The sequence below is a fragment of the Lissotriton vulgaris genome, chromosome 2_1 (genome assembly GCF_964263255.1).
Source record: "Lissotriton vulgaris chromosome 2_1, aLisVul1.2, whole genome shotgun sequence".
NCBI lineage: Eukaryota > Metazoa > Chordata > Amphibia > Caudata > Salamandridae > Lissotriton > Lissotriton vulgaris.
Genome location: NC_141687.1, coordinates 1,608,133,765 through 1,608,205,853, shown reverse-complemented (window position 1 = coordinate 1,608,205,853; position 72,089 = coordinate 1,608,133,765).

Below are 72,089 nucleotides of genomic sequence, written 5' to 3'. Positions count from 1 at the left end.
TAGCTGGATTCAAGATATTACATCGGCCAATAGTTATATTTCCTGCACTTACACAAGAATTCTCTCATACTTAGTCAGCCGACTAGGTGTGAGGTACAAAGTTTTGGTTCTGGTCAACAAGATTACAACTGCATGTGGAACATACACAGTTACAGGATGTCCCATGATAATGGACTCACTTTGTTCAAGACTCATGCAAGTTGCAGCTACTGCTTTCAGACATCCAGGTAATCCAGCAGCCACTGGATCTAAAGTAGAGGAAAATTATGCTAGAGGACGTCTGGTTAAACCATGAATTTGGGGCAGGACTGAAAGTGCACAATTGTCTTGTGTGTCACAAAACAGTGCAAACTCCTTTCAGTAGTCAGGCATTCCTAATGGGGGAGCTGTACACAGACATTCCCGTTATTTCGTAAAAGCTGACATACTTTCCTCATCCCATTCCACTGGGTCTTTTGCTCCTTTCTCTGTCATTTTTATCAATGGTCTTGCTAGGACTGCAAATCCCACAATCCACTGCCTACAGTATCCTACAACTCCAAGAAACATTCTGATTTCTTTCTGGGTATTTGGCAGCTCCATGCTTCGAATTATTCTAATCCTTTCCGTGGTAACCTTCCTGACACCTCTCTCTATCTGGTGCCCCAGATATTTCACTGAGGAGGTGCAGAACTGTAGTTTGTCTGGTGACACTTTATGTCCCCCTTCACCTAAATGGTTCAGTAAGGCAATGGTATCAATGACACAGTCTTTCCTGCTTTCAGACGCCAACAAGAGGTCGTCTAGATGGAACAAACTACCCATGGCGTTGCGCCTAGAACCATCAGAATCACTTTTCAGAGCTAAGCTCAAAACTGTACTATTCACCCAGTAAGTTATTCCGCTCCGGTAGTTTCCAATAAGCATCAGCTCCTCACCATGGGGACACGCCGCTGTGCGTCACCATGCACTTTACAAAACCCCCTAAATAGAAATAGAAATATGTATTGCACCAGGACTGATTCTCTAGGCAATACCAAGGATTCAAGGCATTTTTTCAGAATTTGATTGAAAATCGAAGGACTCTCTGTGTTCCACTGAGGGACACGATTCCAGACGTAAACATGACTGTCGAATTCAAATGAGAAAAGAAATTTGCTATCTGGATGCAATGGTATCGAAAAGAATGCATGGCACAGATCGATAACAGTAAACCATCCAGCATTCCATGGTAATTGGTACAAGATCACTGCAGGGTTTGGCACAATAGGACAGCAAGGAACAACAATTTTATTAACCTTGCGCATGGATTCTCTACAGCTGGGGCCATAAACTACATCCGCAGGGCTAGGTGATAGCCTGGGACCGGCCTGGCATCTAAAATGGCTGCCGTGCACGACAAAATTGTGGCATTGGAAAAAAGGCAAGATGGCGCAGACAATATTTATCAATAAGGATTCATTTATAACAAAATATTTTATCGCACTGACAAATTGGCGGTCAACACTTCCTGATTTCCATCTAATCGAACGTTAACAGACGTCACGCAGCAAAAAAAAAAAAAAGCTCACGCATAGCCGCTGGAAGACATGTATCAACATATATGAGCCTCCTCAGCCACCCTCAGAAAACATAAGGGATCAGGTTACGTCTCCCGCACCCCCTTATACCTAGTAATTTAATTAAAACAAAACACAAAATGGCGAATTCCCATTTCGCTATCAGTTTGCGGCCCGGGAAGCGCTTCTACCGTGAAAAATCAATTTTTTTTTCCCCACGGGACCCTTTAATAACCCCAACATCATTCCTAGGGGGTCAAGAGGGGAATACCTTGCCCCCTTTCATCAAATTCCCCCTTCGTTTTTCACCTCTTCTTCTCTATCGATCCTACCGAGAGACAAGATGGCGCACGCACAGCCGCTGGAAGACATATATCAACATATATGAGCCTCCTCAGCCACCCTCAGAAAACATAAGGGATTAGGATACGTCTCCCGCACCCCCTTATACCTAGTAATTTAATTAAAACGAAGCACAAAATGGCGAATTCCCGTTTCGCTACCAGTTTGCGGCCCAGTTCGCGGCCCGGGAAGCGCTTCTACCGTGAAAAATATTTTTTTTTTTATTTTCCCCACGGGACCCTTTAATAACCCCAACAACATTCCTAGGGGGTCAAGAGGGGTATACCTTGCCCCCTTTCATTAAATTCCCCCTTCGTTTTTCACCTCTTCTTCTCTCTCGATCCTACCGAGAGATAAGATGGCGGCCGCTCCGGACTGTTTAGAATGTTGACAGACACCGGGGAGCCAATCAGCTTCGCATCGCAAAGTTCCGTTTCGCGAAAAAAGTAAGCGGACCGGAGCGCAGCCCGGAGCGCTGTTACAGATATATATCTTGTTTTGAACGTTAATTTCTCAAAATCCACTGGAGCACATACATTGAGACCTAGCAAAGGCACATCGGGCTAACAGTCCCTACAATTTTGCCAAGTTTCGTGCAAATCCATTCAGCCGTTCGAGCTAAAAGTGAGGCCAACCGCCCTATGGAAATTAACATAGGGAAAACGCGTTTTGGGACGCCCCTTTTTGTGCCATTTTCCTGAAAATTTAAGCCGATTCCGTCCACAAACGCCAAAGTTATTAGACATAGAATTTTCAAAAATCCCATAGGGAAAAAATCCTAACTATATATACCTACTGGCGACCGCCAGTAGGTAATATATATATATATATACATATATATATATACATATATATATATATATATATATATATATATATATATATATATATATATATATATATATATATAAATATATATATATATATATATATATATATATATATATATATATATATATATATATATATATATATATATATATATATATATATATATATATTACCTTACCTACTGGCAAGCGCCAGTAGGTAGACATAGTTAGGACCTAGTTACCATAGGAAATCCCAAACATTCTATTGGGAATAACTATGGCGCTAATTGAGGGATCTGCCTGTAATTTTACTTAAATTTGCCTCGCTGTGCTTCGCTCCTTCCCTGAAAGTTTCAGGGTGATTCTTCAAGCGGGGGCTGAGAAAAAATGGTGTCCCAAAACGTGTTTTCCCCATGTTAATTTCCATAGGGACATTCTGACAAGGCCACAGCTCGAACGGCTGAACGGAATTACACCAGATTTTGCAAAATGGTAGGGACTGGTATGCAGCAGTGCCTTTTGTGTGTTTGGTGAAAATCCCTCCAGTAGTTCTTCAGAAAATTGAATTTGAAATTTTTCAAATGGCATTTTCTATGGGACCTTTAGACATGGCTACAGCCCGAACGGCTGAACGGAATTACACCAAACTTGGCAAAGTGGTAGGGCCTGGTATGCAGATGTACCTTTGCTACGTTTGGTGAAAATCCCTCCAGTAGTTCTTGAGAAAATTGAATTTGAAAAATTTCAAATGGCATTTTCTATGGGACCTTCAGACACAGCTACAGCCCGAACGGCTGAACGGAATTACACCAAACTTGGCAAAATAGTAGGGACAGGTATGCAGTAGTGTCTTTTCTATATTTGGTGAAAATCCCTACAGTGGTTGTTGAGAAAATTGAATTTGAGCAAATTATATATCTATATGCGCTCACAGTACGCGCACCCTACGCGTATGGTCCGCGTACCGTACACGTACGTGCACGTACCCTTACGTGCGCGAGCGAGTTTCTGATTGGCTGGCAGTCGACTGGCAACATTCCAAACTGTCCAAACCAGGAAGTGTTGGCCACCATCTTGTTTTTCAGGAGAGCTAAGGCACAAGAGAACCCACAACAAGAGTGGAAAACATGAAAAGGGGGCAGGGTAGAGACCCCCCAACCCTATAGCCCTTCTCAGGGGGTCCCAAAAAGACCCCCAAGGGCAAAAAAAAAAAAAAATTGAAAAAATCGCGGGGTACGCGCACCGTACGCGTATGGTACGTGTACCGTGCGCGTACCCCACGATTTAAAAAAAATTAAAAACATTTTTGCACTTGGTGGTCCTTATGGGACCCCCTGAGAAGGGCTAGGGGGTCAGGGGGTCTCAACCCTGCCCCCTTTTCGCATTTTCCACTCTTGTTTTGTGCTCTCTTGTGGCTCCATTCTGAGAAACAAGATGGCTGCTCAGGTGGTCCCAGAAGGATAATAACATATATAAACGTTATCCGCTAATAGAAATAGCATTTACAAAACCTTTGAAATTTATTTTAAAAAAATATAGGTTTCACGACTGATATAGTTAGGAATTAAGATTTAAAAAACCTTGCAAATTCACTGAAAAAACAATATGTTTCAACCCTTATATAGTTAGGAATTAGCATTTAAAAAACCTTGCAAATTCACTTAAAAAACCATAGGTTTCAGGCCTTATATAGTTAGTAATTAGCATGTAAAGAACCTTGCAAATTCACTTAATAAAACATAGGTTTCAGGCCTTATATAGTTAGGAATTAGCATTTTAAAAACCTTGCAAATTCACTTAAAAAACCATAGGTTTCAGGCCTTATATAGTTAGGAATTAGCATTAAAAAAAACATTGAAATTGCTCCTATATTGTTAGTTGTACTAACTATATTTCGCGCACCCACAATCCACTGCTGATGATGTCACATATTACATCATTCATGACATGGTCCGTGACATCACTGATGACATCACTGATGACATCTCAAATGACATCACTGATGACATCACTGATGACATCTCATTTGACATCACTGATCACATCACTGATGATATCATTCATGTGATAATACGATGCACCTCCTCACACTCTAATATAACCTTTGATACAACCACTGTTAAATACTGACCACCATTCTTGAAACCATTGACACACCAATACCAGTTACTACATACGCACTCACTGATTCCTAGGTCTACACACACATTAACTCATTCACCCATAGAATCACTCATACATACATTCACTCATCAATACAACACTATCATATGCACTCATACACCTATACAGACACTCAAACACTGCCACTCACCCATGGAGTTACTCACACACCTAGTCAGTCATGCAAAGAATCAATCACACTTCCATTTCCTCAACTATACAGTTAAACACACACCTTACTTATTTAAACATATACTAACACATACTTACTCAATTATATAATCACTGTAATCACTGATATAAGTACACCATGATCCATACGGCCACTCGCACATTCACTGGCTCTCATGTATACTCATTTATATATGCCAAATCTCACATGCACTGTGTTTTACATATGTACTTACTTGGACATGTAGCACTGAGATATCCATTCACTCACCAACACACCCATGCACACAGTCAACCGCCCATATAGCTGTTTCAACATGCACTCTTGAACTCATACACCTAGTGAATCAACTGCTCACACATCTATGCACAGAGTCACACACCTCCCAGCCACCCACACACACACTCAGTCTCCCATTCAAATACTTGGGCAACCAATCAATAACCCATATAGCCACTCATATAGCTAATGATCAACACATGCAGCAGCTTGCACAACAACAGACATACTGATGCACACATTCAGACAGTTTAGTCACTAACCCATGCATTAAGTAAGACACATTTAATCACTCACTCATACAGTCAGTCACGCACCTACTAAATCCTTCATCCAGACATCTCATTTGACATCACTGATGACATCACTGATGACATCATCCAGCGACTGTGTGTTTCTGTAAAGTTTAAATATGTTTTACATATTGAAGAATGAGTGGATGTATAAGTGTCTGGATGAAGGATTTAGTAGGTGCGTGACTGACTGTATGAGTGAGTGATTAAATGTGTCTTACTTAATGCATGGGTTAGTGACTAAACTGTCTGAATGTGTGCATCAGTATGTCTGTTGTTGTGCAAGCTACTGCATGTGTTGATCAGTAGCTATATGAGTGGCTATATGGGTTATTGATTGGTTGCCCAAGTTAGTTAAAACAACTAACAATAACAGAGGAATATCAATGGTTTTGTATGAGTGAAATATCCAGCTAACTATAGCACCCCTGAAACCAATAGTTTTTTCAATTAATTTCTAAGGTGTATGAAGGTGAATTTCTAAGGCTTTTTAAATGTTAATTCCTAACTTTAACCTGCCTGAAACCTATAGTTTTTTCAGTGAATTTCAAAGGTTTTTTAAATGATAATTCCTAATTATAATGTTAATTAAGCATACCTGTATTTTGCTATTTTTTTTAATTATCATCCTGTTCTCAAAGTCGTAAAAACTACAAATATTACCATTCTTCAATGTATTCCTTCCTCCAAGAAAATCGCCTCAAACCAGAACCACAACTAACATTAATGATATAAAAACTAGGCGTTCCCTCCCTTTGTAAAAAAACTAAAAAAAACACCACTTCCCCATATTTTCAACAACAATCCAAATCTGCAATGCTACTTAAAAAAACAGGTGATAATTTCACTTACCACTAACAAATTAATATCAACATTTAACTAGTGTGAGGACGTGGACTATGTACTGCATGAATTACATCTAACTCACACCCATATCTAAAGGCAAATATGTAATAGAGGTACTAATTATGCACTTCCAACAGCCAACAAAATCACAACACCTAGCGCCACCACCCCTACATCTGCCCCTCCTGGCCCCTCCCCCTCCACTACCTCGGAGGCAGCGCAAAACAGGACCAGGGACCTTCCCAAAGTAATATATCCCCTCAACAGCACACTAGCTCAATGTTCAGAGATGTGGCAATCAACTATGTATAAAGGAAGGAACGCGCACATAAACAATAATGTACACAATTCTAACACTACCCGTGATATGCAATACACAACTCACTATACACACCAAAAACGTTTCCGAGTGTAGATATACTATTGATATGTGTAGTGCACTGCACAGTGGAAGCAACCATATTATACCATACACTGGGGAAAATCTCGGTCATGTAGCTGTGTTGTCTCCCCCCCTTGAAGCAGAAGTGGAGTGGGCTGGTCCAACGTACGCAACTCCAGCGTAAGATTATAAAAAATTAGCCTACGCCTTAGGCGTGGTTCACTTCTGCAAAGAGAAAATACTCTGCCACAGCGAAGGTCCTCACCCTGCCACGTGGCTACAGCCATGACCACTTGCCTCCTATATACAGGGCCATTGTGAACTCAGCACCACAGCACTGCAGACTTATGTCTGTAATGACTACTGCCTTTGATCTACAGTGCAGACAGCAGGGTTCACAACTTGAATTTAGCGTTGCATCTACACTACCCACAGCATTGAAGTTATCCTTGATTTATGTCTGGCAGAGACAATTGTACTCTATGTCCTCAGACTTTGTTAAAATTAGTGACAAAAATTCTTCGTCAATATCTGTGCTGACTACTGCCTTCGATCTACAGTGTGGACAGCAGGGTTCGCAACTTGAATTCAGCTTTGGATCTACACTACACACAGCATTAAAGTTAGCTTTGATTTATGTAAAATGTGGACAAAAATTTTTTGTTTATATCTGTGCTGAGTACTGCCTAAGATCTACAGTGCGGTCAGTATAGTTTACAACTTGATAGCAGTTTGGCATCAGCATTACAGATAACATTGAATTCAGTCTCTATTTATTTAAGGCAGAGACAATTCTACTCAATCTTCAGATTTTCTTAATGTATGTGACAAAAAGCATTCCTCAATGTTTGTGTCGACTACTACCTTACATCTACACTACGGACAGCAAGGTTCCCAACCTGAGTTCAGCTTTGCATCTACACTACAGACAGCATTGAAGTTAGTCTTGATTTATGTAAGGCAGAGACAATTTTGTTAAAGCATGCAACAAAAAACATTCCTCAATGTATGTACTGACTATTACCTTCAAATGTACACTGCGATCAACAGAGCTTACTACTTGATACCAGTTGCGCATCAGTACTACAGACAACATTGAATTCAGTCTCGATTTATTTAAGGCAGAGACAATTGTACTGTGTCCTCAGATTTTGTTAAAGTATGTGACAAAAAGCATTCCTAGATGTCTGTGTCAACTACTGCCTTCGATCCACACTGCGGACAGCAGGGTTCTCAACTTGAATTCAGCTTTGCATCTACACTACGGACAGTAGGAAATTCAACCTTGATTTATTTAAGGCAGAGACAATTGAACTGTATGTATTTGGATTTTTTAAAAATAAGTAACACAAATAATCTGTTGATATCTGTGCTGACTCCTGCTTTCCATCTACAGTGTGAACAACAGGGTTCACAACTTGAATTCAGCTTTGGATGTACACTACGGACAGCATGAAATTCAGCCTTATTTTATTTAGGGCAGAGATAATTGTTCTCTTTGTCATCTTTTTTGTAAAAGGATACAACAAAAATAATTATTGATGTATGTGCTGACCGCTGCCTTTGATAAACAGTGAGAACAGCAGGGTTCACAACTTGAAATCAGCTTTGGATCTACAGTACGGACAGCATTGAATTTAGCCTTGATTTATTTAAGGCAGAGACAATTGTACTCTATGTTCTTAGATTTTGTTAAACGATCCGACCAAAAACATTCCTCAATGTCTGTGTTGACTACTGCCTTGATCTACTTAGTGAGGGCGCACAATTCAGGTGGAATGGCTATTGCACATGAAGCATTCCAGTAGGCAAGAGACATTGTACCAGTGCGACCTGCCCTAACCACGAATTATCGCAGGATCCACACACGTTGAGTTCTTCTGGTACCACTAACTCACTGCACCACATGTCATCTCCCCTTGTCCTTCTTAAGGCAGAATTTACTAGCCAAAAAACATTGCTCCCAGTCCGGCCCTCCTGGACCATACATAATTGCAGGCTACGTACAAGCCCAGCGCCAAAGATACTACTAACTCAGTGCACCATAAATCATCGCAAAGAAGAGTGAACAGTTTTATGTCACAGTCAGGCATACTATCACTTTTAAATAGAATTCATGCAGAATACAATCGACAAAAGACATTACTCCAAATTCTGTGCTTCCCCCCTCCCCCAACCACACATCATTGCAGGGTACGTACATGCTATGTGCCAATGATACTACTAACTCAATCCACCAAAAATCATCATCACGTGGCCTTACTAAGGCAGAATCCACAAGACAAAAAACATTACTATCAGCACAGCCTGCCCGGACCATGCATAATCACAGGCTCCACAGAACCTTGTTGTTTCAGGTGTCACCAACTCTGTGCACCACTCATCATAGCTGGCTCCTCACACGCTAAATTACCAACACTGTGCAGCTCTAGTCAACCCCACGTGGCCGTGGGTTCTTGCTAGCCGCGGCCTGCTGCCTACACTGAGGTCATCAGAGCTCACAATTAAATAGGCTGTTGATTCATTATTTGCAGAATTTAGTTGAATAATAAAATTCACGCTGCAAGTGCAAAGGCACACTTAAAGACAGTCTACACTACGGACAGCATAGGTCACAATTTGAACTTCACTTTTTCAGTAGGCAACACGCTGAGCACCATACGTACCACTAACTCAGTGCTTCATAAATAATGGCCACGTGGCCTTATAAAGGAAAAATTCAGTATCCAAAAGATATTCTTACCAGTGCAGTTTGCCTGAACCATGCATCATTGCAGGTTCCACACAAACCAACCCAACCTTATTGCACCACAACTGATGAACCCGTTATGATAGAATCTTCTGTGTATTATTTCACATATAGTGCGCCTACCTTTGTACAGTAGAAGTCATAAACCGTTTATGATTGAATATCTGTGTATGATATCATGATTACTATTCTACCTGCTACCAAATGCAAAGTAATAAAATGGAGTCCAGCACACGTGCCCGTACCCACTTCAACTATCTATCTGTGTCTGAGTATTTATTATGTTTGTAAAATGCTGCTTCTGCACCCTACCACATTATATTGTACTGTAAACAGGGCATGCAACCATCTTACCTCTGCCAGTAACTAAACTTAGATTATACAACTTTCTTTCGCTCATTCTACAAATACCAACATACAATACTGCAAAGAAAGTGGATAGTAAATTTATAAGTGTGTGCTATTTTTCGTTTTTTTTAGCATATTTATATAGCACGAAGTCAACCCAAAACTATAACAACCATTTACATGAGCACCGTATTTACAGTACATTTTCAGGCATGCATAGATTACGTCATTTCTCTAAAACATTAGGATGTGGACGCACCTCAAACACTAATTTCCAGCACCAAGTTCGACAGTATACCTGAATGACCACATACGCAAATAGATTAACTGCCCTTCATGTGCCAAAACTGTAATACAGGGCTTTCACAGCCCTGTATTACTACAGCTACAACACTCCACTGAATGTACAACAAACATTCATATTTGCAGAAATGCGTCATGCCCACCATCTTTTATGGGTGCAACTATGGATGAATATAAGGTCAGTTGCACACAACGGAACCACGCCCATAGCTCCGGAGTCATCGTTCACAGCCTCGTGCAGCACTGGCATACGTCAGTCCGGCCCACTCGCTTACGCTACCGGGAAAACACAACAACGCTATATGGCCCAGATATCCATTGTAGTGATTTCTTACTTCCAGGTCTAGTTGTCAGAACGGCACACACACACTCCCTCCAGGCTGGTATACACCCACACCACACCCATCCAGCACATGCGTCACTACACAAGTGACCCTACCAATAAAAAAGAAGGGGCGCACGTGCTCTATGCCATTTTAGAGTTGCTCCCATCGCAAGCACTGTGATGGCCTGTCCTAGTGGTTCGAATGCTCCATTTAGGCTTGAACTACCGTACAGGGAGGCACACTACAATGTGCGTGGCCTCTTTGGTCACTGAGTTAGTGGTACCGCAAGGACTGAGTGGGTGAGGAACCTGCGATGAAGATAGGTGCACAAGTATGTCCTTTGCCATAGTGATATCAAGACTCAGCACCAAATCTGAGACTTCATGGTGGCACAGTGGGATTGCATGATGTAGAACGTACCCTGTCCGTGAAATGGTGAGCAGTGAGGCCTGGGTGCGCAGTGAAAGGAGTAGATGGGGTGCAGCAGACTGGATACAAAAAGGCGACACAGCGATTTAGGCGTACACAGTCCTATATATCGTATCTTATTGCATTTGTATATTTTTTCCTATAGCAGGAACGTTTTTATAGTCGATCAAAAGTCTGTCGCTCATGATGATAAAAACCCTGTGTATCACTGCGCACCACTTGTTTTCACAACCGGATGGAAAACATTACTACTCTACTCATTTTTTGTAAATTTAAGCCTATTGAACAAGTTGGAACTGTACAAATAGGTGTATTTGTAATGCGGGAGGGAAGGTGTGTGAAAGATCGATGTTATTCTACTCCACATTAAGATAGTGACATTACCAATCATAACATCTTTCTTTCACTATTTTGAAGATCTAGAGCTTCAGGGTCCACTATGTCCCGGCACGTGGTGGAAGACACACCAGTGACAGAAAGGTGAGCTGTGAATATTCTTTTCAGTCACTCTCTCACTTCCTCACTCCTTTGATAAACAAATTACGCACAATTTTTTCTTCCTTTTTATCTAACAGGTTGTGTTTCACAAATTAGCATCTCCCCCACACCTCCAAAGCACAACATTTGAGGATTCTGCGATGATGTGTGGCATTCGTAACAACGAACGAGAAGGCTCCTTCGACACGAGGGGGACCCTCTTTGAATCATGCCAATGGCATAAGGTGAGCAAAGAAGCTTGTTTCCGAAGCAACGAGAAGTCACCTGTGGGCAGTGAGAATGGATAGGTTGGAACAGTCTGGGTGCGCAAGAAAAGGCACTCACCTCCGGATCCAAGTAATCAATGGGGTGCAACAGTCTGGGTACGCAGTAGTGAGAACTCACCTCCATGCAGTGGGAGTGCATGGGGTATAGTACTCTTAGAGAAAGCGAGCACACACACACCACCTTGCAGTGGAAGTTGATGTAATACAGTATCCTGAGTGTCCAAAGGCATAAACCAGAAATATACTTGTGCAGTTGTATGTACTCTGCTATTACTAACTCTATACTATCTTTCAGATCACTAAACTTGAGGGTGCACTATGAGCAAGCACGAGCTTGGACACAGTGTGGAGTGGAGTGGTGTGGCTTACTGGTTAGAGGCGGCAGACCCCGAAGCGGAGAACGGCCCGGGATCAGGGTTCAATTCCCGACACGGCAGTGTCGTGGACCAAGGTCAGCGGACTCGATAATTCTCGCCTCGGTGCCTACTCTAACCAGGGATCACACTCGGCAACTCTGAGCATTAGCTTGCCTCATCTCTACAACGGCATTCCACATTCGCCGGGGATGCCTGGTTTCACCTTAGAGATACCCAGTAGGGACCATCTCACAGGGATAGCCAGGAAGGGTTCCCCAGCGGTCTACAGCTCCACGACACCTCAGGGCAGCAGTGCGCTTTACAAGACACATACATTTACATTTACATTTACATTTACATTTACACAACGTAGGCAAAAAGGTGGGCTATGAAGATTTTCTCAGTATCAACACTACCTCTAATCTATTACTTTCTCTCTCTCACGCTTTCAATGTTGTTTTTGTCTCTTTCTCTTTCTCCCTCTCTCTTACATTGTTTCTCTTTCTCTTTTCAAGTTATGGATGCTGCTGTCCACTTTGAAGATGGCTGATTGCCGGAAACCGGTCCTAGGATGCTTGATTCCTGTCCAGACAAGGACTGTTCCCATGAAGCACAGGGTCAAGATTGATTTGCATAATGCCATGTCTGAACTGGGGTGACTTGGTGAGCAAAATAACAATGGATTAAACACAGATCTGTGACTGGGGGTGAATGTTTTGCCATTGTGCAACATTCCGTCCATCATCTTGTGTGTTTTGTTGCTGTCCACTCTGCAGATAAATAAATCAAGGCTGACTTTATTACAGTCTGCAATGTAGAAACAAAGCAGAACCCAAGTTGTGAGCTCTGTTGAACACAGTGTTTACAAAAAGTAAGCAGAGCAGCCTAGGTACACAATGCATCCAATTAATAACACTGCAAATAAATTATATTGTCCTGCATAATGATGTGATCTCTCACCTAATTCTGTCCCATCTCTGAATCATTTTATAGACCTGCTCGACCATACTGTAGATCTGATGCTAAGGCACTTCCCTACAGACACCTCTTTAACGTGGGCCTCTGAGAGGGGTGGGATGTATCAGGCACACTGCACGTGTGCAAATAACCAATATTGCCAAGTGTTATGTTAATTTGTGATCTTTGACCTCATTCAGTCACATCGATCTAATTTTAAACACCTATTTTAATTTTTGTTTTGCAGGTTACCTACCCTCCTACCATTGGAGTCCATCTCACATTTTGTTTATTGTATTGTTATGTGAAGGTTATTATAGGGGGACTCATAAAGTGCATGGCTACCCATGGGCTTCCCAGTGCTAGCGGTTGGATGCTAAGTACAGGCAGGCCAGGCCTTAAAGATATTACTTGAATAGCCAGGTCTTAATATCTTTATGGAACTGAAGTTCCCTGTCAATCCTTCTGTAATCCAATGGTAACCCATTCCACGATTTAGGGGCCAGATGGGAAAAAGATCGTCCTCCCCATTTTTCTCTCCTTCTCTTTGTCTGTTTTAAACGGTCTTCCATGCTGGACCGCAGCTGTCTCTTCGGGATATAGGGCGAGACTAAGTTCTTAAATCTTTTTGGGCCTTTATTATGCTGTGCTCTGTGAGTAATGACCAGTGTCTTGAATTTTATTCTGGCCTCTATTGGGAGCCAGTGTAATTTAAGTAAATACTTTCCCACTGATTCCCATACCGGAATGTTGCACTGCAGTCTTGCAGCTGTGTTTCTAGTTATTTATTTATTATATTGTTATGGTAAAGTTACGTCTCTAGTTATTTAGTTTTGTTGTACTAAAAGTAATAAAAAAAAGTGTATACATCTTCTTTTTCTGACAACATTTCACTATTATGTAGTGTGATAATCATAGGCTTAGAGAAAATAAAAGAATAACAAGTACAAATGATGTTAAAAACGAGAAGTATAATACTGAGGCTAACTCTTTACCAGCTCTTTACCAGATTCTGTAGCTGTGATTAACAGTTCCTATGGAAAATTTTAAAAACTCCAGCACAGTTACTGTTTGGATTAGCGACATTGTGCGGTGAACTTATGACCTGTGTGCTCACTTAAGTGTTCCATGAACTATGGTAACAGGCAGTACGTTTTTTGGGGGTAGGGTTGAAAGGTACTGGCTGTACAGAAACTGTTATATTTACAAAGGATCCTCTACAGGGACTTGTAAATCTGCCCCATGTACATTACGAGCAAAAGAAGTACACAACTCTTCTAATTCTTTATCGATCATAGTTAGATAGTGCTGCTTCACAATTCACAGTGTGCACTTCACTAAATACTTTGTGCCTATTTAAATAGGAGACAGGATTGTTGACATTACAGGGGCATATTTACAAGGACGGCCTTAAAATATTGCCTCTTTAACGGAAGCAGACTACAGCTAAAACGGCGATAATGGACTTCAAAATCCTTTGTTGTCTTACCGAAAAAAATTCAACACTGCTGTTTGCTATGGCAGGGTGAGAGCAGAGGCTCCCACCCTGCCATAGCAAACTTGGTTTGCATTTTGAAAGAAAGAACACAAAACCTACTCTCTCTTTATGGGGGTCTCTTCCATGTTATATTATCATAGGAACACCTACCTTGCCACTGGGAATGCCTACATTGCAACTCATTGGAGATACGAGGTGAGCCGTTGGCAAACCGGCTGAAGACATGCGTTAATGCATGTTAGCGTTGCCTAGTAAATATGGCAATATAATTCTCACTGCATTTCGGGCTTTTTAAAAAAAATTGCAGCGAAATGGCACTTGTTAATATGCCTTCAAGTTTGCTATGACACAGCGGGAACCTCGACTCGCACCCAGCCATAGCAAACAGCAATGTCCCGGGGGGAGACACCCTGAGACACAGCAGGAGCCACTCCTGGGGGGTGGTGTTCCCCAAGGCTTTTCACTGCTCCAGAACAGAGACCATGCGTCCCCCCTCCCAAAATATAAAAAGCCCAGGAGACGGTAATCCCGAGGCTTAGAAGGACCTTTAAACTCCCTCACCCATTTATTTTGTAGCACCGAGGAATGGCAATCCCTGGGTTACAGGGCTCGTCGGAACCCCCATCAAATGTAATATTTTAGACTCCGGGATATGGCCCTCCCAGGTAGCTAATTTTTAAACAAGCAAAGGAGCCCGCACTTCGTTTTTATTTGTATTACATCGAATCCATGCACACAGCGCACATTTCTCAGGTTTTAAAAACAAAAAAAATGTAGGGCCCTAGAGGTCCTTGTGGGGTCCCCTAAACAGGTCTAGAGGGTCAAAGTATTTCTTACCTACCCCCTTTATAGGTTTTGAACACTTATCCAACTGAATTCTAGATCCTCGCTTCTACCGAGGCACAAAATGGCTGCCAACACTACCTGATATCATTTAGCGCGTGATCTGGAAGGTGCGCTGATAGTGCGCGCAAGATGTGCGGATCCACTGATGCCATAGATATATATGTACTTTTCATTGTAATTTATTCAGAAACTACTTAACAGATTTACACCATATAAGCAAAAGGCACAAGTCTGAACCAAGGACTACCACTTTGCCAAATTTGGTATAATTCCGTTCAGCCGTCCGGCTGTAGCAGCGATGAACGGTTCCTATGGAAAATTGCATGGGGAAAACACGTTTTGGGACCCCCCTTTTTTCTCGGCCCCCGCTTCACAAATCACCCCGAGACTTTCAGGACATATATATATTTTTTTCAGGTTTTTTCAGGTATTTCAGGTTACATATATATGTGTGTGTGTGTGTGTGTGTGTGTGTGTGTGTGTGTGTGTGTGTGTGTATATATATATATATATATATATTTCCAGCTCCGTTGCACCAAAGGTCTGGGTCACTCGCAGGCGGGTGCCTCTCGTGGTGGTGCCCCACGTCAAAATATCAGCTCTGTCTCTCTCCTTGGTTTTCAGATGAAAGAGAAACGGCACTCGCAGGGAAAGTGTTCAATAAGTTTTAATCAGCACACTCGGCAGACAAACGCGTTTCGGTTCTCCTTCGTCAGTGTCTACCATTGACACGGAAGGAAGCAAGTTTTAAAGCTCTGCAGCGTCTTATTGTATCTGCATAGAAAGAGGACTGACGTTTACCACCGTGATAAACAATTTCATTTGGTGCATTACTCTTCATTTTTACATTTCAAAGAAAAACACATTCACGAAAGGCATTGTAAAATACATTTCAACCTATCATTCCAAACATTTACATTTATGAAGGTAATCACATTTAATGTGAATTGAATTCCTCTTTCGTGTGTGGTGTAAGTTATTCAGCCGTGGATCGGCATAGCTCACGGGGTGAACTCATTACAGAATTTAGGCTTTTCCTAAATGGGAAGCTAATTCTTCATTCCTGTTCAGTCCCAGGGGGGCCTTAGTCTGGAGGTCAATTATATAGCGGGATTCAAGTCTTCTTAATTTCCGCAACCTGTCTCCACCCCTGGGGTCCACTGGTACTTGATCAAGCGCAAAAAATTGCAGCAGTTCCCTGTTGCTATTGTGTCTTGATGCAAAATGTTTTGCTACTGGATAGTTGAAATCCTTGTTCATAATGGCACGTTGGTGCTCCAATATGCGTAGCTTGACATTTTTCACTGTGCTGCCTATGTATTTCAAGCCGCATGGGCACATTAGGCAGTAGACAACATGGGTGGTATTACAAGTGAGAAACTTTGATATTTTCTTACTCTGTCCTGACCCTGGTATTTCGTATGTGGTTCTTTTCTTGCTTCTCTCACAGGCCTTGCATTTGCCGCAGGGGTAGAATCCTGGCATGTCTTTAATTCTGCCTGTCATTGTGATTCTGTCTGGCAGGTGGCTATGTACAATTTTATCCCTGATGGACCTGCCTTTTCTAAAGGTGATTAGCGGAAAAGCTGGAATTTCTTTTCCAATGACCTGGTCCGTTTTCAGGATATGCCAACTTCTCTTTAGAATCTTTCTCAGATGATTAGAATCCTCTGAGAAAGTAGTTATCAATCTGAATTTCCCTTCATTCAAATTCAATTTTTTGTTCTTCGTTTGTTCTTTTAGAAGTTGTTCCCTAGGGATTCTCTCTACTCTTTTTAGAGTTTTTTCCAGGAGTAGTTTATTATATCCCCTGGCCTGAAATCTCATTATGCTTTCCCTTGCGGCTTTTGCAAAGTCTGCCTCTCTTGAGCAGTTCCTCTTTATTCTAAGAAGTTCTCCGTAAGGGATACTTCTGATTAGGGTCGGGGGATGGCTGCTTCCGGCATGTAAAACTGAATTGCCGGCTGTTGTCTTTCTAAACAGTTCTGTCTCAATTCTTCCACCCATCAAGCTTACTTTCAGATCTAGATAATTTACAGTTGATAAGCTGATATCTGCGGTGAATTTCAGATTTAATTCATTCAAGTTTAAGTGTGCCACAAACTCTTCTGCTGAAGTCATTGACCCCTCCCATACTAGAAAAAGGTCATCAATGTACCTATACCAAAGTTTAAGATTATCTCTCCATTTCTGGAATTCCGGGCTTCGGGCCACCTGCTCCTCCCACCAGCCTACGAATAAATTCGCGTAGCTGGGGGCGAAGCAGGTTCCCATCGCCGTCCCAGTGACCTGCCTGTACAGTTGTCCTTGAAATAAAAATAAAAAAATGTTGTTAAACAAACAAAATTCAATGAATTCAAGCAACATTTGGCTATGTTTGGCGAATTTCATCGGTCTCTTATCAAGGTAATATTTCATTGCCAATAGCCCCTGTTTGTGATCAATGCTTGTATACAAGCTGGTAATGTCCATGGTTATCAATATGCATGAAGTATTACACTGTACCGTTTCAATTTTGTTCACAAAGTCTTTAGTGTCCCTAATATACGATTTTAATTGTGAGACACTCTGAAAAAGAAAGTGGTCAATGTAGATAGACATATTCTCAGAGACACTTCCTATTGAGGAGACTATTGGTCTGCCAGGTGGGTTACTGCTGTCTTTATGTATTTTAGGCAACTGGTAGAAGGTGGGCACAGTTGGATTGTTATTTTTCAAAAAGAAATACTCGTCAGTGTCCAGCATGTCATTATTATGCCATTTATTCACAAGTGTTTGAAATTTTATAACACTTTCATCATACATCTTTTTGGTTGTCTTCTCGTATGACATTGGGTCCTCTAATTGTCTTAGTGCTTCTTGGCAGTATTGTGTTCTTGACATTACAACGATATTGCCACCTTTGTCTGATGGCTTGCAAATGATATCCGGATCGTTGTCTAAAGTTTTGAGAATTTCTCTTTGCTCAATTGACATGTTAGGTCTCTTTCTGGTCAAGGTTCTTTGTTGTGATCTGAATTTCACCAAATCCTTTATCACTGCCTCCGAGAAGGCATCAATCGCATCGAATGGCATTATTGGTACGAATGTTGAGGGAGGTTTGAAACTTGTTGTTGGTGCTTCCTGTTCCACACCAATTCTTCTAGTTCTCTGAGTGATGGAGTCTATGTTTTCTCCGTCGCCACTTTCTTCAGTTCTTAATTCTTCTAGAAGCTCCCAAGTCGAAATATCGTTTGTAGTTAAGATGTCGGTTTCCAATGTTCTTAATTGTCTTGTTTTTTTCATGGTTGGTTTTAATTTAAAATATTTATGGAGTTTCATTTTTCGCACAAAAGTAAACAAATCGATTCTTGTTTGAGTAAATTCGAGTCTTTCATTAGGGCAGAATGATAGTCCCAATTTCAGCGTTTTTTCTTCCAATGGTGACAGGACTTTATCCGTCAGATTTACGATAGTCAGACTGTCTACCATTTCGCTCCCCTCTTGCTTCTGGTAATTCTCGGAGTGAAGTTGCCTGGGTTTCTGCCTCTGCCTCTGCCTCGGCCCCTTCCAGCCCCCTCTTCGGGTTCGTCTGTGGCCTCCGGGGGTCTGCTCTTGCCTCCCCTTAGCCATGTTGACCGGTATAGGTCGTACTCCATGTGAAAAGGGGTCTTCTCTTGTGAGGTACTTGCCAGTTCGTCCCCGGACTGCTCATTTTCCGTTACTTCTGATTCAGAAGTTTCTACTCTTGGCAGGGCTGCGCGGGCGGCTCTTTTCTTCATCTCTCTTCGCGGAGCATCGAATTTCTTGGCAAACGTCAGTATTCTGCCTAGGGAATAATCCCTTTCATCTCTCTCGAATTTTTCTTGTTTTCTTTGGCGTATCTTTAATTCGTATTTCTCTAGTCTTTTTCTCATTTCCGATCTTAACTCGTCTTTTCTTTGAGTATTCGAGTCCTTATTTATTTCGTCCTCCAATGCCTTAATCTCTTCGATGGCTTTTTCTCTGTCACTCCATGCAAAACGTATCAGCAGTTTCAACATCCCTTGACTGGATAGGGCTGTATGTTCTGCCCATAATTCCAACAGTCGGGGATCTGGGTTCTCGTATGCCGGGACAGTATATATCCTAAGTCCTCTCGGCACTCTATCCACATCTACATAGCTTTGTAGGGAGGTGGCTTCCCACCATTTTCTGGTTTCCCTTTCGCGCAATCTCTCAAGTTTGGTAAAGAGATTAACCAGTGTGTCTTTGCCATTTTGGTTTTTCTTCCCATCAGGTTTAGCGCTTTCTGTCTCTTTTGGCCGTTTTTGAAATATGCCCGTGGCTGCTTCCTGCCGAGCCTTATCACCAAACATTTCGTCTTCCATGGTTTGGTATTGCAATTAACACTTCCCTTCGCCTTGCGTTCACGGATACAATCAGCACACCTGCACGCATTCAATCTTACCCGGTTGCGAAGCCTCGCTGTGTCGGGTGTCTTGCGTGGTCTTCGGTGTTTCTTTCGTTCCTCCGTGAACGCGGTGCCCCGTATTCAATTCCAGCTCCGTTGCACCAAAGGTCTGGGTCACTCGCAGGCGGGTGCCTCTCGTGGTGGTGCCCCACGTCAAAATATCTTACACCACACACGAAAGAGGAATTCAATTCACATTAAATGTGATTACCTTCATAAATGTAAATGTTTGGAATGATAGGTTGAAATGTATTTTACAATGCCTTTCGTGAATGTGTTTTTCTTTGAAATGTAAAAATGAAGAGTAATGCACCAAATGAAATTGTTTATCACGGTGGTAAACGTCAGTCCTCTTTCTATGCAGATACAATAAGACGCTGCAGAGCTTTAAAACTTGCTTCCTTCCGTGTCAATGGTAGACACTGACGAAGGAGAACCGAAACGCGTTTGTCTGCCGAGTGTGCTGATTAAAACTTATTGAACACTTTCCCTGCGAGTGCCGTTTCTCTTTCATCTGAAAACCAAGGAGAGAGACAGAGCTGATATTTTGACGTGGGGCACCACCACGAGAGGCACCCGCCTGCGAGTGACCCAGACCTTTGGTGCAACGGAGCTGGAATTGAATACGGGGCACCGCGTTCACGGAGGAACGAAAGAAACACCGAAGACCACGCAAGACACCCGACACAGCGAGGCTTCGCAACCGGGTAAGATTGAATGCGTGCAGGTGTGCTGATTGTATCCGTGAACGCAAGGCGAAGGGAAGTGTTAATTGCAATACCAAACCATGGAAGACGAAATGTTTGGTGATAAGGCTCGGCAGGAAGCAGCCACGGGCATATTTCAAAAACGGCCAAAAGAGACAGAAAGCGCTAAACCTGATGGGAAGAAAAACCAAAATGGCAAAGACACACTGGTTAATCTCTTTACCAAACTTGAGAGATTGCGCGAAAGGGAAACCAGAAAATGGTGGGAAGCCACCTCCCTACAAAGCTATGTAGATGTGGATAGAGTGCCGAGAGGACTTAGGATATATACTGTCCCGGCATATGAGAACCCAGATCCCCGACTGTTGGAATTATGGGCAGAACATACAGCCCTATCCAGTCAAGGGATGTTGAAACTGCTGATACGTTTTGCATGGAGTGACAGAGAAAAAGCCATCGAAGAGATTAAGGCATTGGAGGACGAAATAAATAAGGACTCGAATACTCAAAGAAAAGACGAGTTAAGATCGGAAATGAGAAAAAGACTAGAGAAATACGAATTAAAGATACGCCAAAGAAAACAAGAAAAATTCGAGAGAGATGAAAGGGATTATTCCCTAGGCAGAATACTGACGTTTGCCAAGAAATTCGATGCTCCGCGAAGAGAGATGAAGAAAAGAGCCGCCCGCGCAGCCCTGCCAAGAGTAGAAACTTCTGAATCAGAAGTAACGGAAAATGAGCAGTCCGGGGACGAACTGGCAAGTACCTCACAAGAGAAGACCCCTTTTCACATGGAGTACGACCTATACCGGTCAACATGGCTAAGGGGAGGCAAGAGCAGACCCCCGGAGGCCACAGACGAACCCGAAGAGGGGGCTGGAAGGGGCCGAGGCAGAGGCAGAGGCAGAAACCCAGGCAACTTCACTCCGAGAATTACCAGAAGCAAGAGGGGAGCGAAATGGTAGACAGTCTGACTATCGTAAATCTGACGGATAAAGTCCTGTCACCATTGGAAGAAAAAACGCTGAAATTGGGACTATCATTCTGCCCTAATGAAAGACTCGAATTTACTCAAACAAGAATCGATTTGTTTACTTTTGTGCGAAAAATGAAACTCCATAAATATTTTAAATTAAAACCAACCATGAAAAAAACAAGACAATTAAGAACATTGGAAACCGACATCTTAACTACAAACGATATTTCGACTTGGGAGCTTCTAGAAGAATTAAGAACTGAAGAAAGTGGCGACGGAGAAAACATAGACTCCATCACTCAGAGAACTAGAAGAATTGGTGTGGAACAGGAAGCACCAACAACAAGTTTCAAACCTCCCTCAACATTCGTACCAATAATGCCATTCGATGCGATTGATGCCTTCTCGGAGGCAGTGATAAAGGATTTGGTGAAATTCAGATCACAACAAAGAACCTTGACCAGAAAGAGACCTAACATGTCAATTGAGCAAAGAGAAATTCTCAAAACTTTAGACAACGATCCGGATATCATTTGCAAGCCATCAGACAAAGGTGGCAATATCGTTGTAATGTCAAGAACACAATACTGCCAAGAAGCACTAAGACAATTAGAGGACCCAATGTCATACGAGAAGACAACCAAAAAGATGTATGATGAAAGTGTTATAAAATTTCAAACACTTGTGAATAAATGGCATAATAATGACATGCTGGACACTGACGAGTATTTCTTTTTGAAAAATAACAATCCAACTGTGCCCACCTTCTACCAGTTGCCTAAAATACATAAAGACAGCAGTAACCCACCTGGCAGACCAATAGTCTCCTCAATAGGAAGTGTCTCTGAGAATATGTCTATCTACATTGACCACTTTCTTTTTCAGAGTGTCTCACAATTAAAATCGTATATTAGGGACACTAAAGACTTTGTGAACAAAATTGAAACGGTACAGTGTAATACTTCATGCATATTGATAACCATGGACATTACCAGCTTGTATACAAGCATTGATCACAAACAGGGGCTATTGGCAATGAAATATTACCTTGATAAGAGACCGATGAAATTCGCCAAACATAGCCAAATGTTGCTTGAATTCATTGAATTTTGTTTGTTTAACAACATTTTTTTATTTCAAGGACAACTGTACAGGCAGGTCACTGGGACGGCGATGGGAACCTGCTTCGCCCCCAGCTACGCGAATTTATTCGTAGGCTGGTGGGAGGAGCAGGTGGCCCGAAGCCCGGAATTCCAGAAATGGAGAGATAATCTTAAACTTTGGTATAGGTACATTGATGACCTTTTTCTAGTATGGGAGGGGTCAATGACTTCAGCAGAAGAGTTTGTGGCATACTTAAACTTGAATGAATTAAATCTGAAATTCACCGCAGATATCAGCTTATCAACTGTAAATTATCTAGATCTGAAAGTAAGCTTGATGGGTGGAAGAATTGAGACAGAACTGTTTAGAAAGACAACAGCCGGCAATTCAGTTTTACATGCCGGAAGCAGCCATCCCCCGACCCTAATCAGAAGTATCCCTTACGGAGAACTTCTTAGAATAAAGAGGAACTGCTCAAGAGAGGCAGACTTTGCAAAAGCCGCAAGGGAAAGCATAATGAGATTTCAGGCCAGGGGATATAATCAACTACTCCTGGAAAAAACTCTAAAAAGAGTAGAGAGAATCCCTAGGGAACAACTTCTAAAAGAACAAACGAAGAACAAAAAATTGAATTTGAATGAAGGGAAATTCAGATTGATAACTACTTTCTCAGAGGATTCTAATCATCTGAGAAAGATTCTAAAGAGAAGTTGGCATATCCTGAAAACGGACCAGGTCATTGGAAAAGAAATTCCAGCTTTTCCGCTAATCACCTTTAGAAAAGGCAGGTCCATCAGGGATAAAATTGTACATAGCCACCTGCCAGACAGAATCACAATGACAGGCAGAATTAAAGACATGCCAGGATTCTACCCCTGCGGCAAATGCAAGGCCTGTGAGAGAAGCAAGAAAAGAACCACATACGAAATACCAGGGTCAGGACAGAGTAAGAAAATATCAAAGTTTCTCACTTGTAATACCACCCATGTTGTCTACTGCCTAATGTGCCCATGCGGCTTGAAATACATAGGCAGCACAGTGAAAAATGTCAAGCTACGCATATTGGAGCACCAACGTGCCATTATGAACAAGGATTTCAACTATCCAGTAGCAAAACATTTTGCATCAAGACACAATAGCAACAGGGAACTGCTGCAATTTTTTGCGCTTGATCAAGTACCAGTGGACCCCAGGGGTGGAGACAGGTTGCGGAAATTAAGAAGACTTGAATCCCGCTATATAATTGACCTCCAGACTAAGGCCCCCCTGGGACTGAACAGGAATGAAGAATTAGCTTCCCATTTAGGAAAAGCCTAAATTCTGTAATGAGTTCACCCCGTGAGCTATGCCGATCCACGGCTGAATAACTTACACCACACACGAAAGAGGAATTCAATTCACATTAAATGTGATTACCTTCATAAATGTAAATGTTTGGAATGATAGGTTGAAATGTATTTTACAATGCCTTTCGTGAATGTGTTTTTCTTTGAAATGTAAAAATGAAGAGTAATGCACCAAATGAAATTGTTTATCACGGTGGTAAACGTCAGTCCTCTTTCTATGCAGATACAATAAGACGCTGCAGAGCTTTAAAACTTGCTTCCTTCCGTGTCAATGGTAGACACTGACGAAGGAGAACCGAAACGCGTTTGTCTGCCGAGTGTGCTGATTAAAACTTATTGAACACTTTCCCTGCGAGTGCCGTTTCTCTTTCATCTGAAAACCAAGGAGAGAGACAGAGCTGATATATATATATATATATATATATATATATATATATATATATATATATATATATATACCACAAAAATGTTGGAGACCTCCGCGTAGACGAGATAGCATGTAGGTTGGTGAATAGGATTTTTAGTGCTTGAGTAGTACTATTGTCATACTACTAAATATACCACAAAGTGCAGTTGGCCTATAGTCCTCTTTGAATTTAATGCGTTGTTTAATGCAAAGGCTCAATATAAATAATTATATGCATAAGGCAGTGTTTCTTAAAAAATGACTTTGTTTAAAAAAAACTGTGCTAATCATAATGCAATGCTATGCTTTTTGGATATTTACCTTTTGCATCGAGTCAGGGTTTAAAAACCCGGACAAGCCTCTAAATAACTGCGAAATGGTAAGTTAAAGATAGCCGCAACTTACTTAACATGCTAGACTATCATATGCTTTCTCCTTTGAAGCTGCAAATTAATGATGAACAGGAACAGTGAGTATCTTTCATAGGAAACTGACCTCTTTCTCATGGCACATCGCTAATGTCATCTGTCTGCTGTATCTCATTATGTGAATTTCACAGAGTGCAAAACAGTATCTTAAGGCGGTGCACAAATAAAAGGGAACTTCTCGTCTTGAGCACTTTGAATTTTTTTGATCTCTCCAAATACCTTCCGTAGATACTGTGGCTTTTGTGCCTGGCGAGCTGCTTATGTCACCCATTCTCTGTGACTAATTATGTTAATTTCATGCTATGAAACTAACTGAAGGCTGTTAAGGAATAAAAGCGTCTTAGTGGCCTTATTTCATAAACAGCCCTTTTGAGCAAGGCGCGTTAAGCAATATTTGCAGCAACACAAAGAGGCTTGTGCTAAAAATACAACAAAAGCTCTGAATATGCCGATTTATTCCTACGTTATTAGGTCATTTATGAAAAAAAGTATGAAGGGAAGCCTTTTGTTTGTGTAATTTACATAAAGCTGGTGTCCCTTTAATTAGATAACTTCCTGTCCTTTGTGTATCAGCAGCTGGATGTGGAAATGTAGGAGTTTTTTGAGGTTGCCCAATTACCTAGCCTGCTGAGTTCAGAGTTAGAAAGTAAGCACGATTCATAGCATTTAAGTAACAGACGTTTGTTTGTCTTAATAAATTAAAATACCTCGTTCTGTTATAATGCCAAATAACGCCCCACGGATTTCTAATAACTTCCCGGTGAGGTTCATGTCCTTTTTATTTGTTTATTGGGTTTTGTGAATTTTTGATAGATATTAACAGATACATAAATAAATTGTCATAACACATTAGAATTAGGGAAAAAGACATATAAATGAAATTAACCATACCAAATATCTTAAAGCATTTTTTCAACTTGTAAGTAATGGCAATATCGTGTACACAACAAATTAATACTACCTACTAAATATTTATTTCTCATGGAATAATCATTACACTGATAATTCAGATTTAGACCCTGAAGGAGAATACGTTACTTTACTTTCAGGTTGCTATATTCTCAGATTCCCAAACACATTATATTCCCAGGCGTGGCTCTTGGAAATCGAAACCTAACATAAGGGTTATCTGTGTGGAAATCTGACTTTGTTTCTAGCTCTCTTAACGCTTCAAGTTAGTAGATGTTTTACGTAATAATTCAATGGCAGCCTATTCATTTGACTACCATTATTCTCAGTCAGTTTTTCGGACTTTACACAGCAATTGTGTTTTTGAGGACTTTACAACATATAATAGTCCAAAAGTAGACAATCTTCTTTTGATGGCTTTTACTGTTCATCTGTTATAGAGTAGTCTTAGGTTATGATAAATTAACAGTTTTTTAACACAATTGTTTGACTATTTCAGTTAATTTTAACAGTTTCATGAAATTTCACATTTCCCGCCTCATGATGTTGGTGTTTTTTGTATTATTTCACTTCATAGGAAGTGCGACCATTGTAATGCAAGATGGTGTACTATCACACATTTTCACATTAAACACTTTACGTAGCACAGATTTCACACACAAACAATCCTTGACCATGAGCAAGGTGGTCTTATGAAGACCACAATTCAGGTACCTTAGTTTGTCAAGAAAACTGAGCTAAAGGAGTTGGAACATGAACAGTGTAGTGGTCTTTTTTTTCTTAAAGCTCTGCCTATTTCTCATAGATCTTGCCCCAATAATACGCCTGCCTCAAGTAAAAGTCAGTTTGTTTTACAAAGCACCATGGTACTTCTGGCAATATGAATACCTTTCCTAGAGGTAATTATACTGTTTTGTTTGTTTCCATACAATTTATATTCAAGTTTCCCATCCATTCCCAATGATCTGACTCAGTTGGAACCCTGATCTTAGCTAAGAGGTAGTAATATTATTTTTCTACTAGTAAGCCTGTATACAAACATTACACTTTAGTCCTCAGGCTGAACTAGGTCCGTTTTAATAGGACTGAGCATTTTGTTTTTCTAACCACAACCTTGCTTATGTCAAATGCAATCCTATTTAAGGTGGGCTTTACAGATGTTATTCTAAAGTCATATACCTCGTATACCAAACGAGTCGTCCTTCCTCACTCTTTTTTCAAGACTGCAAATAGCATTTGGGATATTCTCTTTAATGAATTTTAGCTAATTTTAAACCCTGAACTAGGATAGGTTTTGAGTCTGTTTAATTACAGTTTTAATCATGCAGACCATGGAGTATTTTATTGTTGTGAAATGGGATGAAAATAGATGATCCTAACGGATGGATTTTAGTAAGTCAGTTTGATCCAAGTCTGTTAACAATACCATGTTTCTTGAACTGTCCACTATTCAATGTACTATTCAGTTCTGTTTTTTTTTTTTCATGTACGACATTCGGCAAATGGATCAACACAACAATTGTGCATTACTGTGTTTCCAAGCAATAGCACCTATTGGCTTTGGTAATGTTTGTTTTTGTAGTGTTACTAGTAGCCAGTATTTCTTCTTGCTGTCTGGTTTAAGGTGACATTTCGACTATCATGGGAACCAGTTATTTAGATCATATTTGATATGGTTTGGTGATGTTAAAATACCTGCATTTAGAATGTATGCCTTCATCATGCATCCTTTACCACACAGCCACTTTACAGCACAAAGCCTTTAGCACGAATTATGACTTTATGACACATGCCTTTAAAACAAAAGGTAAGTATATTAAAGGTAAGTATATATACAAATATATATATATATAATATACATTTATGTATATTTACATATATATACAGCAGGTTCCTGACTGCCAGATACGTGACGGGCGAAATGCAGGTGCAGACCTCTTACAAACTCCTTAGAATCACGGACCACCACACAGGATCAAGGTGCAAGCAGTGTGGCTAGTTTATTTGGCCTAAAGAGACAAGTGTCTTTCCATGACGCGTTTCGCTCCATGAAAGAGCTTGGTCACATGACGCGCCCCAGCAAACATAACCATTTTTAAAGTGGCTTAAAAGCCCAACCAGCTTTAAAAATAAACTGGCCAGCAACAAACCAACAGTGATAGATATAGTAAAGAGACTATTGCAGAGCGGCACATATTCCAATAATATGTATATTTTTTTCATACACAAGACCACTTCAATTTACATATTGACAAAAATATTTCAGTGCAGTTCTTGAATAAATAACGAATAAATACATCATCTTAAACACGAGAGGTTATTTTAAATGCACGTTTTTGGCAACCAACCACATCTATACTGCATATTTGGCAACCCATAGAATATAATGTGTGAGACCTATAGAATTACGATGATCGTTAACCTAATTAATGGCAAGTGCCCTAACCATAGGCCTCTGAGAAATCAGAAAGATATGTAATGTTTGTTAGACTCTATAGCAAATTCCAGCTGTACAGAAAATAAATGGACAATTAAGCCAAGCATGAATGTCCCCTTCAAAAAGCCAGTGTACAGGTCAAGGGACAAATATCTAAAATATTGACTGTCTATACAAATAAAGTGCAAATGCAATCATGCAACAGCTCATTATAGGAAAGAGACATCAGGTCCATTAGTAATAATGCTAACCTAAATATCAACAAACAGTCAATCCAAGGGCCTAGGTAAAAACCATGAGGGGCACAAATACATTTCTTCAAAAAAGTCACAATCCGAATAATGATGTGGTGGTTGCTGGTCGTATATGAATATTAGGATACAAAATATTCATAATACTTAGATTATCAAATTGCGCCATTCTAATAGTCTAAAGTTGCAAGAAAGTGCTCATAACAAATAGCAGCAGAATGGAGGCTCTCGAACTAATAACCTTCAACTGGTAAAGTTGCCAAAAGAGAAGAAAGATTAAAACTGATACACAATTGCACAGTTAAAAGTCAACATTTGCATAAAAATGGATAACTGTTAAGCAATCAAAAGCCAAATGGAGTCAGAGGTAGATGTTAAGCCCTCCTTAACCTAAAGGTAAAACTGGAATAGCGATCGGGCAGATCCTATAGAAAACTATGCAGGTCCTCGTTCATATTAATTCCATTCGGTACTCTAGAGTCAAGAGACAAAATAAAATGGGTTTCCCTCTATCTGAGCAGTTTTTCACGATTCTCTTCCTGTCTGGGGCTAGGGACTGATCCCAAAACAGTGTACTAAAAGTCCTTGAATTTGTTGTTGTGTAGGGACTCAACATGCCTTGCCATCGGATAATTAGTATCTGAATTCATGATGGCTCTTATGTGCTGCAAGATACGCTTATAAACGGGGAGCTTCGTGCTGCCAGTATATTCAAGATCTCAGGTACTTTTGAGTTTATATATGACAAATTCTGACCTGCATGTTAAATATTCTTGAATTGCGATCTTTTCCTCACTAAAAGCTGTTGTATAGTGAGTATCGTTTTTAACAAAGGTGCAAGCTAGGCATGACGTGCACTTAAAAACCCCATTTTAGATAGCCATGTTTTTTTGACCTGTACCTCAGGCATAGATCTGTCAAGGGCATCACGCATAGAGAGAGCCCTCCTCAAGGTGATAGCTGGCTGGCTAGGCATGATGGGACCCAAGATATTATCAGTCAAGATAATAGGCTATTCGGAGCAAATAATGTGGCGAATAGCTCTTTCTTGGGTACAAAAATTAGTTATAAGGAGTATTGAACACTCTGTTATTTGGGCAGCAAATACATTGGCCACGGGTTCCAATAACTCATCCCTGGATCATAGTTTGGCCTTCATTAGAGCTTGATCCAAAATCTTCCGTTTGTAGTCCCTTTTGAGAAATCTTTGGACGGCTTTGGCTAGACAGGCATCAGCTGTTTCATTGCCACTGCATATCTGACAGATACGAATAAATTCTCTGTACGGAATGCTGTTGATGGTATGAATGGGATGAGCACTTTGGGCATGAAGGATGGAATTGCCCGCTGTGGATTTTCTATGAAGCCTAGTCTGTTAAGTGTCTGCCTCAATATACAGTTGGACGTCCAAAAATTCAGCCAAGCTGTCATTAATTGTTGCTGTGAACTTTAAATTGAGATCATTTGAGTTTATTTAATTAACAAAAGCTACAGCCTCATTAAACAGACCTTTCCAAATAATACACACGTCATCAATATAACGCAAATAGTGGACAATGTGTTGCCACAAATGGCGAAGGGTGGCTCCAAGCACGTGCTCCTCCCATCAGCCAACATGCAAGCATGAATAGCTGGGGGAGAAGCATGAACCGATTGCCACCCCGCGCAACTGCTGGAAGATATCATTCTGAAATTGGAAATAGTTAGTCTTAAAACAGATCTCAATAATTTCTGTTAGCATTTTGTTGTGTTCTCGTAAAGTAACATCACATATATATATACATACACATACATACACACACACACACACACACACACACACACACACACATATATAGATACCCTTTCCAAAAAAGACCCTTACTACCATATACCCTTACCAACCCCTAAACCCAGAAAACACCCTTACCACCTTTTTACCCCTAAACACCACTAAACCCTAAAAACACTGTTACCACCCTCTGGCCCTACCGACGACAAACCCTAAAAATACCCTTACCACCCTATACCATTAAACATACCTAAACCCTAAATACACTGTTATCACTCGACGTCCCTATCAACCACTAAAACATGAAAAACCCTTACTACTCTATACCCCTGCCCACTCTTAAGCCCTTAAAACACTCTTACCTACCTTTATTTCTACACACGCTTAAACCCTAAAAATATTCATACCACCCAATAACCTTACCCACCCTAAACCCTTTAAGTACCCCTGCCACCCTATATCCTTATACACTCCATAACCCAAAAAATACCCTTACCACTCTGTTTGACTTGGCCCTCTCTGCAAGGTAACACCAAATAATTTTGCCTATGTGTGCAGTTTTAAACTACCATTTTGACCCGGCAAAATAACTCTCTTGCCAGGCCCAAAGCTTCCTTTTAATAGATGTAAGTCACCACTAAGGTAGGTCCTTCATAGCCTATAGGTCAGGGTGAAGTATATTTAAAAAGTGGGCCATGTACTTTTAAGTTTTACATGTACTGGTAGTGAAAAACTCCTAAATTCCTTTTTTACTACTTCAAGGTTTATCTCTCCCATAAGATAACATTTGTTTGCCTCATGACATTTATTCAGGGACAACTTTCAATTGGGATCAGGTGGGTAGTTCGAGTACGGCGTCTGTAGAATTGTAAGTAAAGACCCTCTTTAATGTTAAAGTCGGATTTTTAGTCCCAATTCTGAAAATGCCAATTTTGGAAAGTTGTTTTAAGGAACAGGGGTTCCTAATCAAACCATACATCAATTATTGTACTGGGGAAGAAATAAAGCCCAGTTCACTTGTCAATAATTTAACAATATATGTATTTATTAGTTCTACAGAAAGAATTGGTGGTGGGTAGCACAAAAGTTGAAATATGGTTTGAAATTGTCGTGAGAAACAGATCAAGAAATCAAGTTAAATAACTGATGCTAAAATCGTACTAGAGAATATCGAGAAAAAAAACTATCTCAGAATTTAACAAACTAAAGCAAGAAACAAATCAAACAAATTTAAGAGAGACATACCAACTACAAAATAGAGAAGACTTACCCATAATTAACCTAAGATTTTTATGCTAACAGGAAATATTTGAACCCCTACTTTGGACGCGCCTGGGGCAGATTTAACAAACAGAATAAATGTGTTACTATCACTGACACATCTGAGGAATCATCCGATAACTCTGACCTAGGTGAAGGATATAGTTCATCCACCACCACACCTAACGTAATTTTTAGAAAGTAGCCAACCTAGGCATTCCAGAAGGGGGTGATGGAGAGGACAACAATGGGTCAACACACCGGGTGACAGACAAACAAGGCAGAAACACTTCTACCGTGGTCAACAGTAAACAATGATACACGTGACATCTTATTACTGATGTCTGTTGACAGCTTTTCTGACCCTTCAATCACAATTCACATTTTCAACTTGTCCAAACATTGTCTGTCCTCCACAGAGATATCGCTTCTGAGCAAGGGCTACTCATTTGTCCCTATGATATGACTTCATTTGGAGCTCCAAACTGAAATCTTTTGGTTCTTTAGAAAGATATGGTTGCACCCATTTTTTTGCATCTAGCACATATAATCCGGCTAGTGCAAATTATCATTTCCGTTTGCCCTCAACCATCTCACCACCTAGCAATTCTATCCCACCGAAGTACATGTCTTCGAGAGACTTGTACATGATGACATTTCTAACTTAGAACACCAAAGGACTTTCAACCCACACAACATCTCTGTATGGGCGAAGAAGGCTCTCACAAAACACAAATAGAACAATTCATTGATTATCAAACACATAGCTAAAGGCAGGGGGAAAGTGATATATTATATTGATCAGAATATTACAGATAATCAGACAAATTTCAAATAGAGAACACTATCTGAGACTCACTGGGGGGAAAAGGGATGCAGGCTTCATCAGCAAAAATTAGTATTTAGTCCTAAAACAATTAGACTCTACCCATGCTGTGTATCTACACCTTGCCCAAAGTATATAAAAGACTAATACCTCCTCCCCACCGGCAGACCTATAATATCAGGTTGTGGTCCTATGTGCTGCTGCATTGATTTCTTTGTCAAATAATTTGTCCCGACTACCATGTGTTATGTCACAGACAGCATGGACCTAATCAGTTGGACTGATCATCTTGCTTTCGGCCAGAGTGAGTGCCTTCTTTGTACAATAGATGTTCAATTGTTGTACACTAACAAACCCCAAACTGATGTCATTGAGGTCATTAGACAAACTTTAAAAAACAAGATCATGCTCCCACTAGGTACCCACTGCCTTCAATACAGCATTACTATACCTTACACTAACAAAAACACTTTACCAATTAACTCTACCAACAAATTGAAGGAAAGTCCATGGGTGTGATGGAGCAAGGATTCGCACATTAAGGGACTTGCTTGCAATCATGAACCTCGAATAACCCTAATTATCTAATCAACCTGTTTTTCTCACTAAATCTGCCCTTAAATGACATTTGGGTGTCCGAGTGAAGCTTGCTTATGTGTTTATTAATCCTAATACGCTTGCACATTAAAGATGGACGCTGCTACGTGGGAATTTAGACTGCGCATGCGTCGGTCACACCAATGTGACGTGACGTACTCGCAGTTCTGGTGGGAAAGTGATTGCTCATGCGCAATGCAGCTGATATGGCCGCTCTGTGTTCTCACATGCTCTGAGCTTGCATTGCCGCTTTCGCAAAGCTGTTTGTTTTGCATAATCAAATAATGCTATAGTTTTATTACAGTAATGGGTGCAGTACAGAAATTCATGGTATACAGTGAAATAATTTTTCTATGTTTTAAAACTGTTTCTTTTCCATATCATGTACACTTCGAAAACTTGGACTTTTTGTAACGCTGTGCTCCATCTTGAATGAAACTGCGACTGCGCGAGATCTGCGAGTCTCCCGAGCAGATGACCTTTGAAAAGTTGCCAAGGAGCAGATTGACTGTGAAGATGCTCCAGAGAACCTAAATTTACGAACTCAAAAACGAATACAATGAATTTGTAAATAGAACATTTATTGTTATACGAAGTCAAGACATCATGAGAACCCAAATTCAATGAGCGTGGACAAGATGTAAATAAGAAGCCTGGGAAAGTCTAAAATTTAGGTGGTGTGATGACCTAACCTTTTCCTTTGTCCAATCAAAAACGTGGATCCTTACACTTGCAACATTGGGGGGTGGTACACTGACCCGAAAAACAGTATAACTAGCGTAGGTTTAGCTAGAGAATTTGTCCGACTTGTCTGAATAGCTGACCTGTCACTGACCCAACGCACTCTATGGGTGACTGAACTCAGAAAGCTGCAAAGCACTCTGTTGGGAGGTTTGAGAAACCCATTCGGGGTGTATGCAGACTTAGAAGTGCTGGCGAAGCACTTTGCTGGGAGATTCCAAAACCCAATTGGGGTTAATGGCAGATTCCTTGCAGTGAGGGAGTAGCACAGGCGTTGCAACCGAAGCTGCAGGTGTTGGTCGTACCCTTTGGTGAACCCGGTCCTGATCCAAATTCTGGGGTTATCCTGTCCTGACTGTCCATGAGCTGTACCTGCTCGCTTACTGGTACCTAAGTCCTTGAGGGTCCTTTCCCGTCTTTTCCAATCTGACCCGTGGCCAGGGTTGGTCTTCACTCTATCATAGGTCTGGGTGATTGCTTATCTATATTTGCATTTCTAAATTCTCGAATATTGCAAAGCATAACTGCATATGTTCCTTTTTCTCCCCGTCCCTTCATGAATAAGATTTTATGCATTTCTCGTCTATTAGCATGTTCCACTTTTACCTTCTTTTAGTAAATGCTAAATCGTTTCTATTTTAGTATATGTTCCTTATTTTACCCTCCCTTAGGATATAAGCTGAATTGAATAGTATGTTCCAATCTTACCTACCCTTTAGTTTTTGAGCTAAATTAAATCTCAAATGTCAATAAAGTTTCTTTGACTGCTCTAAAGATTTTTTTTAATATAGCATGTTCCGTTTCTTTACCCTCCTTTAATCAGGCTGCGAGAGGTTGTTATCTAAATGTAGCATGTTCCTTGTTCTACTTATCCTAAAGTTCTAAATGCTTAGCATACTCTGTCTTTTTCATAGCTATATACTGTTTTTGATTCTAGTTATTGATCGCCTTATCACATTTAATTTTCTGCTAATGACATATGATGATGAAGATGATTAGATACAGTTTTGAACCTTCCCAGAGTCTGTGGTTATTTCATTCATTTAATAAATGTTATTAAATGTTCTTAGATACCTAGCGTAATACTCGACTCCCTGATCCTAGGTGATTAGGTTCCTAGTATCAACATTGCTAGGTTGTTGATATGGGAATCAGTGTAGTATAGAGAATCTCAAGATATACTTATAGTAGAGCATGAGTTACCCAAGGTAAATATTGAAGTGTGTTTAATGAAATTTAAGGGATGTGGTGAGTATTTAGTGACAATTATCCTAGCCGGGTGACCTGCACGCTCTATCAGTATTCTTTTCTGGTTAACAGAGGGGATGGTTAGGGATCAGTTAAAGTTAGGTAGCTAGTTAGATAGTAGGTTAAGATTCATATTTTATTGATCGATCAAATGTATTATTATTGAAATATGATTATATTGAAATGTTTATTTTGATGCTGCTATATTGAATGTATTAACAACAATTGTGCGCGCCTGTTATATGTTTTGTCTGGAATCCCCGGGAGCAGAGTTCGAGGAAATATTAGTGCATGGTTGGGCAGAACTGAAAGCACTAATTAGGGTTTTCTGTATGAATGATTGAATAAATGATAGCAACGAGTTTGTTAGCAAAACTTATATTGTGATAAACCTTGTAAGGGTCACACAGAAGGAGTAGCAGGTTTGTCGGAGCTTGATTGATAGCAAAAGGATTCGCTGGTGAAACTTTAGACTTAGTATATATCCCAAAGTGGATGAGTCAAGGGAGTAGCAGGTTCTCTAATGCTTGTATGAAGGATAGGCAGAAGGGATCTATCCGCAGTACATGAAAGGTAGACTGAAGAACTTTTACTTGCAGTGAAACAACTCTTTCCTTTCTAGACACTTGAGTACAGTGGTGAATGTTTTACTTTGTAAATTAAATAAAGCACTTGCACTTTAAGAAAGACATTGAATTTCAGTTACCTTGTGAAGGAGGGAGTCAGTTGCGGAGCTGCGCTGATGTCACTCCGTGCCGCGGTGGTATTGGTCGAAACAGCGGGCTTATAGCTGAGATAGGATTGTATAGGAGGGGTGAGCGAAGGAGCGTGAGAACTTGTCTCATGGGAAAAGCTGTGCATCCATTGGTGGAACTTATTTGCAACCACAGTGTTGATTGGTTGCCGAATATTGAAAGACGCACTAGCATTGGAAGAATTTAGTAAACAGAAGTACGTATTTTCGCACAATTTAAGTTTTTGCGAAGAATATGTGGTATCCGAGATATCCAGAAGCTATACCTGATCCGAGATACTTAGGGTCCGCTAAGCAACAGATGTTAAAAGGCAGACCTTACAATATGTATGGAAGCAAGAAAAAATGACTCTTGTGGACAAAGTCAAGTACTAGTTCAAGAAAGACAAGCCGATTAAGACTAGAGAAGGAGTTATTATTCCACCACCAAACACTCCCGCTTAATTTATGATGTTTGACAGAGGGTATCATGCTTGTGTATGGTTGGAAAATTGGATGGAATATACCCAAGATGACAGAATTTTAACATTCCCTTTACACAGTAACTTCAATGGAAGAATTTTGTTCAATTTGAGAAACCGAATGAATGACTTACATACCAGACCTAGATTAACGCAATATGAGGCTTTAGAAGAATGGGAGATGAGGCCCTTGAGCGAGACAGACCCAGGATTGACAAAGGAATAAGTAAATGGTACCCGAAAATGCACTGAGAAGCAAAAGAGAAAAAAATTCAACAGTGGAGACAGAATATGATAGTGGAAGGACTTTACCCAGTACTAACCGTAGAGGAGCCTATAGGAGGTAAAAGGCCTGAGAAAACTAGACATTTAATGACTACTGGTGATTCTGATGATGAATACTTGGTGGATTTATTAATGAAAAATCCACCACCGTATAGTGAAGAAACAAGAATAGTAAACCCGAAAAATCCATTCTTTAGGCCTCCCTGTAATGAGTGGTCGAGCACGTCTGATCCGACTGTTCCATATTATAGGCCTTCTTGTAACGAGGGGTCGAGTACTACAAATCTGACAGCTCCGTTCTTTAATCCACCTTTAGTGCTGCATGTGATTCACGAGACCTCCCTTGAGAGAGTATTACAAGAAAGAGAAAAGGAAGCTTTAAATAAACAGAGAAGCAAATTAATTCAGAAAATATCCCAGTTGAATACAAGTCCTGAGGCTTTGACAATTCCAGTGACCTTTGGCCCAGTTGTTCCATTGTACGGAGATAAACAGACTAGTCCGAAAGCTCCAGTTATAATTACATCAGTAGTACAACCAAGAAAGAAACCCTGATAGTAGATGATCAGGCAAGCGAATGTGAATCAGTAATTTTCTTAATGGATTTACCAATACGAGAGCCTGAAAGGGGTTCCATGAAAAAACCTACACCTGTACCCGCAAGGAAAGTACAGATAGAGACTTTCATAGGTATGAAAAGTGCCACAGTAGTGACTCCTGAAGAAATAAAGAGATGGACCCGAGAAATACAGAGACCAAAATCGTAGACCAAGCCATTGGAAATATTTAAATTAAGAATTGAAATAGAAGAATTGATGGATGGGAATGTGGGACTGGAAAGATTGAATGTCCTTAGTGAAGACAAATTGCAGTTTGTCTGTAAAAGCATCACTAGAAATGCAAGGGTGTTTTAAGAAAAATTAATGGATATGGCAGCTAGCATGGGAATTGACATTGGTAAATCTAAAGTGTTGCAGAAACCTTATTGAGTAGAATTTTCTGACAAAGATTTAGAAAACATGAATGTGTCAGGGAAAAAGGTCCAGATTAGAAAGTTGATGAATTTGATGCAAAAATGGGGTGAGCTAGAAAAATGGAGAGCAAGATGGGCAAAGAAAAAAGAAGAGGTGCGGTCAAGACAAATGGCTTCAGAATTTGTCCTAAAAGAAGCAGACAAGGTAGAAAAATTATGTCCCATGCGAGAAGTACCAGGTCGAGGATATGTACATGTGCCATGGTCCAGACGAGATATTGTGTCATTTACTAATGACTTTCCAAAATTGCGAGAAAAAGCTGTAGAGTGGTGCAGACAGGTTGAGAGATTTGTGAAGGTTTCGAAATGCCCCCTGAAAGATCTAGATGGTTTCTTTGACATTGTAGTTCCTGTGGATCTGTGGACATAATGTAAAATTGCTGTAGATTGGCCAAATGAGGAATACCCTAAGACCCAAAGACAAGGGCTCCTTCCGAACATGTGATGATGAAGTACAATCAGGTAATGTTGTACCTGAAAGGAAAGGTGCCTGTGAAAGAAACAGACTGGACCTGAATAGATAGAACTACTCAGAATCGAGATGAAACTGTACATTCATGTTATGAGCATCTGTTACAGGTGTTCAAAACATACAGTGGGCTAGACAATATTGAAATGAAGGATATGACCCACTTCATTTATCGATTTGTGTTAGGGTTAAGACCCGAAATTTCACAATGGATAAAAGATATTAAAATTTGTTGGCAAGCCAAGCCCATAGATGAGGTCCTGAAATATGCAAAATATTGTGAAGATGAGCTAGACAATAAGAAAAAGGAATTGAAAGAAAAAGTTATTTGAGCACAAGTAAAATTAGCAGAGCACCAAGAACAGCAGTTAAGTAAAATGACAAATACTCAGAATCAGAACCCTGGGGGTGGAGGAAAACCAAGGGTAAAAATGAGTTGAGAAGAGGCCAGGAAGAAATTCCCCTGCCACGGGTGCGGAAAGATGGGACACTGGAGGGACGAGTGTAAGGCTGTGCAGAATGATAATGTGCAAATTAATGATTTAAATCCACAGGCACAGAATGAGGGACCACGGAAGACACAGCAACAGGTAAAACAGAATCAGTTGCCTCGTGCACCTAGGCCAAACTATAGGAGCAAAGCACAACAGGGTGAAGAAGCCGAAGTTTGGGAAGGAAGGGAGGATAGAAATGCAGCAACTTCGCAATTCCTGTTAAATGACACATTCCTCTGTGACGAACCTCACTGACAGTGCTTGAGGGGGGAGGACGAGGAGTGCATGCTTGGCGCCTCCTTGCCGGTAGACCAGTCAGGGCCATAAATTGAAGGAAAGATTGAAGGAAATGACATCACCTTTCTGTTTGACACTGGTGCTACCCGTTCTACTGTGAGAACAGCAGACGTTCCAAACCTACCCCTCTTGGGAGAAGCGATCCAAGGAGTGGGCGTTTCTACTAAATTAATTAGTACCCCAGTTATAGAACTCATGGAAATTAAAATAGGGAATTTCAAAGAGATGCATAAAATTGTTGTTTGTGATTCAAGTCCTGTGAACCTATTGGGACTAGATTTGCTGTGCAAAATGAACAGTACCATCTTTTGCTCACCAAATGGCGTCGAAATTCAGATCCCGGATGAAGACGGAATCTACAAATTAATACTAATAAGACCTGACTCAGAAATTAAAAGACTGACAATACAAGACTTACCAAAAGAGCTCCAACAGACAGTGAAATAAGAAGTATGGGATTTCACTGGGAAAGTTGTAGGATTAATGGCAAATGTTGACCCAATTAAAATTTCCATAAAAGAAGATGCAGTTTACCCGAATACTAAACATTATAAAATGAGTGCAGAAGTGAAGGCAGGGGTTGCTATTGAAATAAAAAGGTTGTTGGAAGCAGACATCATACAGGAGGTATTGAGCAGTCCTTGTAATTCGCCCATAATTGGAATAAAGAAACCAAGTGGTAAGTTCAGTGCTAGTCTCCCGCCTCCCGATTTCTGCAAGCAAAAACCCGGGGGCATATTACCAACAACTAGCGATAATTTTTGTCTCTAACTTGTTTAGAGACAAAAATTATCGCCGCACATCGGCGATTTTTATCGCAGATAAACCTTGCTATTAGCAAGGTTTATCGCAAATGCGATAAAAAACGGCCGCAATGCATGAATATCGCTGAAAAGTCAGCGATATTCATGCATTATCGAGCAAATGCTCTTAGCCATGTTATCCACCTCCCATTGGATAACATGGCTAAGAACTGCTCAGGGCAGGTGTTAGCTTTTGGAGATATTCGCGCTTAGCGCGAATATCTCCAAAAGTTGGTAATAGGAGATAGCGATGTTAGGGACTGTTTCCAGTCGCTAACATCTTGGCACGCCCACTTCGCATGTCATTAGTGATAAATATCACTGACATGCAAAGCGGGGCCCAAGATGGTCGCTATCTCCTTTTAGCTGTCACTAACTGGTGTTAGCGACAGCTTGGTAATAGGGAGATAATTTTATCTCCGCTTTCTTGGCTTTTAAAGCCAAAAAAGCGGAGATAAACCCCCTTGATAATATGCCCCACGATTCCTCGGGGGTTTCAGGTGACAGGGCTTGGTATTGTGTTACGTGGTAATTCTTCCAGGAAACGTCAGAGGGTCGATGCAGGGGTTCTAGAAGGGGTGATAAACCATTTAAGCCTCATGAACAAGCGCATGGTCTTTTAAAGATCTGTGAAGTACTCGGGGCGGCGGTGTGTGTGTGTCCTCTTTCAGGAGCCGGTGGGGGGGGGGGCACTGCCAGCAACTTGCCAGGCCAGGCAGTGTTCAACACTTGCATCACCCTTTCTCTGCCTGCTATTGCGCTCCATGCTTCGGAAAGGTAAGAAAAAGAACGTGCATTTGAGTTTGAAATGTCCGATCCTGTAGCAGTACACTTGCAAAGCCCACACATGACAATAACCCGATTCAAGGCCCCATTCACCCGATTTTTTAAAAATATATAGCACTCCAACAAAGTAGGATTATAAAACTTTATTAACTTTTAAATATAACGAACGCAACAAAAACTGTAAATACATTTAAACATTTTTTAACAAAAAAACCCAACAATGGTCAGAAGCTGTCTTTTGTGCGAATAGTCCCAAGGCAGCACAACGTGCTGAGTTCTGGACGGCACCCAGGTGATGTCACCTGGGTGCCGCACTGGTTTTTGTTTTCCTACAATGCAGCTCAGAAAAACAGCGTGGGGCGTCCCGGGTGGTGCGGGGGGAGGCCTCGTCAGTAGCGGTCTGTTGTGCGAATAGTCCCAAGGCAGCAGAACGCGCTGAGATGTGGATGGACCCAGGTGATGTCCAGTAAACTGCCGCACTGGTTTTGGTATCCTACAAAGCTGCTCCGAAAATTGGCGTGGGGCGGGCCGGGGGGGGCGTGGGGGAGGCGGCGTGAACGGGCCTCCCCAGGTGGCGGCCATCCAGCTGAGCTGCGCCCGCTCTTGCGGCTACAGCGTCTCGCTCACCATGTAGTTGACTTCCGCCCACTCTTGCAGTGCAGCGATAGGCGGCTGCCACAGGACTCTTAAAATGGCGGACGGCTCTTCGGTTTTGGGCCTGGTCCACTAAAATGGCCCTGGGACACCTTGGAACTCGGACGCTTGCCTGCTAAGGCTTGGGCTCCATTCTCGAAAGCGTCCCCTCAGCCGTGAAGATTCTACAAAAGTCTTGGGGGCCCTCGACTCCTGCAGGCTTCCGGTGGGGAGCGGCTGCCATGATTGCTCGCGGAATGACCACGACGGAGCCACGAGATGGTGGTGCTCTCATGCTGACGCCAGCTTCAGTCTGAATCATCCAGAAACAAGGTGGGGCTTTCATCGTTTGGGAAAAAAAAATGTTCTAAACCAATGAAAAGTGTTATTTTTAGGTCATATGACCAAGCCTTCCATCTTTAGGAAACCAAAAGTAAAATGAACCAATGAAAAGTTTTATAAACAAGTCACATGACCTGTTATGCGGCATAGGGCTACAAAAAGCGTAGAAAATCCGTTGGCACGTGAGGCGGCGTCAGTAGCGGACCGATGTGCGAATAGGCCGAAGGCAGCACAACGCGCCGAGATCCAGATGGCACCGAGTTAGTGTCCAGCAAGTTGCTGCACTGGTGTGGCTATCCTACAATGCTGCGCCGAAAGTCGGCGTGGGGCGCCCCATTGGCCTGTGAGGTCGCGTCAGTCAGTGGGGGCTGTGCGTCTCCCCCAAGATGGAGGCTCCTTGGCTGCAGTGGAGCGCCCCTTAGCGTTTCACTCGCCGTCCAACTGAGTTGCGTCCGCACTTGCGGCTACAGTAGGCCGAAGGCAGCACAACGCGCCTAGATCCGGATGGCACCGAGGTGGTGTCCAGCAAGTTGCCGCACTGGTGTGGCCATCCTACAATGCTGCGCCGAAAGACGGCGTGTCCAGCTGAGTTGCGGTCACTCTTGCGGTACAGTGACTCAAACGCGCAGAGATCCGGATGGCACCGAGGTGGTGTCCAGCAAATTGCCGCACTGGTGTGGCCATCCTACAATGCTGCGCCGAAAGACGGCGTGTCAAGCTGAGTTCCGGTCACTCTTGCGGTACAGTGACTCGAACGCGCCGAGATCCGGATGGCACCGAGGTGGTGTCCAGCAAGTTGCCGCACTGGTGTGGCCATCCTACAATGCTGCGCCGAAAGTCGGCGTGGGGTGCCCCGTTGGCTTATGAGGTGATGTCAGTAGTGGACCGATGTGTGAATAGGTCGGAACCAGCACAAGGCGCCAAGATCCGAATGGCAAGTCCTGGATGTTGAGTGCCATAGTTGAGAGTTCTGAGCAGTGCTTGTAAGACTGTCTGAAGCTTATTTGCACCTGCTGCAGCTTCACTATTGCCCTGGTGTGACCAAAGATCGCACATGACATAGGCGGCCGGCTCCCGAGGTCCGGCTGAACTTTTTTCCTTTTCCTTTTTGCTTCTTGTCCCACAATCCGTTTCACCTGAAGACATGACCAGGTCCCTGAATGTGTGCAGGGGGACGTTATTGATTGAATCTAAATGGCGGCTTCACACAAAGCTGACTCAAGCGTTGCTGTTGATGCTATACAGACAAAAATTGGTTTTCAGTTTGTACATTCTTCAGGATTTTTTTTCCATCCAAGGCTGATTGAGAGTTTGTAGAAAAATGGCTTCAGATTTTCCACATACTACTCTTCAACATTCTTCCTAAATGTAACAATGTGAGACTCACTAGGAGAACAGCTGTTTATCTTTCCTTTCAAAATGCTGCCAACAATATTTTCTGAATGGAAGACACCATCTTGTAGCATAAAGGGCCGAAATGGGTTCTGGTCTGGCCGATGGTTGGTGGAGACATTTTGACTATATCTTGGACCTGCCCGGCCTCGCCCAAAATGGCGCCGGTATAAATGGGACTCGTAACTCCTTGTTGTGTACTGGTTGAACAACCTTGATATCACGAGATATGAATGCAGTTTTGATGCTCATGGCGGGCGGGGACGAGAATTGATTGAATATTTTGACATCCCTATTGATATTAAGTTCTGATGTGTTATTGATTACTGTAGTATTGAAAGTTCGAATTAATGTCACCCATGGTACTTGCCCGCAAATGTATATCTAGATAATTTTTTTGTAACTGGCCCGGTCGTAATTTAATTACAAAATGTACGTCCACCGATTCGGCAACTGTTAGACACCTTAGTTCTTGCAACCTAATGGCCCGCTCGTTACGTTCCTCTATAATGTAAATGTCTCCTCATCATATACAATTTCAGTTTGCTCCGTGGCCGGCCCACGTGGTTATAGGCCCGTATTTGTATACTGACATTTTCACAATAAAGGTTTTTAAAACAAAACATGGTAGTAGTATTTACATTGGTAAAGTTTTTACTTTTAGTCACTGTTTTCGAATCAGTAAAAGGCAAGTGAAATAAAGCAGTCTAATTACATGACGGATAAAAGGTATAATACGTAGGAACGCAGTAAAGATAAATGGTCAAGGGCAGTTGTGTTTTCCACTCCTGCAACATAAAGTGATCGATAAGAATCTGATAATCAGGCGTATCGGCGACTAAGACAGCAGGCCGAGTCTCTTTTACTCAACGGCTCCGTCATGGAACGAAGAAACGCCCTTTTTCTCGAAAAAGGAATATATTTTACTTGCAGGACAGTTGTAAATTTTTCGGGAAAGTACATTAGCCTGGAATATTATAACATATATGTTTTAAAAAAAAAGTTCGAAATCAATAAAAAGCGTGTTTTTTAGGTCATATGACCAAGCTTTTCATTATTAAAATAACAAAAGTAAAATGAACCAATAAAAAGTTTTATTAACAAGTCACATGACCTGTTATGCTTACGTTACGCGCTGCGCGCCGCGCCCCGGATCACTTCCGGGTGCGCTAACGCGGCGTGTCATATAACGCATTACGCGACAACGTAGGTCAAGAATATAGTCAAAATGTCTCCACCAACCAGCGTTCGGAACACAACCCCTTTCAGCAGTCCAAAAAGTTCTGTTAAATGACAACAGAGGGGACAGGCAACAAGAACCATCAGTCAAAGAGGGGAGGGCAAGTTCTTCTCTACCGGGTCATGTTGGGGCGCTACCGGAACTGATCGAATTGGTAGTCTACAGTGTTTCTGGATGTTTCAGACTAAAGCTGGCGTCAGCATGAGAGCACTACCATCTCGTAGGTCCGTCGTGGCCATTCCACGAGCAAACATGGCAGCCGCTCCCCACCAGAAGCCTGCGGGAGTCGGGGGCCCCCAAGACTTTTGTAGAATCTTCACGGCTGAGGGGACGCTTTCGAGAATGGGACCCAAGCACTATCAGGGAAGCATCCGAGTTCCAAGGTGTCCCAGGGCCATTTTAGTGGACCACGCCCAAATCTGAAGAGCCGGCCGCCATTTTGAGAGTCCTGTGGCAGTCGCTTATCGTTGCATCGCAAGAGCGGGAGCAACTCAACTACATGGTGAGCGAGACGCTGTAGTCGCAAGAGCGGGCGGTAAACAGCTGAATGGCGGAAGAGGCACAGTGTAGCAAAAGCGGGCGGAATGGCAACTAAAACGGTAAAGGGGCGCCCCACTACAGCGTGTCTTCAGGTCAAACGGATTGTGGGACAAGGTCCAGAATAGAAGAGTCATCAAAAGGCAAAAAGTTCCGCCGGACCCCGGGAGCCAGCCGCCTATGTCGGGGGCGATCTCAGGCTAAACCGGTGCTATAAGACTTGGGGAGGGGGTCGGAGCCAAGCGTCTTCTCCGAGTCCGTGCCATCACACCGCCCCTCGGGGGCCTCCGTCAAGCGGTTTAGGGAGGTACCATATCACATTGTTTTCAAATGCAGTCAGGTCCACAAACGACCCTCACTTACTTTGAGAATAGTGAAGCTGCAGTAGGTGGAAATAAGATTCAGACAGTGTTACAAGCGCTGCTCAGAACTCTGAACTATGGCACCCAACATCCAGAACTTATGCCATTTGAGAATGGCAGTGACATCGAAGCAACTCAGGGACCAAAACCATTAACGTACTTTCACGTATGAAAATCTTACTTGGGGAGGGGGCAGGAGCGAAGCGCCCCCTCCCAGTCCGCGCCACCACACCGTATGTTGAAAATCTGAAGCCATCGTTCTACAAACTCAACCAACCTTGGATGGAAAAATCTAGAAAAATGTACAAACTGAAAACCAGTTTTGGTCTGCATAGCATCAGTAGCTACGCTTGCTATCAGAGTGCATGAGTTTCATGCTCGATCGATTGAGCTAGCCGGATCGGGCAATAAAAAGTATAAAATAGTTATGTAAATAGTTATTTAATAAAATGTTTTACCCTGTTTCTTTGCTGGTGTGTTGTATATATTTTTAATATTTGCATAGGGTTTGTCGTTATTTTGGGCGGGGTGGGTGACGGAGCCGAGCTGTCTTGCAGCCCTCATGGTGTGGAGCTCAGTTCATCTCACTATTTTCGTATTTCTCATGAAGGGTTGTTCCTAATATTTCTATTTTAGCGAGGTCAAAAAGAGATCCAATTAGTGGCCTACTGATTTTGCTCGATTAGTTTTATTTTTTTACACGATTTTTCACGATTTTTCACTATCTGCAAAGACTAAACAGATTATTGCGACTTTGTGCTTGTTTGTAAATAGAGAATGAACCAAAGAGAATCAATTGTAAAACAGTAAATGCTTGGATAACAATCAATCAAATGGAGAGACAAGCAGGCACGACGGATTACAACGGGGGTAAAGGCCTGCGTTAACTACTCTTCACTATCTGCAAAGAGAGAGTACTACTAAGAGAAAAGAGGGGGGGGGCAGCGTTCAAAGCACATCACCGTGCATAAACACGAAAAAGTTTTTACCTATCACGTACTTGACATTTGACAGCTTTTGATATTTGCTATTAAAAAACCATTGAAATTCACAGAAAAAACCATAGGTTTTAGGCCATATATAGTTAGGAATTTGCATTTACAAAACCTTGAAAATTCACTGAAAAAACCATTGGTTATAGACCATATATAGTTAGGGATTAGCCTTTTCAAAACCTTATTTTACTCACACAAAACCATTGAAATTTCATATATAGTTAGTTGCACTAACTATATATCGTGCACCCGCAATCCACTGCTGATGATGTCACATATTACATCATTCATGACATGGTTAGTGACATCACTGATGACATCACTGATGACATCTCAAATGACATCACTGATGACATCTCAAATGACATCACTGATGACATCTCAAATGACATCACTGATAAAATCACTGATAACATCTCATTTGACATGACTGATCACATCACTGATGATATCATTCATGTGATAATACCATGAACCTCTTCAGACTCTTATATAACCTTAGATACAATCAGTGTAAACAGACAGTCACAGACTGTCACTCATCCATGGAGTTACTCACACACCTAGTCAGTTATGCAAAAAATCAATCACACCTCCATTTTCTCAATTATACAGTTATACACACCTTACTTATTCAAACATATACTAACACATATTTACTCTCTTATACAATCCCTGATACATGTTCACAATGATCCATACAGCCACTCACACATTCACTGGCTCTTATGCACAGTTATTTATATATGTCAACTCTCACATGTACTGTGTTTTACATATGTACTTACTTTGACATGTAGCACTGAGATATCCATTCACTCACTAATACACTCATGCACAGTCAACCGCCCATACAGCTGTTTCCACATGCACTTTTGAACCCATACATATAGTGAATCAACTACTCACACATCTATGTACAGAGTCACACACCTCCCAGCCACCCATACACACACACTCAGTTTCCCATACAAATACTTGGACAACCAATGAATAACCCATACAGTTACTCATATAGCTACTGATCAACATATGCAGCAGTTTGTAGAACAACAGATATAATGATGCACAAATTAAAACAGTTTAGTCACTAACCCATGCACTCAGTGAGACACATTTAATCACTCACTCATACAGTCAGTCATGCACCTACTAAATCCTTCATCCAGACACTTATACATCCACTCATTCTTCAATATGTAAGACATATTTTAACTTTACAGAAACATACAGTCACTGGATGTTGTCATCAGTGATGTCATCAGTGATGTCATTTGAGATGTCATCAGTGATGTCATTTGAGATGTCATCAGTGATGTCACTAACCATGTCATGAATGATGTAATATGTGACATCATCAGCAGTGGATTGCGGGTGCGCGATATATAGTTAGTGCAACTAACTATATATGAAATTTCAATGGTTTTGTGTGAGTAAAATAAGGTTTTGAAAAGGCTAATCCCTAACTATATATGGTCTATAACCAATGGTTTTTTCAGTGAATATATATATATATAAAATATATATATGTAATATATATATATATATATATATATGCATATATATATATATATATATATATATATATATATATATATATATATATATATATATATATATATATATATATATATATATATATATATATATATATATATATATATATATATATATATATATATATATATATATATTACCTTACCTACTGGCAATCGCCAGTAGGTAGATATAGTTAGGTCCTTGTTTCCATAGGAATTCCCCAACATTCTATATGGAATAACTTTGGCGCCGGTGGACGAATACACGCAAAACTTTCCAAGAAAATGGCCTGCTCCGCTCCGTTCCTTCCCTGAAAGTTTGGGGGTGATACGTCAAGTGGGGGCCGAGAAAAAAGGGGGTCCCAAAACATGTTTTCCCCATGCAATTTTCCGTAGGACCTTTAGCCAGGGCTACAGCCCAAACGACTGAAAGGAATTACACCAAATTTAGCAAAAAGGTAGAGCTTGGTTCGCAGATTGTGCTTTTTGTTAAATGGTGAAGATCCGTTCAGTAGTTCCCGAGAAAATCAAAAGTAAAATCATAGTGATATCTAGAGACAAAGTACCGAATTCTGTATTGTACTTTGTACTGTACTCTACCTTCCCGAGCACAGCTGCATGCTGATTGGATGTCAACTGTCTGTCAACACTCCAAACCAGGAAGTGTTGGCAGCCATCTTGTACCTCGGTAGAACCGAGGCACAAGAAAGCAGTGAAACAAATGTGCAAAACAACCAAAGGGGGCAGGGTAGAAAGACCCTGACCCCCTAGGCCTGCTTAGGGGGTCCCACAAGGACCGCCAAGGCCCCAAAAAAGTTTTTTTGAAAACAATCGTGGGATCACAATTCAGATTGAGTCGGTATTGCAGACGAGGCAGTGTTGATGGCAACAGATATACTGAATACTATTGATGTGGCCATGTGAGTGCATTGGAACTGATGGAGCGTTTATGATATAATAATCTTTTTGTGCATTATTTCAGATCTAAAAAGTAATTCTAATCGTAGTTACATTAACTTGAATTTCCTTCCATAGGCTTATATTGAGTGGTTTCACTTGAACATTTTTATATGTGTGGAGTTTTGGAACTTTAAAAAATTTCTCTAAAATCTGCCGAACTACGAATTCCGATTTACTCACCTTTTATCAGGAGAGGCCTCAGTGCTACATCTTTGAGCCCAGTACTGATCCTGTAACATAATTCTAACCATGCTTACCAGCAACTTGAATTTCCTTCCATAGGAATCCATTGTCTGGTTTTCACCCAAAAAGTGTCTGTGTCTATTTTCAGAAACTAAAAATAATCCTAAAAAATTGTCTGTATTATTTAAACACATTCTTTCAACTGTTTACAGAAGATGCACCAGTGCTGGAACCAGGATCCACCACTGAGTAAGAAAAAGTAATGATAACACTACTTACCTGCTAAGTGAATTGCCTCCCATAGGATAACATTGGTGATTCTATGTGAAAACATTTCTGTGTCAACTTTTAAAACACAATAATATTCCTTAAAAATCACTACTGTAACTAAAACAGTTTTACTCAACTGTTTACAGGAGACGTCCAAGGACTGAATCTAAGATCCAGTCCTGTGGTTAGAAAAGTAATCCATAGAGTAACTAATTGCATTTAACTAGCAAAACACATTGAGGCCAATGTTGCTTTGTGATTGAAATTGTGTTGCCCTTTGCAACAGCTGTAACTACTGTACTTAAAAGTCTACTCTATTGCCTATTTGCAAAGTATTTAAACTAAAGTAATTGATTCTGAGAAAGTATATTTTGTAATGTAATGTATAATGTAATTACAATGTAATATAAAAAATAAAATATCTAAAAATAAATAGTTTAAAAAATGTAGTAAATCAGTATGAAAAAATATATAACAATTAATACATTTAAAAATTGTCATTTACAAAACCTTCGAAATTAACTGACAAAACCAAAGGTTTCAGGCCTGATATAGTTAGGAATTAGCATTTAAAAAACCTTTGGAATTCACTGAAAAAAACATAGGTTTCAAGCCTGATATAGTTAGGAATTAGCATTTAAAAATCCTTGGAAATTCACTGAAAAAACTGTAGGTTTTAGGGGTGTTATAGTTAGCTGGACATTTCACTCGTACAAACTATTGAAATTCCTCTGATATAGTTAGTTGTATTATCTATATCTCGCGTGCCCGCAATCCACTGCTGATGATGTCACATATTACATCATTCATGACATGGTCAGTGACATCACTGATGACTGATTAAGTGTATCTTAGTGAATACACGGGTTAGTGAGTAATGTTTGAATATGTAAATATCTGTATAAGTCTCTCACTTTGTGTATAAGTGGCTGCATGGGTTGGTGAATAGCTAATTCAGTGTCTATATGGGTTATTAGTTGGTATTTTGAGTATCGGTATTAGTGTCTGAGTGTCTGTATGGTTCAGTGGGGGTATTACTTAGTGCATAGATGCATGAATGAGTGACTCACTGTTTGTATGTGTTGAAGACAGCATGTGTGCAGGACTGTATGGGTGGATGAGTGTGTGTATGGGTGTGTTGGTAACTGAATGCCTGTCTCAATAGTGTCTTAATAAGTAACTACATATGTTTTAAACTAGTGTATGTGAGTATTGGTGTATATAAGTGAGTATATGTGAGAGTGAGAGATTGGAAGATTTGCTGTATAAATAAGTTTGTGTTTCTATGAGTGATTGTTTAAGAGAGTAAGTATGTGTAAGTTTCTGTAGGAGTAAGTGTGGTGATGTGTGTATAACTGTATATGCAAGTAAATGGATGTTTGATACTTTGCTTGCATGTGTGACTATGTGTGTGAGTAACTCTATGTTTGAGTGGTGGTGTGTAACAATATGTACAGGTGTATGGGTACATATGATGAGTGAGTGCATGTATGAGTGACTGTATAGGAATGTTGGTGAATGGGTGTATGTGTGGAGATCTTGGAAATACTGAATGGGTATGTTGCAACTGGTATTGGTATGTACATTTTTTGAAAATGTTAGTTTGTATTTTTGAGTGTGTGTATCAACGGTTATATTAGGGTGAGAGGAGGTCTGCCACTCTATCACAAGGATGATGTCATAAGTGATGTCATTTGAGATGTCATGAGTGATCTCATGAGTGATGTCACTGACCATGTCATGAGTGATGTAATGTGTGACGTCATCAGCAGTGCATTGCGGGTGCGCAAGTTATAGTTAGCTCAACTAACTATAACAGGCAAATTTCTCTGGTTTTATATGAGTCAAATGTTCAACTAACTATAACGTCCCTTAAACCTATTTTTTTGTGAATTTCTAAGGTTTTTTAAATGCTAATTCCTAACTATAACATGCCTAAAACCTATGGTTTTTTCATTGAATTTCTAAGGTTTTTTAAATGTTAATTTAATTTTTTTATGTTTATAAAACCTATATTTTTTTTAAAAATTTATATTTTGCAACTCTATTATTATTTTTTTTATTTGAAAATTATGTAATGTTTTATATCTTCCCCCAAAAATATGTATATTTATATTTTTTTAAGGGAAAACTGCACTCCCATACCAGTAGTGTAATAAGCTCCATCACCACGCAAATGCTATCCGCCATGTTGCTAAACTCATAAATGATGCACATTTCGTATCTGAAGACTTTGTGGCACCGCATCCCGCGTAACATCATATACGCATGAAGTCACCCCAGCTGCTACTTTGGTATCCGACGGGTACACAGTACCAAGTCACGTGTTACATCCGGTTCGTATGGGGTTGTGCCTCCTGCGCGTTATGTATGCGACAAGTACACACTGCCAGGCCCTGTGTTACGTCACAGACAGGTACGCCATTCCCTCGTTTTTTTTGTCTCAAAAGTATATCTAAATAACTTTAAACAGTATATGAGAGCAAGCGATAATCTAAAATATATCAAACATTTATATATTTCTAACTGTAATAAACTTATATTATGATAAATATATTTTGTCAAAATCGAGTCGGATGCAGCCTCCTTGGTCTCTCGGCGCGCATATGCCATGTGACCTTAAAAAAAGCATTTGATTGCTTCATAACATTTCCCATTGTAACAGTTGGACGACCCCACCCATTTTACTCATTCTCCTACAGTGTTTGATGAGAGACACCTCTTCTGCTTAGAGAGCTTTTTTGAAAAGTTTTTTTGCTGTGTACACATATCTTATACTACACACTACATGCAACGATCATCTTGATCAATATTCATGGTCTGTACATTAGCCTTCCACATGTGATTGCCATGCATTTTAAACGTTCCATCAAAAACAAATATGTGTTACACAATGCCCCTGGTGTGTGTGTGTGTGTGCACATTATTGTGCTACCTTTCGGCCTGGAAATTAGTGGCTCTAAAAAGTATCAGGAGCCATGGGCTGAGTGCACATCCTAGATCACAGGTGACAGACAGTAAACAACATTGTGTAGATTTCTTTTGCTGTACGCTCTGTTGACAGGCTTTACCGATACACTAGTGTGTTATATGTGAGACTTTCAGATTCACATTTGACATGTATTCCATGACTGTATTGAGTGGTATAACTGTGTATGACGTAGCCTCACTGCTGATCCTCCATCCAACCACATTCACATGGTAGGGTTTCACAATACCAACACTTTCAATAATACCGCACACCATTGACATGCGTGTCTGCGCATATCCACAACCTTGACAATGACATGTAATGTTCACCATTCAATCTTATTAAGCACCATCTCATTAACGATAGTTTCCGCCCTCCCAACACATGCTACACTAATGTAAATTACAAACTCTGCGAGGTAAAAAACTACAAAAGTAACACACATAAGTACACTTCCTGGCCAGACAGAAACTGAACAATGCCCAGGTCCCCGGAATAAATATTCACACCCCTACGCTGGTCTGGTGTAGGCAAGTCCATCCCACTTTGCGTACGTATAAATCAGGATAACCACGGCGATGCACATCCCTCTTCTTCCACACTGCCTCAGGTGATATGGCCGCATCCACCTCGCATATCACAATGCACAATAAACAAAGGGATCCTTGAGGTGTACACCATCCTGGCAATCAACACAGGATTTAAATTGTAGCCCTACTGCCAGTTGTCTACTGTAGGGGTGGGGTGCATCAGCCTGAGTGCGCATGTGCATATAAGCAATGTTGCTGTGCGTGATGATGTGATCTCTGACCTCATTCAGTCACATCTCTGTCTCATTTTAAGGACCTGCTGTACCATACTGTAGGCCTGTAGGCCTGAGCCAGTGGACAGCACATCCCCTACAGACACCTGTTGAGCGCGTTGTTGCGGGAGGGGTGGGGTGCATCACCCTGAGTGCGCAACTGCAAAAAAGCATCTGCCTCATTTTAAGGACCTGCTGTACCATACTGTAGGCCTGTGCCAGCGGGCAGCGCTGCCCTACAGACGCGTGCCGTTGGCTTTTAGGTCACTGTAGTGAGCGCGTTACTATGTGTACATGCACACAGCCTTCCGCCACTGCATAACATGCGCACTTATGCTTCTAGCAGCCGCTCTGTTCCTTTCTATATGAACCTTCGTATAACATATTATTATTTACCTTGTAAATTCTCGAGCACTCAAACTCCTCTTTGAAACACGATTACCACTAACAGTTGGTATATCGCATTTCATAAACGAAGGATCCACTCAACTCCTGTTTTCCATCAAGCTTGAAATAAACCTTCATTTAACTACAGACGTTTCCACCATTTCCTATGTTAACTAGGTCCTAACTATAACTACCTGCTGGCGACCAGCAGTAGGTAATACATATACATATATAGCGACAGGGCAAAAATGATTACTCGCATTGAGGAAATATTAAAAGAACTGGACTCAAAACCAAACAAAGACGAAATTGCTGAGAGGATGAAAGAAATAAAATCAAGGTTGGAAAAACACGAAACCGACATCAAAGAAAGGAAAGCGATAACATTCCAGAGGGATCGCAATGACTATTTGAATTGAAGAATATATACATTTGTGAGGAAGTATGATCAGATGAGATGGCAATCACCAGTACCAACGAGTGGTGGACAGACTGTTACTGTAGAGCAAAGTGAAAATGAAATCAGCTCTGAATATGAGACCAATAATGAAAGTAACCACAGCGCAAGTGCAACAGGCCCAGCACCAACTCCAGTCCAAGAATTGGCTTTTTTACGCATGCAACGCCTCAGGTCACTACGACCAAGGAACCCACCAAACCAGGATGGGGGAGGAAGAGGCTGAGCAAACAAAGGCAACAACAAAAAGCAGGCGGAGAAAGAACAGAAGATGGGGACAGCAAGGGCAAAAACAAAACAAGGCACAATACAGACGAAACCGACGCCGATGATGGATACAGAAAAAGATAACACAGTCATTAATTTATCTAGCATGGAGCTGTCACCACAGGAACTGGAAATTTTATCGCTGGGTTTAACGTATTGCAGCAACACAAACTTTGACTATGCCCAAACGTGAATCGATTTGTTTTTTTATGTCCGGAAATTAAAACTACAAAAATACTTTGCCAATTCAAGCCAGCGTACATTTGGAACACCATCACCAAATGATCAAAGCCAAATGCTGAGAGTAGCACACATGGAAGCGCTACAGGATATGATTGATCTGGAGCAACACAATGAGACTGATGGTATCACACCAAGTGGGGAAGCCAGGAGCTCTGATATGGACATTAATCAAACGATCGAAACAGGATTTAAACCCATATCAATGTTCATGCCAGCAATGCCCAAAGATGGGTTAGACCTATTCTCCGATTACGTAACAAAAGACCTCAAGGAACTTTCCATCTTAAGCACCAAGAAACATTACACCCAAAATCAAGACCAGATGCGTAAGTACAACAACCTGATGGCAAGGATCAAAGCTAGATCAGATATCATTGTAAGATGGTCGGACAAAGGGGGCAACATTGTCTTATGGCCGTTGGAAACGTACAACAAGGAAGCTCTGAGTCAATTACAAGACCAAAAATGCTACACAAGAATCAGTCAAACATACATCGTTGGAATCCAGGAGAGATACCACAATGAACTATACAAGTGGAGAGGAATGGGACTGTTGAGCAGAAAAGAGTTCGATTTCTTGAAAAATGATTATCCTGTCATCGCCCAACTCTATCTAATTCCTAAGGTCCATAAGAATGACAAAACACCACCTGGAAGGCCCATCATATCTGCGATTGGGAGCCTCTTTGAGAACACCAGTGTCTTCATAGACCACTTCTTGCAACCAGAAGTAAAAAAACTGCAGGCCTACATAAAGGACACAGGTGATATTTTGGCCAAAATCTATGATGTCGAATGGAAGGAGAACTAACTATTTATGACATTGGATGTACAGTCACTATACACCAGCATCAGGCACAAAGACGGTCTAAATGCCATCAAACATTACCTGGGAAAAAGACCTATCATGTCACTCCACGGGGCATTCGTGAGTAGCAACCAAGTAGGTTTGAACTCAAGACAAGCAGAAGCCGCAAGTGACGGATACTTGCCGTCTTGGATAATCCGATGCCCATGAAGCGATAGTTACCGCTTCAAGTGCTTTCTCTTGAACCAGGAAAAGACACATTTTTACACCAGACCATAATTTGTGGTCTTTAAGTGAACGAGGGCAGGACGCACCATAGCGTGTGCGGACCACCCCGCTCAATCCTCACGGTCCTGACGAAAACCAATTTTTTTTTTAAATGGTTGAAACATGTAGACCTAATTTTCTTTAATCACATAGCACACTTTGCTATTTTTAACTTATCACACTTCTTGAGAAACCAAAGCCTTCCTAGTTAGGCACAGGTGCCACACTGATTTTATTAGGGTTCAAGCACTCAAGAATAAAGTCTTGAAGTGAGTAGTCTTGGCCCTTTTTAATACACGTATCACTGTAATTTTTTGCACCTATAAGAAAATAAGAAACCCGCTCCACTGTAGTCAGGTGTTGCAGCACACCCTATGGGCACTCGGCCTATGGGGTGGGACCCCAATGATGAAGCATGTCACCAACTAGGTTGGTGAGTGAGGGGTCTTCTTCAAGGACATGCACGGTCCGGTAACGGGTTGGGGCACACTGTGCTAACCTGAGCCTCGCGCTCTAGATACATAAAAAATCCTTTTCTGTACTTTCCTTCTAGGGGGTACTCCTCCATTGTTGTTACACATAAAGACCTATCAACCTATATCAACACACAAACATGTTGCTTGAAATGACGGAGTGGTGCCTAACGAATAACACTTTCTATTTCGACAGATTGCACTACAAACAAGTACAAGGATCGGCCATGGGAACTTGTTTCTCCGGAAAACAAAGGTTAAGGAGGGTCAGGGGGACTATGTTTATAGACCTACCGAACTCTAAACCCCCAAGTCAAGCTACAATAAACAAAGAGAGTCGGAAGGTCTGGTAAACAACGTATCTGAGTCAGTGAGGTCCTAATAAAGTGACCCTTTTGGATTGCACTGAACCAGGCCCAGTGGTCACACGACACAAATATGTATAAGAAATCCTATCAGCCCACCCATCTGGCGGAGCCTCGTCATGTAGGACCTCTAACCAGAGTGGTGAGTCAAAGCCCAGATGACATGGCCAGACAACACACACTACTGGATCATCTTGTGAAAGTGTCCGTGCCACAGAGTGGTGCTGAAAAAGTGCAGTGCAAAACAGGGAATAAAGTGTGAGTGATCTAAAATGGCGGTCGAGGCAAAGGAAAAATGTTTTTATTAAAGGTATTCACCAGGACGCCAGATTAAAAAGAAGTGTAGAACAGTGTGACAAAATCACTGTGATGCTTTGCTGTGTTGTAAATTAGGCCAACATGTTTCTGCCGAAGGTGACACTACACCGGCATTCTTCAGGGCCAACTACAAAAAGATGTTGCTACTGCAAAGTTACACTTAGACATTTGAAAGTGAAAAAAGAAGGAACAGACCAAAATGGTTGTAAAAGGCCTGTCCGTAGTCCTGGTGTGGTCAATTAGACCATCCTACCATATCCTCCGGATCAGAAGTTGATAGAGGAAGATATCCCAGCCATATGTGGGAGTCAAGCCTCACCTCACCCGGCAACGGCTCGGAGAATGAGGCCCCGCTCTCTCCGTCGGTACCCCTAGGCAGACACCTTCGGCTTTGGTGTCTGCCTAGGGGTACCGACGGAGAGAGCGGGGCCTCATTCTCCGAGCCGTTGCCGGGTGAGGTGAGGCTTGACTCCCACATATGGCTGGGATATCTTCCTCTATCAACTTCTGATCCGGAGGATATGGTAGGATGGTCTAATTGACCACACCAGGAGTACGGACAGGCCTTTTACAACCATTTTGGTCTGTTCCTTCTTTTTTCACTTTCAAATGTCTAAGTGTACCTTTGCAGTAGCAACATCTTTTTGTAGTTGGCCCTGAAGAATGCCGGTGTAGTGTCACCTTCGGCAGAAACATGTTGGCCTAATTTACAACACAGCAAAGCATCACAGTGATTTTGTCACACTGTTCTACACTTCTTTTTAATCTGGCGTCCTGGTGAATACCTTTAATAAAAACATTTTTCCTTTGCCTCGACCGCCATTTTAGATCACTCACACTTTATTCCCTGTTTTGCACTGCACTTTTTCAGCACCACTCTGTGGCACGGACACTTTCACAAGATGATCCAGTAGTGTGTGTTGTCTGGCCATGTCATCTGGGCTTTGACTCACCACTCTGGTTAGAGGTCCTACATGACGAGGCTCCGCCAGATGGGTGGGCTGATAGGATTTCTTATACATATTTGTGTCGTGTGACCACTGGGCCTGGTTCAGTGCAATCCAAAAGGGTCACTTTATTAGGACCTCACTGACTCAGATACGTTGTTTACCAGACCTTCCGACTCTCTTTGTTTATTGTAACTTGTTTCTCCCCCAGCTATGCGAATCTGCATATGGGCTGGTGGGAGGAGCAGGTATTACGAGTACTACACTCTGAGACCATGACAAACAATGTGGTAGTGTACAAAAGGTTTATCGATTACATTTTCATTCTGTGGCAGGGCAGTGTGGACAGTGCTGAGAAATTTGCATGTGAAATGAATGAAAATGCACTAAACTTAAAATTCACATGTCACACAAGTACTGAGGTAATACAATTCCTCGATTTAGAACTGTTTATCCAACACAACAGGATAAAAACACGAACATATCGCAAGCCAACGGCAGGGAACGCAATACTACACGCACATAGTTTCCACCCTACACCCCTCAAACAATCTATCCCCTATGCTGAATGCCTGAGGATGACGCGTAACTGCAGTACCTCAGAGGGTCTTTCAGAAGTGAAACAGAAACTATTTACCAGGCTCAGGAAGAGGGGTTACACAGAAAAGACATGTCAAAATGCAGAATTAAAATGCAGCACTAAAACACGACAGGAACTACTGTACCCGGCGGAGAAACAAAAAATGAGTGTCAACCAAGAAAGACAACCTCCGAGGTTAATAACTGGGTTCAATAGATACCACACGAACCTCCGCAAGATCTTGAGGAGGCATTGGCTCTTGGTCCGTAATGACCCAACCATCGGCCAGGCAGTTGGCAAAACACTGCTAGTGTCATTCAGAAAAGCCAAGTCTATGCGCAGTCAATTAGTCTGCAATGCCCCTGCCATAAAAAAGCCAAATAACTGGCTACAATCGCAGAAGGGCTTTAAAAAATGCAGCAAATGCAAGGCCTGCAACTACGGCATTAACACCGCCAAAGTCGATATCCCCTTCAGACGAACACCATACACCATCAGGGAGCATTTCTCATGTAAAACAGAGTATGCGGTGTACGTACTGATGTGCGTATGTGGTAAAAGATACGTAGGTTCCACAATTCACCCAGCGCATGAGTGCACTTGCGAGCAATCACAAACAACGACCAAGCGTGCCCTGTTGCAAGGCACATACATGAGACACATTCGGGGAATGCCCAAGGCTTAACATATTTCGTCATTGACAGTATCCCCAGAAATACCAGAGGTGGAAACCGTAAACTTGCATTACGCCGCCTGGAGTCAAGATACATAATTCTTCTGAACTCCAAGATCCCATTCGGTTTGAATGCGGATGAGGCCTTGAGTGCACACCTGTAACCCAGCATGAACTCTCTCTTTCCCTAGTACCATTCTTTAACATCTGCAGTTCACGTATTTTAGAAACACCAATCACCTCACATGTAAATAAGGGACAGTGCACTTACAATATTTTCTAACACTCACCACTTCACGTCACTTTCACAAAACACCCACCACTCATCACCACGGACACAACGAACACAAGCTCCTAATTAGTAGCTCCACTTGGAGCCATAAGGCCCATATGCGTATTGTTCATAAAACGTAGTTTCGATTGTGGAACAATTGCCGAGATCACTGCGGGTGGCATAGACTCTCATGCACTGCGCTTTAAATCGGGAGGTATGACCGCGGCTGTGGCACACATTGGTATACTGAGAGGTACTGCGAATACAACGGGCACTGTCCACGTGAAATGTTGAAAAGTAATATAATTAGGTTAGCACTTACTGTGTGTACTTTTCCTATGTTGTATTTAGCATTAAGCCAGAGTAAACAAACACGCAATGGAGCCCCAATCATTACCACCTCCCCGCCTGGCCGCGCCTATTCAACAAGCAATACTAGCCGCAGTAACACTGTAACCAATCACGGCCCGCATCACACACGTGAACGGGACCAGGTATGAGCCGAGTCACACGTACTCAATCCGAACTTGTGTAAACAAACAGTAAATGTTGTAAATAACACAGAGGTGCAGCGTGTATGGTTTTGCGGGTGTGATTTATCAGTTAGCACACTAAGAAAAGTATTGGAATTAAGGACAGAAATGTATGGTTTAATTTAATTTAATTTAGTTGCGTTATGTGACAAAAAAGTGGAAAAAGACTGCCATGACTTTGAAAAGTGCAAGTCATGAACTTTTCTTTGTCCATACATGGGGAGTAACAATGTAACCTTAGCAACAGCTAGATTAAACCAGTTTGGTAATTGAACCCATGTCAAACATGTATGTGTATATATACCCAAGTTAAATGCATTGGAGATGTTGTTTGGATTCAGATTCACGGAGTCAGCGCCGTCTTTTATTAGAAGTTTGGTGTGGTAAAGAATATATATATATATATATATATATATATATATATATATATATATATATATATATATATATATATATATATATATATATATATATACATATATATATATATATTACCTACTGGCGGTCGCCAGTAGGTATATATAGTTAGGATTTTTTCTCTATGGGATTTTTTAAATTCTATGTCTAATAACTTTGGCGTTTGTGGACGGAATTGGCTGAAATTTTCAGGAAAATGGCACATTTTGTTTCTGAGCAGCCCCTGAAAATTTGGGGGGGTTCGTCAAGGGGGGCTGAGAAAAAAGGGGGGTCCCAAAACGCGTTTTTCCCATGTTAATTTCCATAGGGCGGTTGGCCTCACTTTTAGCTCGAACGGCTGAATGGATTTGCTTGAAACTTGGCAAAATTGTAGGGACTGTTAGCCCGATGTGCCTTTGCTAGGTCTCAATATATGTGCTCCAGTGGATTTTGATAAATTAACGTTCAAAAAAATATATATATCTGTGACAGCGCTCCGGATAGCGCTCCGGTTCGCGTACTTGACGCGTAACGGAACTTCGCGAAGCGAAGCTGATTGGCTCTCCGGTGTCTGTCAACATTCTAAACAGTCCGGAGCGGCCGCCATCTTGTCTCTCAGTAGGATCGAGAGACAAGAGGAGGCCAAAACGAAGGGGGAAATGACCATAAGGGGGCATAGTAGATCCTCCCTGACCCCCTAGGTTTGATGTGGAGGTTTTTTTTTTGCGTGGGGAGCGCCCGGTACGCTTTTGTGCAATGGGCGGGGGTAATCTAAATGATGAGGAGGGGGGGGGGGGCATCGTTTAAAGCACATCAGCGTGCATAAACACGAAAATGTTTTTATCTACCACGTACTTGACTTATCTCTCTGAGATGCATTCCCTTGTGTTTCGGCAATGGTAGTCTGTTCATTACATAGATCGCCCGAGGGCGGTAGTACAGACCGCGGGTAGGAAAGGGTCAAAAGCCAGGGGTATAGGAGTATGTAACAAGCGAGCCATCTCATTGAAAAAACTAAACGTGACAAACGGTTGCAGGATCAGTGAAGGTTGATTTTATAATTGAAAGTATAACCGGATCAGTTACAATAAAATTGTCCATACGCACACCATGGGCGAGTATCATGGGTAACATTATTTCAAAGCTTTATTAATACAATAATCAATAATGAAAAATCGACATCAATAGGGTTGTCCGTATTCCCAGTCAGTATCCTTCCCCGCCCGCCATGTGCACAAAGACCGCATACATCCCCCATAATGTCAAGGCTAAGTAACTAGAACGTCATAAGGAGTTGCAAGTCGCTCCCATACTGGTGCCATTTTGGTCGAGGCCAGGCGGGTTCAGAGTATAGTTCAATGTCTCCAATAAGTAGCGGCAGGACCAGAATCCATTTCGGCAGTTCTGGCTTCGTCATTACAAGCACTAGAAAACAAGACATTCTGGGCAATACCACCCTTGACGCAGCCCTTTATTCTACAAGATGGTGTCTTTCAAAAGCCAGGGGTATAGGAGTATCATCAGTGATGTCATTTGAGATGTCATCAGTGATGTCATCAGTGATGTCATTTGAGATGTCATCAGTGATGTCATCAGTGATGTCACTGACTATGTCATGAATGATGTAATATGTGACATCATCAGCAGTGGATTGCGGGTGCGCGATATATAGTTAGTGCAACTAACTATATATGGAATTTCAATGGTTTTGTGTGAGTAAAATAAGGTTTTGTAAATGCTAATTCCTTACTATATATGGTCTATAACCCATGGTTTTTTCAGTGAATTTTCAAGGTTTTGTAAATGCTAATTCCTAACTATATATGGTCTATAACCTATGTTTTTTCAGTGAATATATATATATATATACATATATATATATATATATATATATATACATATATATATATATATATATATATATATATATATATATATATATATATATATATATATATCCAAAGAAAATCCCCAAACCTCCACACCGCATGGCGTGGTGAAAGAAGGAGACAGACCCCACGGCTTCAGGCAAGATACTGCGTTTTATTAATAACCTTTCTGACGACGCGTTTCGCGTATCGTGTACTCTTGATCACACAAGGGTTAGTATATATATATATATATATTCACTGAAAAAACTATAGGTTTCAGCCACGTTATAGTTAGGAACTAGCATTTAAAAAACCTTCAAATTCACTGAAAAAACCATAGGTTTCAAACATGTTATAGTTATCTGGAGATTTCACTCATACAAAACCATTGAAATTCCCCCGTTATAGTTAGTTCAGCTAGCTATAACTCGCGCGCCCGCAATGCAATGCTGATGACATCACATACTACATCACTCATGACATGGTCAGTGATATCACTCATGACATCACTGATGACATCTCAGTTGTTTCAAGATGGCATAGGCATAATACTTAGTTATAAATAATAATGCATGCATTTCTATGTAATATGAAACAATTTAGATTTTACTGTTTTACTTGTTCTCTTGATTTGAGATATTGTAGTACGGGAGTGTTTGTTGTAGCACTTCTATTCTACCTTATCTAAAAGTAACTCTTACATCAACAAGAATGTGGGGCAACACTTTAACAAACTGTAGCACAAAAATTAACTATATAGCCACGCTTAACTGATATTTTATGAAATTCCATTTTTAATTGTCACCCCTTTCATATATACTGCGACATTTTCAGAGGAGAGTTTATTTGTATTTGCTTAATAAAAACTGTTTCAATCCTAGACTGCATTTTTTGCTGCGCAACCACACCTCCTCATCATGAAAGTATTATTATTATTTTTATATACATTTATATTGCGCTACTAAGCCCCAGGGGCATCAAGGCGCCTAACCAAAAATCTAGCAAAGGCAGAATGCGATTATTACAAGTAGGCCTTGATGAACAGCCAAGTTTTGAGCGCCTTTTTAAGAAGCAACAAAGATGGTTGGGCTTTAATCTCTAGTGGGAGAGAGTTCCATAGTCTCGGGGCCACACTAGAGAATGCTCTGCTGCCCCAGCGAACTTTCCTAATTCTGGGGACCACCAGCAAATCAAGTTCAGATGATCTAAGGGTTCTACAGGTATATGACGAGTTAACAGGGAGCCCAAAGGGCTTGAAGAATCATCCGAAAGAGCTCTAAAAGCCAAGCACAGGATCTTAAAAGAGATCCTTTGTTGTATCGGAAGCCAATGGAGGCTTTTTCTGGCCATCATGGCAGAGGATGCATTGGGTAGGGCTAAAACAAAGCGTGCAGCAGCGTTCTAGACAACCTGAAGGCACTGCGTGAGTCCCTTGTTGACACCTGCATAAAGAGCATTGCACTAATCCAACCTGGAACCAACTAACGTGACCACTATCTGGTTGCGTGCTTGAGGGGAAAGATAGTGCACAATTTTTTTCAGGATCTTGATCACTCCCCAGCACATGGCCACTGTTTGATTAACGTGTAGGGTCATGGACAAGGAAGTATCAAACATAACGCCGAGATTTCTGGCCGATTGGGAAGGAGATGGACACGTTCCCAAAGATGGAGGCCACCACTCACTCGACCAAATATCCGGGTCCTTGCCAAAGACAGGATCTCGGTTTTATTGCCGTTCAACCTTAGGGAGTTCTGAATCATCCACTCCGAGACCGTCTGCATACAGGTCCTAAAGTTGACGGCGGAAGTGGAGACAGAGTGGGCCAGAGACACCATGATTTGCTTGTCATCGGCGTATGAGACGACCTCCATCCCCTGTGATTTTACTAGCCTGGCTAGGGGAGCCACATAAATGTTGAATAGGGTCGGGCTCAATGCCGACCCTTGTGGCACCCCATACTGCAAGGATTTAGCAGGGGAGAGGAACTCTCCAAGCATGACCCTCTGCTCTCTCAGATGTAGGAAAGAGTGCAGAAGGCTCAGGGCCGACCCTGCAATCCCCGCCTCCCTCAAACGAGATGTTAACATAGAGGGAGACAGGGTATCAAACGCTGCTGTGAGGTCAAGCAATACCAACACAGTGGTTTGGCCCGAATCCACCTTCATCCTGATATTATTCACAACCATAGTCAGGGCAGATTCCATGCTATGGGCCTTTCTGAGTCCGTGCTGGGAACTATCTAAGAAGCCAGAGGAATCAATAAAGGCAGATAAATGTGCATTCAGGTGCGACTCGAGCATTTTTGCAGGGGCAGACAGCAGGGATATAGGCCTGAAATTCTTGAGCTGTTCTGGGTCCAGGGTGGGTTTCTTCAGGAGGGGCTTCACTATTGCCTTTTTCCACAACAAGTGAAAAATGCCTTGGGCCATGGCCCTGTTCATCACTTCCAGAAGAGGCGGCAAAAGCGTGTGCCTACAAACTTTCAGAGTCTTCAGGGGGCATGGATCCAAGGGTGAGGCTGATTTTGTCCGCTCCAACAAGAGATCTAACCCCTCAAGAGAGAGTGGGGGAAACTGAGAGAAGATCCGTGCCGGATCACTGGACCAGGCTTCTAGGTTGGCTAGGGTTTGGGCAGAAGAGTCCCCCAAAGTATTCCTCTGTGTCTCCAGTGCAACCTAGATATCCTCAATCTTTTTGTGGAAAAAGTCGGAGATATTGTTGCACAGCTCTTGCGAACCCACAACCGGATCAGGCATTTGGAGGGAGCAGAGAGAATCCACGATTTTAAAGAGTTCTCTAGCCGAGGATAGAGAGGAAGTGAGGTTCGCAAAGAACTCCTGTTTTTCTTTAATTACCCTAGCCTTATATTCTTTCAACAGGCGCTTATGCGTGTGTCTTTCTAAGGGGTCCCATGTCTTCCTCCATCTCCTCTCCTGTCTTCTGCACCTCTGTCTCAAGAGTCTCAACGGCTCTGAGAACCAGGGGGTAGAGGGTTTACGCCTTGCTGAGTACCTGAATGATAAGAGAGCAAGTTCGTCAACGGCCTTGGCGATGGAGTGAGCAAGTTCTTGAGCGGCATCATTAGCTTCACTCGAAGAAGAGTAATCGCAGGCCTTTATATATGGGGCAAGGGCTTCATTAGTGATATTCTTATAGCACCTTTTAGGGCCTCCAGGATGAACTCTCTGATCCTGCAGCTCGGTAGCACCAGCTGCTAGCTCGAGGGGTACAGCCAGATGGTCTGACCAAACTAAGGGCACCGCAAGACCCGCAGAGAGTCTAGGATCATTAGAAAACACACCATCTAAGATGTGGCCTGCCCGATGTGTGGGGCTATTGACCAATTGGATACAACCACATGCTCCAAGTGCATCAATCAGCGTAACAGTGACAGGGTCCCCCAAATTATCCAAATGAAAATTCATGTCCCCTAATATGGTAAGATGGAATTTACCAAAATAAGGTTCAAGAATCCTCAACAGGTCACCACTAAAATTGGCCCTTGGGCCAGGTGGCCGGTAGATGAGGATACCCGAGAGAGAGGCCGAGGGCGCACATAGAATAGAAAAGTACAAAGCCTCGAAAGGATCGGAGGCGACAGAGAGGGCTGTAAACACCATATTATAAGTCAATAGTAGTACTAAGAAGTATGTCACCTACAAACTTGATAAAAGAAAACAGCGCAAAACACTGTCATTTTTCCGCCGTGATTTATACACCACACGGCAATTATATAAATGGCCCTTGAAACATATATAAAAAATTGTTTACCTCATAATTCCAGTCCACCACCTTATGGGCACTGTGCACAGTTAATAGTTTTCCTAACCTACCCTCTACTACTTTCTTTCCCCATACTCCTTTAGAAAATGCATCACAATATCACTGACAACAGTGAACCGTTCCCACCCAATAAGGAGCAAACTTGTGTTTGGAACACTTCAGCCAATAAAATGTCCATGTTCTCCAAAGACGAGCAAGGAATGACTGCTAAGCCTTCTACTTTTAATACTTTACAGCCAATAAACATTAAACTTTGTAAAGTCGTGCTTGGAGCACGTTACCCTAATACTCCCCGAACAGGAAGGAATCCTTAATAAAACATTTCCACAAACTTCTTCTACGACTAATGGTTCCTATGAAAACAATAAATATAAATCTCATGCACAGTAAGTATTTCAATTACCAACATATTGTGGTGAATTTCTAACCTCTGTACTCACACAACTGATCCATGAACTGTTACTATAGTAACAGGTAGAAAAGTAGTTGCTGTACAAAAAAACTTTATATTTCCCAAAATACCACATTTGCAATCCCTTTGCACAGTTTTTTTAAATAAAAAGAGGCCCCAGTGGTTGGGGAGGGGGGAGGGAATCGAGTGGAGGAGAAAGCGGTCCCTGGAACTCCGGGGTGCCTTGAGCCCCAGCATACATATAGTTAAACATCCGGGGGGTAGCGATTATGAAATTATGATTGTGAAAAACAAATGACCCCAGAGATTTGACCAACCCGGAGGCTAATTAACAATAAAGCGGGCGTCACATTTCTTTTCTTTTTCACCCAAACGCGTACCCTGCGTTTTTTACATAAAAAAATATATATCCCGTGTGACATCATATATGGCGCCCCGTACACGTACTCCATGAAAGATTCTAATTATTCAAAAACATATATTTATGTATTTAATGTACATATTAAGAAAAGACATTATCTGGGATAATCATAAAAATAGTTTTTTAAAACTGTAAAAACGCGAATATTACTTTTAAAACCAATTACGGAAATATTGCACGTACATCGTAAGAGTAAAGATAGTTTGAAGACTTATACATTTTATAGAACAATATAGCACAATTATTGACCCCTCTCTCAACATTTAAAAGCCCCTGGGGGAGGTGATAAATTAATCGAGACGGAATACGTTAGTACAGCCTACTGTGCTTAGGCTACCAGAAAAACACAACAACAGTACAGAGCCCAGATTTCCATCGCAGTGATTTCTTAGTTGCAGGTCTAGTTGTCAGATCGACACACACTCTCTCATGGCTGGTATACACCCACACCACACCTATCCAGCACATCCCTCACTACACATGTGACCCTAAGTATAAAAAAAGACGGGCGCACGTGTTCTATGCCATTTTAGAGTTGTTCCCAAAGAACTGAACAAGGGGCCCACTACCAATTTGGTCACTGAGTTAGTGGTGCCCAAAGCACTGAGCGGGTGAAGAACCTGTGATGATGATGATGGGAGCACGAATATGTTGTTAGCCATAGAGATATCAAGACTCAGCACCATATGAGACTTCTTTGTTGGAGATCGGAACTACCTCATGAAGAAGGTGTCTTTTCCACGAGAAGGTGAGCAGTGAGGCTTGAGTATGCATCGGAAGGAGTCAAAGGGTTGTAGATAACTACATACAAAAATGCGACTTAGTATTTTAGACAAACGCACTCCTACATAATGTATTAATTTACATGTTTAATTTTTTCCCCCAATAGCAGTAACGTTTTTATAATCGATGAAATGTCCGGAAAATATTCACAATACAAACAGTTCATAGAAATCTGGCAATCAATCGTCTATAAAAGCGTGATATTATCTAACTCTAAATTAATATAGCAAGAATTACCAATGACAACATCTTTCTTTTAATATATTTTAGATGTACAGCTTCAGGATCGATTATGTAACACAGACAACGGCAATAGCAAAAGGTGAGCCAACAAGCTTGTTTCTGAAACAACAACAAGTTATCTGTCAAAGGAGAGAATATGTAGTATGCAGCAGGGCCAAAAAAAAACATTTGGCTAACGGGGTTTCAGCAAGGATGAGATAGCTTCCTGGGCCCACACACACTCACACCTGAGTACGTCACAGGTCTTTTAAAGACATTTTGCTTGTTAATGAGGCTTTGATAATCCCCCCGCGTACAGCCCCTGCAGCTCCACTCTTCTTTTTGCTTGAACTAAAGCCCCCAACCCAAATTTTTTCTAGCCCCCACCTTGGTATTTTCGACTGGTTGCGCCTCTGGCTTCACGTACCCCTCCCCTGTCGTGTGTGTCTCTCCCACGTTTTAATGTCCTTTTTTTCACTTTCTCTTTCTTACTGTCTCACATCATTTCTCTTTCTTTTTTAAAGATATGGATACTGCTATCTCCACTCTGCTGTATACAACCTTAACTGAATTAAAATGATTAACTCTCTTGATTACAGTGAAGGCTTCTTCCACACGTAGAGCACCATGTTTCAATCACGCCAATGGCACTAGGTGACAAACAATTTTGTTTCGAAACAACAATAAATTATCTGTGAAAGGAGTGAGTGGGAGTGTGCACCAGCTTCACTGTCTAAAATGTATCATTACCTCCGAGTAGTGACAACAGATAGGTTACAACAGTCTGACAAACAGATCTACAAGCTTATTGCGCCACTTTTGTGTCACTTTTAACATGGGAAAAGTGACGCAAGGAGCTTGTAAATCTACATCTGACTTGTCAAGAAAAAATCTCAACTCCAGACTCTGCAAGACAATTTTAATGTTGTTTTCTCTCTCTTTCTCTCTCTCACTCTCTGTGACATAATTTCTCTTTCTCTTTTAAATTTATAGACACTGCTCTCTGCTTTGATGTCTAGAGCAACAGTTGAACCAAAGTTATGAACTCCAGTGGCCGCAGTGTTTATACAATGGTAAGCACAGAGGCCTAGATATACATTGCCTTCATTACAATGCATTAGAAATAAGTCGGCATATTTACAATCCCGTTACCTTGACTTGTAATGCTTCATCTCATTTACTCACATCTACATAATTCTAAACTCTAATTTTATTTTTTATTTTGCAGATTACCAATCCAACGTCCTTTGGAGTCCACTTCACAATTTGTTTATAATATTCTTTTTTTAAAGTTATTTTTCTAGTTCTTTATAATATAGCTATCATTAAGTTTCGTTTACAGGTATTCTTTTAATGAAAATTAATTAAAAAAACTACATACTTCTTTTTTTGTGGGGGGTTCATGGTCCACAATAAAAATAATATTTATAATGTTTATGTACTATAGTAAGATGTTCAATCAATCAATCAATTCAGAAAAAGGGGGTGGTGATGGACAGAGTATCTGAATTAAGCAGAACACTCGTACCCAGTCAACAGATCAGGGCTTGATCCATCACCGTTTTTTAGCTCACTGCACCATCCCAGCTCAGAACCTGGCTATATGCAAATTAGTCTGTCCCTGGCCCAGTGCATCATGGGAACAGGGCAGACCAGATGTGACTGAATGAGGTCAAAGATCACATCATTACACATGGCAACATCGGATTCAAGCAAGCCGGGCCGAAGACTGCTGTAATGCCAGAAACCGGTCCCTGGAAGCTTGTTTCCTTTCCAGTAAAAGAATTGGCTTGGTAGTTTGGTCTGCCCTGTTCCCATGATGCACTGGGCCAGGGACAGACTAATTTGCATGTAGCCAGGTTCTGAGCTGGGATGGTGCAGTGAGCTAAAAAACATTGATGGATCAAGCCCTGATCTTTGGACTGGGTAGGAGTGTTCTGCTTAATTCAGATACTCTGTCCATCACCACCCCCTTTTCTGAATCGTTTTGTTCACCATAAGCGTGGAAGGGTATGCTCAGATGTGAGTCCCTTGCTCACTGCACCATCAGGATTTAAGCAAGCCGGGCCGAAGACGGCTGTAATGCCAGAAACCGGTCCCCCGAAGCTTGTTTCCTTTCCAGTAAAAGAATTGTCTTGGTAGTTTGTGTGCCCTGTTCCCATGATGCACTGGGCCAGGGACAGACTAATTTGCATGTAGCCAGGTTCTCAGCTGGGATGGTGCAGTGAGCTAAAAAAGGGTGATGGATCAAGCCCTGATCTGTTGACTGGGTAGGAGTGTTCTGCTTAATTCAGATACTCTGTCCATCACCACCCCCTTTTCTGAATCGTTTTGTTCACCATAAGCGTGGAAGGGTATGCTCAGATGTGAGTCCCTTGCTCACTGCACCATCAGGATTCAAGCAAGCCGGGCCGAAGAAGGCTGTAATGCCAGAAACCGGTCCCCGGAAGCTTGTTTCCTTTCCAGTAAAAGAATTGTCTTGGTAGTTTGGTCTGCCCTGTTCCCATGAAGCACTGGGCCAGGGACAGACTAATTTGCATGTAGCCAGGTACTCAGCTGGGATGGTGCAGTGAGCTAAAAAACGGTGATGGATCAAGCCCTGATCTGTTGACTGGGTAGGAGTGTTCTGCTTAATTCAGATACTCTGTCCATCACCACCCCCTTTTCTGAATCAATCAATCAATCAATCAATCACGTCATTTGTATAGCGCACTACTCACCCGGGAGGGTTTCAAGGCGCTGGGGGAGGGGAAAGTTACTGCTCGAACAGTCAGGTCTTGAGCTGCTTCCTGAAGGAGAGATGGTCTTGGGTTCGCCGAAGGTGGGTGGAGAGGGAGTTCCACGTCTTGGCTGCCAGGTAGGAGAAGGATCTTCCTCCGGCGGTGGCTCTGCGGATGCGTGGTACGGTGCCGAGTGCGTGGCTGGTCGATCGTAGCTGGCCGGTGGGCGTGTAGAAGGTCATGCGGTCGTTGAGGTACTTGGGGCCTAGGTCATGGAGAGCCTTGTGTGCGTGGATGAGGAGTCTGAACGTGATTCTCTTGCTGACGGGGAACCAGTGCAGGTCTCTCAGGTGTCCGGTGATGTGGCTGTGTCGGGGGATGTCGAGGATGAGTCATGCGGAGGCGTTCTGGATGTGTTGGAGTCTTTTTTGAAGTTTCGCTGTGGTTCCGGCGTAGAGGGTGTTCCCGTAGTCCAGTCGGCTGGTGACGAGTGCCTGGTTGACGGTCTTCCTGGTTTCCGTGGGGATCCATCTGAAGATCTTGCGGAGCATGCGCAGGGTGTTGAAGCACAAGGATGAGACGGCGTTGACTTGTCTGGTCATTGACAGGGAGGAGTCCAGGATGAAGCCCAGGTTGCGTGCGTGGTCTGTTGGTTTGGGAGCGGTGCCCAGGGCCGGGGGCCACCAGGAGTCGTCCCAGGCGGAGGGTGATGATCCCAGGATGAGGACGTCCGTCTTGTCTGAGTTCAGTTTAAGGCGGGTGTTCCTCATCCAGTCGGCGACGTCTTTCATCCCTTCATGTAGGTTGGCTCTGGCGGTGGTGGGATCGCTGGTGAGGGAGAGGATGAGCTGGGTGTCGTCGGCATAGGAGATGATGTTGAGGTGGTGCTGGCGTGCGATGGCTGCGAGTGGGCTCATGTAGACGTTGAAGAGGGTTGGGCTGAGTGAAGATCCTTGTGGTTCGCCGCAGATGACTTCGGTGGCCTCGGATCTGAACGGAGGGAGGCGGACTCTCTGGGTTCTTCCAGTGAGGAACGAGATGATCCACTCCAGCGCTTTCTCTTGGATTCTGATGTTGCTGAGGTGCTTCACTAGGGTGCAGTGGCAGACGGTGTGGAATGCCGCAGAGAGGTCCAGGAGGATGAGGGCCGCTGTTTCCCCGTTGTCGATCAGCGTTCTGATGTCGTCGGTGGCTGCGATCAGGGCGGTCTCGGTGCTGCGGTTGGCCCGAAACCCAGACTGCGAGGGGTCGAGGGATCCGTTCGTCTCGAGGAAGGCGGCCAGCTGTTTGTTGACGGTCTTCTCGATGACTTTGGCCGGAAAAGGAAGGAACGAGATGGGACGGTAGTTCTTGAGGTCGGTGGGGTCCGCCGTTGGTTTCTTCAGGAGGGCGGTCAGCTCGGCGTGCTTCCAGCTCTCCGGGAAGGTGGCGGTGTGGAAGGAGGAGTTGATGGTGTCTCGGAGATGGGGTTCGATGTGGGCGTCAGCTTTGTTGAAGACGTGGTGTGGGCACCGGTCGGTTGGTGATCCGGAGTGGATGGAGTTCATCGTGCGGGTGGTGTCTTCGGTGCTGATCGGGGTCCAGTTGCAGAGGGTGGTGGTGGCGGGCGTTAGTTGGGTGGTAGGGTGCGTTGTCTGTGCGTCGAAGCTGTTGTGTATGTCGACGATCTTGCGGTGGAAGAACGAGGCGAGTGAGTTGCAGAGGTCTTGCGAGGGAGTGATGTCGTTGTTTCCGGCGCTGGGGTTGGAGAACTCTTTGACGATGCTGAAGAGTTCCTTGCTGTCGTGGGTTTTGTTGTCCAGTCGTTCTTTGAGTGCCGTTTTCTTGGTGGCGCGGATCAGCTGATGGTGTTTGCGGATGGCGTGCTTGAGGGCGGTCTTGTTTTCTGTGGTGTGGTCGAGCCGCCAGGCTTTCTCGAGGGTGCGGCAGTTCTTCTTGGATTCCTTGAGTTCGTCGGTGAACCAGGGGGTTTTCTTGCTGCCGTGTCTGCTGGGAGGGTTCTTTAGTGGTGCGAAGTCATCGGCGCAGGCGGTCAGCCACTTGGTGAGGTTGCTGGCTGCTTCGTTGGGGTCCGTTGTGCTGGTGAGAGTGTTCTGGCTGAGGGAGGCGATGAGCTGCTCGGCGGTGATCTTGCTCCAGCTTCGGCGGGGGAGCTGTTGCGGGTGGTGGTGGGTCATAGTTTTTTTGAAGCTGAAGTGGACGCAGCTGTGGTCGGTCCAGTGGAGTCCGGTGGCGTGGCTGAAGGAGATGTGCTTACTGGATGAGAAGACGGGGTCAAGCGTGTGGCCGGCGTAGTGGGTGGGGGTGTTCACCAGTTGCTTGAGTCCGAGGTTGGCGAGGTTGTCCAGCAGGGCGGTGGTGTTTCTGTCATTGTTGTTCTCCAGGTGAAAGTTGAGGTCTCCTAGGAGGATGTAGTCAGCGGAGGGAAGGGCGTGCG